Genomic DNA, 72089 nt, shown 5'->3' on the forward strand with positions numbered 1-72089 from the left:
GGGTATTATGCTAAATGAAATAAGTCACTATATAATTTCACTTATATGTGGAATCTAAAAAGCAAAACAAATGAATAAACAAAAAGTAGAATTACACATATAAATACAGAGAAAAAGTGATGGTTGCCAAGACAGAGATAGTTGGGGCGTAGCAAAATGGGTGAAGGTGAAGTGGGAGAAATAAGCTCCCAGTCACACAATGTCATGAGAATAAAAGTTACAGCAGAAGGAATACAGTCAATTGTATTTTAATAGTGTTGCATGGTCACAGATGGTAACTACTTGTAGTGAGCACAGCATAATGACATATACAGTTGTTGAGTCACTATGTTACGCACCTGAAACTAATGTAACATTGTTTATTTACTATATTTAAATAAGCTTTAAAAATAAAAAATAAAACACCTGTTTATTCATGATTAAATATGACATTAGCTGTACATGATTCTTAGATGTGCTTTGGTAGATATAAACAGTTCTCTTATACAGCTAGTTATCTGAGGGTTTTTAAATGATCAGCTTCGGGTGTTGTATGTAAGTGATGAATCACTAAATTCTATACCTGAAACTAATATTACACTGTATGTTAACTAACTGGAATTTAAATAAAAACTTGGGGAAAAATAAAATAAAATAAAAATAAAATGATCAGGTCTTTGTTTTGTCAAATGATTTTATATTTATTGAAATAATTATTTTTAGTCCTATAATTTACCAATATTATGCATTACATTAATTGAGTTTTGGATGTTAAACCAAATTTACATTTTAAAGATAATCCTACTTGTTCATAATGTGTAATTATTTTTATACACTGGTGGATTCAGTTTACACATTATTTTTGGAAAGTGGATGTGCCTATGTTCATGAAATACATGGTCTGTAGGTTACTTGTGATGGTGTTGCTCATTCTATTATCTGGATAATAACTGGCCTCATAAAATAAACTGGTAAATGAATTGGTAAATTTCCCAGTTCTTCCCCACTTTTGAAGTGTTTATAAAGGGCTGGTAAATATTCCTTATTAAATGTTTGATAACTTTATCAGTGAGCCCATAGCGTCTGGGTTTTTCTTTGTGAAATATTTCCCTAATCTCTTTACTTGCTACAGGTCTATTCATGTCTTCTATCCCCTCCCGAGTTTACTTAGATTATTTGTACCTATGTAGGAATTTAATTCTAATTGGTAGTATTCTTTGTTCCTAGTTTCCATGCAAATTGAGATGGAGAAACAAAGAGTAATAATGTAGGAGAATGAGACTTTGGGGGCAGTTTATGAGTACCACTGTCACAGATTATAAAATTGTAGGAAGAAGAATATACCTACCACTCCTTTTTCTTTTAAGTTTATTTATTTATTTATTTATTTATTTTGAGAGAAAGAGAGAGAGGACGTAGGAGGGGCAGAGAGAGCAGGAGAGAGAGAGAAAGAGAGAGAGAGAGAGAGAGAGAGACAGAGAGACAGAGAATCCCAAGCAGGCTTTTCACTATTACCACAGATCCCGATGTGGTGCTCAAACTCATGAACGGTGAGATCATGACCTGATCCGAAACCAAGAGTCAGATGCCTAACCAACTGAACTACCCAGGCGCCCCATATACCTATCACTTCTGTAATTACTACTCATATTTATTGTTTGGGACAAAGAAAGTACAGAATAAAACAAATAGGGAAATATCCCATTTCATTTTGGATTTTATCAAGACTGTGGACTAACTCTACCTTCTTTTTTGCATCAATAGTTAGGGCACAAAAATGAGTTTAAATATAATTATATAAAAATGGCATAGTAAATAAAGAATGGCATTGTGAAATTAATAATATTGTGATATTGTGATATGAAAATTTAAAAAGCTAGAGTGTTTAACAATTACACATGAGTTAGGCAATATCTAAACATATACACATAGACAAAATACCAAAGAATTTAGTGTATAAAATAAAAATTTATTAAAGAGAAAATAAGTTTTTGGATAATTATTTCATGAATAAGTTGTTTAAAATTGATTGTAATTTTCCCACATTTTTGCAACATATTTTTATTCTTTTGTGAGAACTAATTAGTACCAAAGGACTGACAGTGGCATAGACATTGCCCCAAATCTTCTGGCAATCTAGGATGATGGTGACACACACCCCTAACAGGATTACAGATGATGAAGTCCACCCAGTACACAATCACAAAGAAACTCACCAACAACAGGATGGTCTGGTTGGCTCTTTCCTTTGGGGAGACTCTTGAGGAGAGGCTGGTGCTGTGAAGGTGCTGGCACCGCCTCTGATGCCTGAACAAGTGAGTCAGCATGTATGTACTTGAGAGAAGCATGACTCCTATGAAGTAGACATCCCTGTATAATGTCAAAGTGAAAAACAGTGCCTTGATGCTGGAGGTTATAGGGAAAAGTGAACAGTATTTACTGACTTTCAGTAGACTGGTCTGGGTCATATTAGAAGATGCAACAGTAGGGGCACCTGGGTGGCTCATTTGGTTAAGGGTCTGACTTTGGCTCAGGTCATGATCTTGCAGTTCATGGGTTCAAGTCCCGCATTGGGCTCTGTGCTGACAGTTCAGAGCCTGGAGCCTGTTTCGGATTCTGTGTCTCCCTCTCTGTCCCTCCCAGACGCGTGCTCAGTCTCCTTCTCTCTCTCTCTCTCTCTCTCTCTCTCTCAAAAAAAAATATTTAAAAATTTTAAAGAAGATGCAACAGTAAAAAGATGGGATTAATACTGAGAGACAAACCGAGAAACCACAAGATGATGAAGGAATGGAAGATGTTATTTGTGCATTTATGTTTAAATCTACCCAACCAGGAGGTGATAGGGCTGATTGTAATGGCCTGGATTATGCTCAAGAGATAGGTGATGCAGATGGAGAGAACTTTCATCAAATCTGCTCATGTAGAATAAAGCCTTACATTTGAAATCATTCAGAAAGTTTGGTGATTCAAACAGCTCTAGACAACAAAAACAGCATAGTGAAGAGTTTCATTATGTGGACAAAGGCCAAGTGACAGATGATCAGGTCAGTGGGCTTAGGTCTGTGATCCAGAAGGAATGTGAAGATGTGGAAGAGGAGGAAGGTGTTGGCTAAGATTCCAATGCCAACTTGTAAAAATTGACATAATTCAATAGTAACATGCATGGAAAGTGCAATCATCATAGTGGAAAAGAAGAAATGAATTTTGTACATCTAGAAAAAAAGACCTCACACCATCCATGTTATTTATGCTATAGTCAAAATCATCACCATTTTTTTTTATTTCACCCAGTTAATCAGTAAACCTATGTTGTATAAAGTCTTAGAAATACAGTGTCAACATTATTTCTACATCAAATTGAGTATCTGTATCTATTTACAATCTATCATCTATCATCGTCATCATCATCATCATCATCATCAAGAAATCTCACACAACATACTCTCAATCATGCCAGAATAATGTAATAATGTGTACCCATTTCCCATACTCCCGTGATACATGCATTTCCCCTTCTCCTTCTCCTTCTTCCTCCTCTTCTTCTTCTCCTTCTTTTTCTTCTTCCTCTTCTTCCTCTTCTTTTTGTTTTACTGTTCTGTGTTTTGTTTTACTATTCTGTAAATATCATAATTTAGCCTATCTTATATTCAGCACCAATAATAGTAATGGCCATATAAAGGACTCATAGGTGTTTGTATAGTTGAACTGAAGTAAACTTTATGCTACTGGGGAAAAAAATCACCAAAACAGACAATTAAGAAAAAAAATAATGTCCAAGAGGGAGGGAAGCAAACCACAAGAGACTCTTAAATACAGAGAATAAACTGAGGGTGAATGGGGGGAGGGCAGGGGGAGGGGAAAATGGGTGATGGGCATTGAGGAGGGCACTTGTTGGGATGACCACTGGATGTTGTATGTAAGTAAATTTGACAATAAATAAATAAATTGACAAAAAAAAAAAAGAAAAAAGAATGTCCAAATAAGTCTTCCAACACATACTGTGGCACTTTCTCTTCTTCCTCCTTCCTCCTTTCATAATACATGAAAAATTATATGTAAATAAATTGAACAATGTGCAATAAATTGATAAATTATGGGAAACATATAATCTTCCAAACTGAATCAGGAAAAAAAATAGAAAACTTCAATTTTTTCATAATGAAATTGAATCAGTAATAAAAAAATCTCTCAAAAAACAGTCTCCAGGACGATGTAGATTCAGAGGTGAATTCTACCAAACATTAAATTTTTTTAAATGTTTATTTTTAGTTTTGATAGAGAGAGACAGAAAGTGGAGGAGGGGCAGAGAGTGGGAGACAGAGTCCAAAGCAGACTCCAGGCTCTGAGCTGTCAGCACAGAGCCTGAAGCAGGGCTCCAACTCACAAACCTCAAGATCATGACCTGAACTGAAATTGGATGCTTAACCACCTGAGTCACACAGGTGCCCCATCCAACAAGCATTTAAAGACAAGTTAGTACTTATTATTCTCAAATTATCCCAAAAAATAGAAAAGGAAAGAAAACTTACAAATTAATTCTACAAGGCCAAAATTACAGATACCTACACCAGACAAAAACACTACAAAAACAAAAGGAAACTATAGCCACAAATCTCTGATGAATATAGATGCAAAAAAATCCTCAAAAAAATATTAGCAAACAGAATTCAGCACTGCATTAAAAAATAATTTACCACCATTGAATGGGATTTATTTTAGAGATGCAAGAATGCTTAAATACTCAGAAGTCAATCAGTGTGATATATAACATTAACAAGAGGAAAAATAAAAATTATATGATCATCTCAATAGATGCAGATAAGGTATTTGACAATATAAAGCCTTTGTTTATAATAGAAACTCTCAACAAAGTGTGTTTAGAGGAAACATAGATTGATATAATAAAGGGAATATATGACAAGCCCATGCTAACACCACACTCAATGGTGAAAAAAGGTAAGTTTTTCCTCTAATATTAGGATCAAAGTAAGGATGTCCATACTCATCACTTTTGTTGAAAATAGTACTGGAAGTCCTAGCGAGAACAATCAGACAAGAAAAAGAATAAAATTAATCCATATTGCTAAGGAAGAAGTAAAACCATCATTATTTGCAGAAGGCACAACACTATGTATAGAAAACTCTAAAGAATCCGCTCAAAATATTAGAATTGAAAAATTAATAAAGTTTTATTATATAAAATTAATGTACAGCAATCCATTGAATATCACTACACTAATAATGAAGTAGCAGAAAGAGAATTTAGGAATGTATTTAACCAAGAACGTGAATTACCTATACTCTGAAAACTATGTGATATTGATAAAAGAAATTGAAGATGACACAAACAAATAAAAATATATTTCATGCTCATGTATTGGAAGAACAAAGATTGTTAAAATGTACACACTACCCAAAGCAACCTACAGATTCAGTGCAATCCCTATCAAAACACCAATAACATTTTTCACTGAACTAAAAAAAAATCCTAAAATTCATATGGAATCACAAAAGATCTCCAATAACCAAAGCAATCTTGAAAAAGAAGAAAAAAGTATGGAGGCATTACAATTCAAGATTTCAAAGTACACTAGAAAGCTATAGAAATCTGAACAGTATACTACTCGCAAAAAAATAGACACATCGGTGGAACACAGAAAAATTCCACATTTATATTATTATTTAATTTATATAAAAGGAGGAGGCAACAATATACAATGAAAAAACAGTACTTTCAATAAATTTGGGGTGGCAAAACTAGAGTTACATGCAAAAGCATGAAACTGGACCACTTTCTAAAACCACATACACAAAAATAAACTCAAAATGGATGAAATGCCTAAACTTGGGTAGAAAAAAAAATACCTTTGTGGTAACTGAAAAAAAAAATTAAATAGCTAAGTTTGATAACTGAAAACATAAAACTTCTAAAAGAAATAGGCAGTAATCTCTTGGACACTGACTGCAACAACACTTTTCTAGATATGTCTCCTCAGGCAATGAAACAAAAGCAAAACAAACTATTGAAAATACACCAAAATAAAAAGCTCATGCTAAACAAAGAAAACCATCAACAAAACAAGAAGACAACCTACCAAATGGGAGAAGGCATTTGCAAATTATATTTCTGATAAGGGGTTATATACACAATATATATAGAATATACAGGAGAAGGCTTAAGACGCTAAAGTAGGGGGACCCTGGGCTTTCTTCATCCCTCAAACACAGTTCTATTGAACTGGTCTGATTACCGTGGTCTGATTACTTGGAACACCTAGGATATTGATCTAAGGACTGGTAGAATGATCTCCACAGTGGAAGGGAGACAGCTTGGCAGGTGTGAGGTATGTGGAAGTGAATTGGGGGAGAGAAAAATGGCCATGCCACAAAGGGGAGGGAACCGTTTCTGTAGAGATAGAAGGGCTAGAAAGAGAGAAGGGTTGAGAGAGTGTGGCATTGAGTTAGCACAAGAGGAAAAACCTCTCTGGACCATGGACTGGGGAGGGAGAAGTACTGAGTGTTCCAGTTCTTTTTTTCAAACAGCTTTTGGAGCTCAAACTCTGAGGTTTTGGAAGTGTGTGACTTTCTCAGGAGTGGAGCTGTGGTGTGCACTTCTGGGGAGGAGGGAGCTGGCCCCAGAGTGCATAATGAGGTGTAGACATCTCTGAGGTGCACTGGGAGAGAACCGTCGCCTTTGTTGAGTACTTTTGGAAGAGGGTTTCTTGACTCCACAAGGACAAAAGACCCTGCAGGTGCCAGGCAAAGGCCTTTCATCAACAAGGTGGAGAGACTCTATGTTGAACAAGGGGAGAAGATCCATGCCATGCTGGGTCCTTTAAGAATTTATGTTTTGAATCTCAGCCATATGCCAAAGATAAAATACAGGATAGTTGTGGGGCAGAGTGAGCTGACTGCCCTCACTATTCTGTGAGGGCTGCCTGAACAGCAGGTTTGAAAATCCTGGTCTAGGGGTGAAAGATTGGGATGGTGGCATTTTTCCCCCAACACCAACATGGTGGGACCTCAGAGAGCAAAACAGCCCCCACTGGAGGCAGGACTCACTTACCTGCCCCTCCTAACCTGGCAGCTGCTTATTTACTGGGGCAAGACTGACTCTGAGCCATCGCAGCTGGCCTCATCTCCAAACTAGCACAGCCAGCACCCGCCTCCCACACCCATGCACAAAAACCAGACAACTCTTTTTTTTTTCCTATTTTTCCACCTTCTTTTTTTCTTTTGGAATCAGGATCATGTTTCTTTCTTTCTTTTTGTTTTTCCATTTCCTTTTCTCTCTCTCCCTCTCTCTCTCTTTTGACCACACTTTATTCTGTTCTTTTTCCTTTTTTTTTTTTTTCCTTTTCTTCTCTTTTCTTCTTCTTAGTTTTTCCTTTCTTTTTCTTTGGAATAAGCCTTATATTTTTTTTATTCTCTTTTTTTTTAATGTTCCTTTTCCTTTTCTCCTTTTTTGAGATCATGCTCCACCCATTTTTTCCAAGTTTACTTCAACAAACAGATCAAATCAGACTTAGTTAAAGGTCCAAACACTCCACCACTGCAAGCAAGGATGAGCTCTGCAGAGGACTTAAACCAATAATATGAAAATACAGGTAAGGTGAATAATTTTACAGGAAAATATAAATGACGAAAATTGATTTATTTGTCAATTCTGGTCTATTCAGATACTGAATATATTTTTATAATAGTTACGCATCACTTGTCCCCAAAGCTCTTGTCCAGATGGTTCCCTGAGTTAATACTAGAAAACCAACAGTTCTGCGGTGCATAAAAAAAAAAATTCTTGGCAAAGAAGATGGAAAGTTTCATTATTTGTTCTAAGATTGCTGTGCAATCTTTTTTTTTTATAATTTTATTTTTAAGAAACACAAGGTGAGGCTTGAACTCACAACCTGGGATCAAGAATCACATGGTCCACCAACTGAGCCAGGTGCCCCAGCCACATAATCTTTACTTCAAATTGATGAGAATAATACTGGGGGTGGCAGTGGGGAGAGAATTAAATGTAGGGAAATTACATACCTACCTCACTAATGAATATAGAAGAAAAGCTGATATTAAATATTAGTATACAGAGAAGAATATTGTAAAAGTACTACACCAGGACTGAGTAGAATTTATTCTAGGAATACAAGAATTCTTCAGCTTTGGTGTAGATGACATAATAGAGCTCTCTCTTTACTGCAGAAAGAATCACAGGTTTGATGTCCATGAATGTGGAGCACCATCTTTAAGATCAGATCTTTTTTTTTTTTTCATTACAACTTCCTTATATAATTCAGTCTCTGTCCAACTCTAAGTTTGGACCAACTCTCTGAAAAAGCATAATCAAAGTATAGTAACCAGAGTTCATCCACTTCCTTCCTTCAAGTGGAAGGATTCATGTGAATGCTGTTCTCAAAGGGCCTGCATTCAGCTGGTAGCTTCTTTACAACCAATTCTCATTCTACACAGTTCTGCATATTATGAGAGGATGCTGGCTAACTCTACTGCAAAGAAAGTCTTCTGAGGTGGGAGTGCCTAATGCTGATGCCTTAGGGCAACACTCTTCAAGTTATCCCAGAAATGTCCATTGACCTTGTAGACTTCAGGCTTGTTGTGCAGTGTGTGAAGCCCTTGCTGCTCCAAACCCCTCCCTCCTCCCAGGACCCAGCTAAGGATGTGTGCCTGCAACTCAGAGAGCAGACAGTGTACTTATCCCACTCTCTCACTGTGTGTGTGTGTGTGCGCGCGCTTTACCATCTGTATGACAAATGTACAGTGGTATGATGGGGTTCTTGAGCAAAAGGCTAAGAAAAAATTCTTGAAAGTCTTTGGTGCAAGAAACGTGATTTTTATTAAAGCACAAGGACAGGATCTGTGGGCAGAAAGAACTGCACTGGAGTTGTGAGGAGTGACTGATTGTATACTTTTAAGTTAGTGGGGGTTAGGGATAGTGTTAAGTCACTTAGGAATTTGAACACAAGACTTTCAGGACCTTGAGAGGCTAACTACTTTTAAAATAGAATTACTTTTAGTCTTTGATAAAACAAAAACATTAAGGAGGTAAGACAGCCATGAGTTGCTTGAGCAAGGTCACACTCTGCATGTTTCAGTTGTCTATTAGTGGGCTGCAAGCTGTAAGGAGATTTAATTCAAGCTACATTTTTGTTGCCTTTGTTTCCCTCATCAGGTTCATGCTGGCTGACAGGCACAGGACTTTCAGTCTGAGCTTTTGGAAAACAACAAAGGAAGTTATGTAATGAGGAAAGCTCAGGGGGCCATGCTTTGGGCTGAGCGGGGTGGAGGGAGCAAGCGATGAGAAATTAGCAAATCCATTCTTTCTGCCCCTGAATTGTACAGAGCAAAATCCTTCTTTGTTAATAATTGTCTCTTCTTTCATATGTCAATCCACACAACTGACTAGCTTCCTTTGTAAGGAGTAATTTGCTGGTGTATGAGAACATGGCAAAGGCCAAGGAGACTTGGTCCCTAAACTCCAGGGGCCAGAATTATAGATGAAAATAGAGCCACATCAAGACATACACAAATGTGTCCCCATGAGACATTTATACAAGTTCAAACTATGAGGGGCAACTTGAAGAGTGAGAAGGAAGATATTTGTACACAAAGAGAGGTAGAGTTCACCCACGAAGATACTGGAAGAAGGAGTTATGAGCAGGGTCTTGGGGAAAGAGCATGGATTGGCAGAGAGAAGAGGTGGTAGAATGCCATGTGAAAAAGCATGATGGCAGCAGGTGCTGACTGGTGAAGATTAGGGGCCAAAAATAAAAGGAGAGAAGTCTGAGAGGTGGAGATAGAGGTGACACACATTTCTGCATGGACTCTGAAGATGAGGGAAAACAGATTTTTTTCAAACTAAGGAGAAGACATGACTCCCCATCCTTCCCAAGCCTGCCTCTGTGCTCACAAATTCATCATAAGCCCCTCTTACTGTCATTTCTTTTGCTGTCTTTCCTGGAAAGAGGAGGATTAATTCATCTCATTGTGTATTCAGCAAGACTTTTTGTTGCATCTCCTCCAGTGCCCCACTGTGGTGTTGGAGAGTGGCCTTTGTGCTGTGGAGGGGATTCTCTGGCCCACCCCCAAGTTCCCTTAGACAACCCCCTGGTGAGGGCCAGGGTACACCAAAGAGAACTGGTTTAAATGAACTGACGGAGAAGCTCTAAGGAGGTGGGTTCTTCACTGTCTAAGGGCAGGTGGAAGTTCTTCCCTCCCCACTTACAGCCTCCGGGAGTACAGAGGTGATTCTTTTTTTGGATACAGGCCTTTATGTGCTTCCCGAGGACTTCAAATGGAGGTACCCATATGCAGCCGGTGGATGGGGCACGGGGCCCTGTCCTTGCTGGAGATGCACCCTGATGTGCAGAGAGTAGCAGGTGGTGTCTGCCTTCCACATCTCAGCAGGGCTGTATCCAGAGTCACACAAGTGGACTCTGCCTGTGGCCTTGGCATTTCTGCTGTGACAGTTCCTTTTTTCCCCAGGCACTGTGGAGGACCCCAGGGGAAGGACAATAAAAAGGTCAAGATAAATGTTGCCAAATAGCCTGTCAGTGTGGTCACCATTTTTCTTCTCTAGCCTGAATCAATTCACATCCTTTCAACTTCAAAATAGCTCTTGGCTGTCCGTAGAACAATGTTCCGTTTCACCAATGTTCCGTTTCACCGTGTGACAGGAAAGATCCTTTGCAACTTGATCCCATCTATTTTTTTCTTTAAGTTTTTATTTACAAAAACTTAAAGTTTGTTTACATACAGTGTTACACTAATTTCAGTTGCACAATATAGCATTTCAACGTTTCCATGCAATACCAGCTGCTCATCATCACAAGTGCACTTTTTTTTAAGGTTTATTCATTTTTCAGAGACAGACAGAGTGTGAGTGGGGGAGGGGCAGAGAGAGAGGGAGACAGAGAATCTGAAACAGGCTCCAGGCTCCGACCTGTCAGTACAGAGCCCGATCCGGGGCTGAACTCACATGGACAGCGAGATCATGACCCGAGCCGAAGTCGGAGGCTCAACTGACTGAGCCACCCAGGCGCCCCTTAGGTGCACCTCTCCTCTGGTAACCATCAGATTGTTCTCTACGTTAAGAATCTGTTTCTTGCTTTGATTCTCTCTCTCACTTTTTCCCTTTGCTTGTTTGTTTTGTTTTTAAATTCCACATATGAACTAAATCATATTACTTTGCTTCATATTTTTTGGTCAGCCTTCCCTTCTACTGCTGAGTTTCATAAACTGTCAGAGCAAGCCCATAGCCTTTTCCTACCCATACATGCTAACCACCTCTTTCCACTCAGAATGTCTGTCCCCTTCCCCTTGTCTTCATCATTATTTTGCTCCTGCTCCTGATCTTGTTTAGTGTTCATTTTATGTTTAATCTATTCCTGAGCTCTCCTCTATTTCTCCAGCTCCAGGGACATGGACCCACCATTTGAGCTTGCTGCACAGCCCCTTTGCCATCCTAGGACATTTTTATGTATTCATAAGCCTATGATGCATCCAGCAGCCTGCACATGGAATGTCACCTTCAGCTCACTTCCACTGTTCTCACTTCCACTTACTCAAAGCCCTGGCTCCTGCACAGGCCCCTCCCCAAACATCAGGCATTTCTGGGAATCCTTGAGAGCATCCCGCCTGTACTGGAGGTACCCTATGTCCCAGCTCTGACCTGCCCCTTAGGAAAGATATCAGGGAGGCGTACATCCAGGTGGCTGCACTGTGGCCTATGGTAATGGGGTAGGGTGAGGTATGCTTGCTTCTTCTTTGTTGAGCTCCACTCCATTGGAGAAATCCCAGTTCCAGAAATCCTTGGAAATCTAGTTCCAAGTTGTATGTGAATAGCTCTTGCAGGTTTTACTTATGGCAACTTCTCCAAGTCTATCTTCTTTACTGCCCTTGCCATGCAGAGAAGGGTATAGCTGGTTAAGAGTTGGGCACCAGCCATTAGTGCATAGTCCAGTCCAGTCTCTGCATCTTTGTGCCATTGAGCAGAGAGGGGCTAGCTGAGGATGGCCATCTTCTCTCCGTGGGGCCCCAAAAATCTCAGGCAACCAACTGGAGCATTTTCTCCCTGCTCTGAGTCTCTGCAATTCATGGTCTCTGCAAAGCTTCCAGCTACCTTTCCCCTCCTTCTAAGACTTTAGGGAGATATTGTCTATGGAAATTCAACTCATGATTTTTCTCACAGAGACAGGATGTGACAGAGACTTCCTCGTTTTGTTCTCTCTATCTTTTTATATAGCAAAGAGAAGAGCAAGCAGCATGTATATTAAGGTAGAAGGTGGGTGGGTGGGTAATTCTGTCACAGATGAGTTGGTCCCCTGAACTTAGCTACCAGCTCATGTCCAGGGGACCTTAGTATCTGAGACCAAGACATTTTACTACAGTCATGTCTTTTGCAGGGAGCTAAGATCACCAGGAATCATCTGCCATTTCAGACCCCTTGCTGCTTCCTGCCAGGTATGTGGCTCATTCTCAACACCTATCTAAACCCCCACCTTCCAGAAATGGAAAGAAGAAAATGATGGCTTTGAAGAGAGGATAAGATGAGTTGACACCATCTTATAGACTGAACCTGGCTGCAGGATGGGTTGTTTCAAGTGTGGCTAAGAGGAGATATTCATTCAGGCAGGTCCACCTGAGGAGGTAGGATTCTGATGGTCTCCATTCCCCCCTCCAGCCTCCCTAAGGTCCTTTCTTGGGGCAGTTCATCTACCTTGGAGACAAGGGGTGGAAATCTTGTGGTTCAATTGAAATCAAACCAGAGTAAGCCAGTGAGCATTAATTGACAGCTTGTGGAGGGCAAAACATTGCAGTGGGTACTGGAGGGGGAGAGGGTGAGAGAGTACTCTACCCCTCAAGGTGTACAGACTGAGATGCAGGAATGGGAGAAGGACAAACACACTGCTGTTACACAGCCCAAGCTCATGGGAGTGGTAAAAGTAAAAAATAATCTTTAAAGAGATACTTAAGAGCTGAGGGAATGCAAACTAAGAGAACATCAAGTATTGTTTAGGAATTGGAGATGCAGAAAGAGACTGGAATGGGGTTTGGGTGAGGCCAGGGAGAAAATGAGAAGAAAAGAAGGAAGGGGAGAAATGGGCTGCCTCCCTGGGTGGAGGGTGGTGGCATTTCTTTATCTTCAGTGTGTGCAACCCTTACTCCTCCGAGTGTATTCAGGAGACATCCCAGAAGATCCAGGAGAATATAGAGAATATGCCCCACCTGCAAAGATTAGCTCCAGACCAAGACTCTTTCTGGCTGTCTTTCTCTTTCCTGGGTCCTCAATCTTCCTCCGATATCCTATGTCTCCAGACTCTGTCCCCAGCAAAACCTCCTCACCAGAAATAGTCTGCAATCTATACTGTGGTGTGAATAGCTGAGATCCGAAAGTGTCTCCCCTCACAGGGTACTTGCACTCCTGTGAGGATTAGAGCCTTTAAGCTGGACAGTGAGTTCAGAAAGGGCGAACTTCAGGCAGGAGGTGGAAGAAGTGGGGCCCTTTAGGGCACTAAGTGGCATTCAGCTCCTCTGAAGTCCATTCAGGAAATCACCAGTCTTCCTCCAATTTAAGGCTTTTCAATGCCTTGTGCATTGGGAACAAAGTGATCACAGGGCATGTCCCTCCTGTCCAAGAAGATGCTTTTGGCAAGGTCTGAGGAAGACTCCAGTTTTGAGTTGTTTTATGAGTAGTGGGAGATTTGGGGTTTTATTCGTTAGTTGCTTGGTTGCTCATGCTTGGTTGCTTGGTCTCGTGGCTGACACCTGGGGACTCAGTCTGCTTCCTCACTGCATATGAGATGCTGTGAGTGCTGTAGTCAGGTTGTCCCTAACAGGAGCCATGTTCCGGGGCACAGGAAAACTGAGGGTGAATCCAGCCCTGGCAAACAACACAGCTGGTGAGGAATCTACATCCAGACAAGTGAGGGCTTGTCTCCCCCCAATTCTACCACCTCCTAGCTGTGTGTGAAGGCAAATTGCCTAAACTTCCTGTGCTTCAGTTAACTTGTCTTTGACTCAGACTTATTAGTGATAATAATAATAATAATAATAAATACTCCTTGTGTAGGTAAGTGCTTGGTAGATAGTAAGTGTTCAGTTCATATTAGTTTTTATTATGGTGCACATGTATGCCTGTGTGTGTGTGTGTGTGTGTGTGTGTGACCTCCTTCTCCTGTAGCCTTAGTGATGGAATTCACATGGGTATATCACAACAGAGAACTGTGGTCACATTAATCATTCCTGGGCCTGGAACACCGACTGCCCCCCAAGAAGTAGGGAAAGCAAGGCATGTGCTCTTCCTCTGAGGCCCACCTGCCCATAACTATGAGCCTAATGCTCTGTCTCTGTGTGGTAGGAGAACCCGAGTTACCACCTGACACAAGTCTTGACTGATTCCTCAAAATCTGACTCATCTAAATGGATCCATAAATAGTCTATGAACCCCTCATGTTTTGCAAAGTACTAGCTGGTGCTGATATACCCTCATTGCTTTGCCTTCATGGGGTTCTATCTTGAGAGTCCAGGAAACACTGAGCCATAAAGTACAAGAGAAGGGAACAGGGAGAGGGAGAGAAAATGTAAAGCCAGGGTGATCTTCCTCTTCTGGAATCCTTTGCTGCCAGTTTATTGTCATCACCAAAAGGGGAAGAGGCTGGACTGTCTGGCAAGATCCTGGACCTCAGCCCACAGCCCCCATTTATGCTGGCTATTCTATAACTAGTGATTCCAATAGCTACTGGCCATGAAAATAGTCCAGCCCTCTCTGGGGGATCTAACATTCCCTGCTGAAGGGTCCCTTTTGAAGCATTAATGGAGCTGTTCCAACTTGCCCTTCTGCCTGCCCACCTGCATGTGAGCTCCAGGAGGAGAGGGCTTCACAGGCCATTGCCCACTCACTGTTGTATTCCCATTGGTTGGGTCCTTCCAGGTCAGGGATTTCCCTCTCCCCCCAACTTACACACACCATTAACTTGCTTATATACCTCCTATGACCACTCCTCTGCTATAGGATCCAGCAGCTTTTAAAGTCTTTACACCCTGATGATGCTATTGCTGTGTGGGTAGTGTTTTGCAGCCACAGGACACCAAGAACATGTTTTCAGGAGAAGGAGAATAAAGCAAAGGGGTGGGGTGGCAGAAAAAGGAGAAGGGGAGACTGGGGGACTGAAGAAAGCTTCCTTCCCCTTGCGGGTATTATGATGGAGTGAAAGGAGAGGGGTGCAGTCTCTAAAAGAAGATGGAGAACAAGAAGTTTGGAAAGTGGAGGCAGAGACAGAGGAGGTGCTGGCTTTTATTTATTAAAGAGCATCTAGCCCTCCCATGGAAGGCTTAATGACCCCTGAGTCAGCATTGGTTTCTTCCATTGTTCAGGCAAAGAAATCAAGGTTCAGCCAGCTATAGAACCTGCCTAAAGTCCCACCACTAAACTGAGGAGAGATGTGGAAAGGCTTGTATGTCTCCCAAGATGTATGGGCTGCCCACACTCACTGGCTATCAGACTGTGAAATGTTACCACAGGTCCCATGGGAGTTTCAGGACTGAAAGGGGACATCCCTTGCCTATGCTAGGGCTGAGTCTATTGGACCCCTAATGGGGGTGTGGCTATATGGGATGACTCCATTAATGTGGCCTAGAAGACACATCTTTCAGGGACAGAGACAGTCACCAGCTGACCTCATGGAGGCTTCACTTGAGGTTTTAGGACTGGAGGAAGGTTTCTCAGCTGTGGTTGGAGCTGGCAGGCTGCTGTCAGGCATGCATCCCACTTCTGAACAATAAGAACTCTGTTTGTTCCTCTGTTTGTGAACCTGATGTTCTAGGCCAAAGGGAAGTAGGGCAGGGAGAATGAAAATGCCTCTGAGAGTCCTTATAGATTTCCTTTTGTTTGGGGAAAGTCACTCAGTCCCAGCTGAGCTCACACACAATGTGTGGCTCTATTCCTGACTCTAAACAATGAAAACCTGAGAAGCTGCTTCCTCTGGGACCCTTTGGCCTTGCCTCCTTGCAGCTCCATGAATCCAAGCATGGCCAGGAACACCACTAGCAGTGATACCTGGTAAAATTAGAAACAGCTCTCACATCCGACTATGGTTTAAAAGAAGCCAAGCACTGGGATTAATAAGAACTATTATAAAAAATAATTATAAAAAATAATTGAGGCAGCAACAGACCTCAGGCCTGCTGGGCTGTGTTCCAGCTCCTCTGCATCCATTCCAGCATCTCTTTGTTTCTCTCCAGGTGGCCCCCACTGCCAAGAAGAAATGGTGGATTTCCCAGTCTTGCCAGACTTCTCCCAGCAAGTACCTCTGACCAACAATCTCTTCTTATTCACACATCTCCTTCTTCTTCTTTGGCCTGGAGAGATGAACTCAGGTAGTGTGTCAAACTTGCAGCCCAGCCAGCCAGGCCATGTGCACCTCCACTTCTGCCCACCCCTCCTGCCAGGTGCTTCCAGAGCTGAAATCCATACCCTACCAGGCCATGCCAAGTGCTCCACTCCCAAATATAAGCCATAGCTTTTGAAGGGCAGGAAGGCCCTCAGGCTTAACAGCTTTCATGAAAGAAGCAGCCAACAGAGATGATACACTAATTATGCAAACATAATTCTCGAATTCCCTGAGCTGGAAACCAGGGATACCAAAATGATGAGGCACATCCCAGGTCCTTAAGAAGGTCAAGGGAGGGGGACAGATGTGACATAAAATTTGTTCAGGGATGTGAACAAGGCTGCAAGAGAAACATACCCAAAGATTTGTGAGCACAGGTAAGAGACAAACCTGTCTTTTCCAAAAAGCCAAGAAGAACCCTAGAGAGAAGGTACTGTTTGAGTGGACCCTTTAAGGACATATATTTTTCAAGAAGATGACAGATGGAGTGTTAACTGAGGCAGGTCATGCCCCAAGGAGAGGGCCAGGCATCAGGTGTGGGTGAAGAGACAACTTGAGAGAATCTGAAAAGGGAAGCTAGTAGGAAGTGTGTTAGGGCTATTCCCAGAGGGCAGGAAGGAGTCTCAAATGGGACGAACAAAAAAAATCACCACTATATTCTATGAGCAAAGTGAAGGATGGGAAGGATCCATGAAAGGAGAGCTTTGGGATTGGGTTTTAGCTGAGCTTCAAAGGAAGAAAAAGAGGTATGAGAAAAGGTGAAGCCAGAAAGAAGAGTGAAGGCATGCTGAGTGGCAGGAAACAATATGCAAAGGGACTGCTACAGGAATGGCAATTCTCATGGAAATTTCAAAAAACAGGGAGTAAAAGAACCACATGGAGACACCATTTACGAGGGTGATCAAATAAAATTCTAATAAATAAAAATCTTGAAGGCAAGATTTGGCCTTTAGATAGGAAAATCCATGAAGCAAGGAGCCCCCCATAGATTATTTTAATACCTTTGTTATTAGAGAAGCTGTACATGTGCATTATAAAAAATTAGAAAATCAGAGAAGGAAAAAATAAGAAAACATCTATTCCCATCATGCAGAAATTATCACCATCAACCATTTGGTATATCTCATTTCAGGCCTTTTTTTTTCCTGCACATGTTTTTATGCAAACGTCACTTTTTAATCAAATAAAAGAGTAGTGTACATATGGTTCTGAAACTTGCCTCTTTTTTTTTTTTGGTCAAAGGTTTCTTTTCATGTAATGTCCTGGCTATATTTACATAACTGTCCCCAAAACAACATTTGCAACGGGTTGGTTCAAACAAATTACCACTCCAGCACCACACATTGTATCTGGTTGTAATATCCCTTGTGTATATTTTAACTTGGCTTATTTGTGACAATTATCTCTTCAAGAAGCCAAGACCATTGTTCTGTAAAGTGTCTTACTTTTGTCATTTGGGTTTTTTACTATAGATTCCTGAGCTGCAAAGGAATGTAATAAAAATTTATCTTTGATGAGAACTGATTTGGGCTGTTTTTCTGGCTTCTCATCCTAGAGGAGGTCAGTGTGGTAGGCCCTGGGGAATCCATCCTGGCACTTGTGGGGGAAGAAGTGGAGTTCTCATGCCACTTGTCACCATACCTGGATGCTGAGGATATGGAGATCCGCTGGTTCCGGAGTCGGACCTCTGAAGTGGTCCACCTGTACCAGGGGCGGCAGGAGCTCTACAGCCAGCAGATGGTGCAGTTCCAGAACAGGACCAAACTCCTCAAAGATGATATCATGGATGGTAGTGTGAACCTGCAACTCCTTGGCATCATTCCTGCTGATGAGGGCCTGTATGGGTGCCGTTTCCTCTCCAGCAACTTCTCTAGGGAAGCAGTCTGGGAGCTGGAGGTAGCAGGTATGTGACCTAGCCAAGCCCCAGTAGGAGAGACAGAGAAAGGGGTCCATTTGGACAGATTTGCTTTGCTCAAGAGTAGACAGAGAAACATGGAGAAAGGGAAAATATATCTAATTTAAAAAAAAACTATTAAAAAGAAAGATTCATTAGCAAATGAACAAAATAAATGTTCACAAAAAATATATACAAATGGCCCTTAAACATATAAAAAGATGATCACCTTTACTCATCATGAAAGAAAGGTAAATTAAAGCTACCCTGATGCGCAATATTTTACCTCAGAGATTGGCAAAAATTCAACAGTTTGACCATACAGGGGAAGCAGGCTTTCTGCTCTGTACCCTGATGATGAAGTTGAAAGCAAAACTCCAGTGCAGGGGGATTTGGCAATAGTTAACAGGATAGCTTGCACATCTACCGTTTAAACTGCAACCCCATCTCTAGGAGTTTACCCTGAAGATACACCTCCTACAACTCCAATATGAAAAAGGCATACATATAAATTTAATCTTTGTAACATCATTTGTAATTGTACAACAGTGGAAACTACCTTAGTATCTAAGCGTAGGTGTTGACTATGTCACACATTGGAATGATCCACAGTATGCAGCTGAAAAAATGAGGAGGAGCTCTATGAACTGATGTGGAGTGACTTCTAGGTTGTTGGCAAGAGAAAAAAACAGGTGCAAAAGAGTTCTATAGCACTCTTTTTTGTGGGAGGAAAAATAAACTTTTGTGGGAGGAAAAATAAACATTGCACAAAAGGAACACAGGAAGGATACACTAGGAACTAATGAAACTGGTTACCTGAGAGGGGGGAAGGTGCAATGGATGGAAAGGATGGAGAAAGGTTTGGGGCTTTCCTGGTACACATTTTTTTTACAGTATGGCTCTTTAAATATGTTAATGTATTTTTATTTTTTTAATACGAAATTTATTGTCAAATTGGTTTCCATACAACACCCAGTGCTCATCCCAACAGGTCCCCTCCTCAATGCCCATCACCCATCCTCCCCTCCATCCCACCCCCCCATCAACCCTCAGTTTATTTTCAGTTTTTAAGAGTCTTTTATGGTTTGGCTCCCTCTCTCTCCAACTTTTTTTTCCCCTTCCCCTCCCCCATGGTCTTCTGTTAAGTTTCTCAGGATTCACATAACAGTGAAAATATATGTTGTCTGTCTTTCTCTGTATGACTTATTTCACTTAGCATAACATTCTCCAGTTCCATACATGTTGCTACAAAAGGCCATATTTCATTCTTTCTCATTGCCAAGTAGTATTCCATTGTATATATAAACCACAATTTCTTTATCCATTCATCAGTTGATGGACATTTAGGCTCTTTCCATAATTTGGCTATTGTTGAAAGTGCTGCTATAAACATTGGGGTAAAAGTGCCCCTGTGCATCAGCACTCCTGTATCCCTTGGGTAAATTCTTAGCAGTGTTTTTGCTGGTTAATAGGGTAGATCTGTTTTTAATTTTTTGAGGAACCTCCACACTGTTTTCCAAAGTGGCTGCACCAGTTTGCATTCCCACCAACAGTGCAAGAGGGTTCCTGTTTCTCCACATCCTCTCCAGCATCTATAGTCTCCTGATTTGTTCATTTTAGCCATTCTGACTGGCATGAGGTGGTATCTGAGTGTGGTTTTGATTTGTGTTTCCCTGATGAGGAGCGATGTTGAGCATCTTTTCATGTGTCTGTTGGCCACCTGGATGTCTTCTTTAGAGAAGTGTCTATTCATGTTTTCTGCCCATTTCTTCACTGGATTATTTGTTTTTTGGGTGTGGAGTTTGGTGAGTTCTTTATAGATTTTGGATACTAACCATTTTTCCGATATGTGATTTGCAAATATCTTTTCCCATTCTGTCGGTTGCCTTTTAGTTTTGTTGATTGTTTCCTTTGCAGTGCAGAACCTTTTTATCTTCATGAGGTCCCAATAGTTCATTTTTGCTTTTAATTCCCTTGCCTTTGGAGATGTGTCGAGTAAGAAGTTGTGGCGGCTGAGGTCAGAGAGGTTTTTTCCTGCTTCCTCCTCTAGGGTTTTGATGGTTTCCTGTGTCACATTCAGGTCCTTTTTCCATTTTGAGTTTATTTTTGTGAATGGTGTAAGAAAGTGGTCTAGTTTCATTCTCTGCATGTTGCTAAACATATTAATGTTTTGCATATTCAAAATATAAAGTTAGCTCCTCAGGATGGAGAAATAAAGGAGTGCATGTGACACAGGCACTTGAATGCTGGTGGGATTCAAGAGAGACAGAGGACAATATATTGAAATTTGGGGTGGGATTTTTCTTTACTTCAAGGGACTGTCCCTTATGTAATATGACTAAATTCTAGCAGCTCTTCTTGGCCAAACAGCCCCCCATAATATTTCCAAATGTCCTTCATGGGTACTACTGTTCCCATGTCCCACATGCCACCACAAATTTAAAATATCATTTATGGGCACCTGGGTGGCTAAGTAGGTTAATAATCCAACTCTTGATTTCGGCTCAGGTCATGATATCATGGTTTGTGGGATTGAGCCCCATGTGGGGCTCTACACTGACAACATGAAACCTATTTGGAATTCTCTCCCTCTCTGTCTGCCCCTCCCCAACTTGCACATGCAGATACTCTGTCTCTCAAAATAAATAAATAAATAAACTTAAAAATAAACTGTAATTTACATTCCACAGGTGGGGGCTGTGAGCCCACATGTGTGTTAAGAGCAGTCACAGTCATGATTCCTTATAATGACTGCAGATAGTGAGTGGTGGCATGAACATCATGTACAACTTCTGGGAAGGAGCCTGATCTTTCCCACTCTTCTTGCTTTTCCCAGGGATGGGCTCAGACCCTCACATCTCCCTTGAGGGCTTCAAGGAGGGAGGCATTCAGCTGAAGTGCAGTTCCAGTGGCTGGTACCCCAAGCCCCAGGCTCAGTGGAAAGATCATAAAGGACAGTGCCTGCCTCCAAAGATGGAAGCCATAGTCCAGGATGCCCAGGGCCTGTTCAATCTGGAGACATCTGTGATTGTTCAAGGGGGTGCCCACAGTAATGTGTCCTGCTCCATCCAGAACTCTCTCCTGATACAGAAGAAAGAGTTCACCATCCAGATAGCAGGTCAGTTGGTGCCAACTAACCCTCATCTTCTTACTCATCATGTTCTCCCTGTACATTGTTCCAAAGGCCATCTAAAAGGGCACAGTGGTACTGGGGCCTGGCTGTCTATGGGGTGGGCTGGTCTTGACACCTGAAAAGTTAGTGATTTGGATATCAGGAACCTACTAAGAGTACAACAGCTACCACTCACCCAAACAGTATGCAGGGGAGGCCCCAGGGAACCAACTTATGCACTAAAGTCCATGCCCTAAAATCCAGAAACTATTAATTAGAGGTCATCATGAGATCCCATGTGTTCCTAATTTCATCCCTTAAATGATATTTATTGAGAGCCCTCAATAAATATCGAACTCTTGCACTCAGGTTCACATTCCTGTGGAGAAAATACAAATAAAAGAGTGAATTATATTGTAAGGTTAGAGGATGTTAGGTGCTAAAAAAAAAGTATTTTAGGTGCTGTACAGAAAATGAAGCAGGGAAGTGTGCTAGGGCATGGTAGGGTGTGTATGTGGATTTAAAAGTGGTAGGTCAGGGAAGAAGATGGTTAGGCAATGAGCTGAAGGGTGAGGCCATTATCTAGGGCCAAAATTTTATTATAAGGCACACACTGAAGGTTTTAATTTTCATGACCAATTGTTTTAAGTCTTGAGGATAAACCTAACCTATGGAGCATTTTTCATTGGTATAAATAAAGTTATATTACAGTTGACCTTAAACAATTCAGTGGGTTAAGAGTGCTGACCACTTTTGACTCCCCAAAACTTAACTATTAATAATCTACTGTTGACTGGCAGCCTTACTTATAACACAAATAGGAGCTTAACATACATTTTGTATGTTATATGTATTATATGCTGTATTCTGACAATCAAGTAAGCTAGAAAAAAGAAAATGTTATTAAGAAACCCATAAGGAAGAGAGGAACTTGGGAAAATGACAGAGTTGGAAGACCCTGAACTCATCCCATCCCACATTTACAACTAAATATCATCCACATCCAAGTCAACAAACCAGAGAGTGATCTGAAGACTTGCAGAACAAACTCCACAATTAAATATAGAGAAGAAGCTGCAGCTGAAAGGTTAGGAAGGTCAAAAATGCAAAGGGAGGTTACCCACATAGAGAGGGCAGAGAAACAAGTCCTCACACCAGGGATTTCACATGGGGAAGACTATTCCCCATAATGTTTGTCATTAAAAACTGGAGAGGCTGAATTCTGTGAGTTTGTAAAAACAGTGGGATTTGGAGCCTGGAGCTTTAAAAGTCAGCTGATTTGGCATTGGGTGAGCTGGAAGTGTGACAGCTGGGTCACTTAAAAAGACAGCAGCTTGCACACAGAGGCAACATAAAAAAAGGCAGTTGACACAAAGTTGGGGTAAACAGAGGTCAGACCTGTTCATAATGATTTCAGAGAGTGTTGGGGGAATTCTCCAAAAATGAGGGAGCTAGCAGGCACATTTTTCTCCACCACCTCCCAGCATAAACACAGAGCCATCTGTGGGAGGTGAGGCTGCACAGACACTTGTAGTCTTGACCCAGAGTTCAGGGCAAATTTTGTTAAAGCTGCACATGCATCCCACCCAGCTGACAGGTGCACAGCTCCACAGCCTACCCTGCCCAGCTGCAGTGCAGTGCCCAGCCCTGCACCACAAGCCACCATCATGGGCCATACTCAGTCACACTCAGCCATCATTGAATGCTGTGACCAGCCTCATTTCCCTACCAGCCTGGTGAAAGCTCCCAGCTGTCACAGTGCTCCGGGGGATCTGGCATAGGAGAAGTGGTCCAATGCAAATATTGCTAACACCTCCACCACACTCGCAAGTGTCCATCACAGCTAGCATGCCTAGGTCCCACTAATGTCACAGACAGCAAGCATAGCCCACAACAAGAGAAGAGTGAGGGAAGACAACTACATTGAAAAGAAAACTGACTCAAACTCAACAGCAAGGCATAAGCAAAACACATAGGATGTTTTCCTGAAGTGCCTGTTCCTTGTAAACAGGGGACACTGTACTGCAGGGCACTCCAGGATCGATTCTTCATAAAGTAACTTTCAAAAGCAGAAAACATAGCTAACTTTCTTAACACAGAGAAACAGACACAGAGAGGCAGACAAAATGACAGAGAAAATTATCACAAAGAGATCTAAGTGAAACAGAAATAAGTAACATACCTGATAGATAAATTAAAGCAATAACCATAAGGATAATCACTGGACTTGAGAAAAGACTGAAGGACATTACTGATCAAGACGGGTCATGATCTCATAGTCTATGGGTTCAAACCCCACATTGGGCTCTGTGCTGACAGCTCAGAGCCTGAAGCCTGCTTCAGATTCTGTCTCTGTCTCTGTCTCTGTCTCTGTCTCTCTCTCTCTGCCCCTCCCCCGCTCATGCTCGTCTCTCTATCTCTCAAAAATAAACAAAAATTAAAAAACTTTTTTAGAAATAAAAAATAAATTTGCAAAATATAGTGATAAAAAGTCTTAAAAGCACCAAGACAAAAGAAGTCAATAACTTACAAGGGAAAGCCCATAAGGTTAGCAGATTTTTAATAGAAACATTGCAAGCCAAAAGGGAATGATGATTATTCAAAGTGCTGAATGGGAAAAATCTGCAGCCAAGAATACACTATCTAGCAAGGCTATCATTAAGAATAGAAGGAAAGATAGTTTCCCAGACAAACAAAAACTTAAGGAGTTAATGACCTACTAAACCAGCCCTGGGAGACATATTAAAAGGGAATCTTTGTGTGGAAAGAAGAGATCAAAAATGACAGTATAAAGGTAGGAAACACAAAAGCAGTGAAAATGAATATTGCACACTAATGCAAATGATTATACAAAATCAACTTTTTTGAATATCATACATAGTATATTAATAAGGCTATAACTTTTTTAAAGTTTTTACTTTAATTCCAGTTAGTTAACATACAATGTTATATTAGTTTCAAGTGTACAACATAGTGATTCAACAATTCCAAACATCACCCAGTGATGATGTACTTATCATGACAAGTGCGCTCCTTAATCCCCATCACCTATTTAACCATCCTTCACCCAACCTCCCCTCTGGTAACCATTAGTTTGTTCTCTATAGTTAAGAGTTTGTTTCTCTCTTCTTTTCCCTTTGTTCCTTTGTTTTGTTTTTTAATTTCCACACATGAGTGAAATCATATGGTATTTTTCTTTCTCTGACTAATTTATTTCACCTAGCGTAATACTCTCTAGCTCCATCTATGTCTTTGCAAATAGCAAGATTTCATCCTTTTTATGGCAGAGTAATATTCCATTGTATATGTATACATGTTTTCTCTATCCATTCATCAGACAATGGACACTTGGGCTGCTTCCATATCTTGGCTATTGTTGATAATACTGCAATAAACATACGGGTGCATGTAATCCCTTTGAATTCTGTTTTTGTATCCTTGGGTAAATATCTAATTGTGAGTTGCTGGATCATAAGGTAGTTCTATTTTTAACTCTTGAGGAAACTCCATGCTGTGAAATACGCCAGACACCAAGGGACAAATATTGTTTGATTCACTTACAGTAAGGTGACTAGAGTCATCAAATTCATTTAGAGATGGAAGGTAGAATAGGAGTTGCCAGAGACTGAGTTGGGGTGGCTGGTAAATGGGGAGTTAGTATTTAACGAGTAGAATGTCAGTTTGGGAATTTGAAAAGAGTTGTGGAGATGGATGATGATGATGATCCACAACAATGTGAAAGTAACTTAATGCCACTGAATTGTACTCTCAAAAATGGTTAAGATGGTAAATTTTATGTTATACATTTTACCACAATAAAAAAGAAAAATGTATTTTTAAAAAGACCACTGAACTAAAATCATCACTTGAAAAATAATTATCTTTAACAGACACCAAATTATTCCATTAAATTGCCACAAAAATTTTGAAAGAGTTACCTTCCATTTTCCATGTATCTCTTTGCCATCTAGCCCCTGTCTGAGTGGGCCTGGGCCACATCTTGCTTCAGGGCAGAGCCTCCTCAGTGAGCCTGGGGAGGACAAGGGGGAACTGGTAGTCAACCCTTAAGCAATTTTGCTAACATTTCTTCCAAAGGTGTGATGAGAAGTAAAAGCAAGTGTTTGTAAGAAGTTGGCAAAATGAAATGACTTGTGGAGTTGACCCTAGCAGTAGAGAGCAATAATTCACTGTTCTTTGGATACCAACACCTTGGATTTTCAAGTTCTTCAGATATAAGACAATTGTGGAGAGTAGAGGGAGGACAGAGCCATGGTCACAGAAGTTCTAAGCTGGGAGAGTAGGTGGGGTCCATCACTACCTCCCTTCCACATCCTTCAATTTCCCTTTTCCACTAAGCAAGTTCGAGCTGGCCACTATTCCTCAGGGTCCTACCTGGGGAGAGCGTGGTGTGGCCGCTGACGATGCCCGTTTTCACAGATTGCTATGGTGCTGCCCAGAAGGTTTAACGCCTGCCAACTTGGAAGGATTTCCGGCACGCTGGGTCCAGAATAGTCTTCTCACTTAGTATTTAGTGGTGCCTAAAGCGAAACAACTCCTTGTGGGGTGTTTTCCAGATGCATTTTTACCCGGAACCTCACCCTGGAAGAGAGCTTTCCTGGGGTCTCTGGTGGGACTGCCATTCCTCCTGGCTTTTCTCTCGACGCTGGCGCTGTACTTCTTTCAGAAGCAACGTAGGTCCCAAGGTACGGGGCAGGGTGGGGCCTCCCGCCAGGCTCAGGCTTTGCTGGAAGGAAGGTGGAGGAGGAGGCCCGCTGAGAGGGCACCGAAGAGGTGCGGTCTTGCGAAAACGCGGGGCTGGGGTGGGCCTTGGAAACAGCAGGCGAGTGTGTACCGTCACGTGCACTCCCCTTCTTTCCTCTTTTCAGAAAAGTTGAAGGAGCAGGCTGAGAAGGACAAAGGTAAGCACGGAAAGAGGCGCGCTCTTTGCCCGCACCCTTAACTAGCTGAAGGTGGTGGGGACAGGGGGAATTTGCTGGTTCAGGAAGGCGAGTACTTAAGACCCGGGGCGCTTGGAAGTGAGACAGAAACGCGGTGGCGGAGGTTTGCTTTGCCACTTCCCCTGCCACGGAGCCCGCTCCTCCCTCGCGTGTAGCCCATCTTGGTTCCTCAGAACGCACTGGGGCCGAGTCTGTGCACTTTAGAGAAGTGAAGCCTCAGTGTATATCAATTGAGATTTTCCTCTTTTCTTCGTTTTTTCTCTAGGGAGACTCACAGAAGAGCTGGGTAAGTTCTGGGTACCACGCCCACAGTGAGGCTACCGACTAGTGGGGTAACCCGATGCGTGCGGGGTGGAAGGTGTTCAGTAGTTTAGGCTCCCTGTGGAGAGTGATGGACCGCAACAATCTAATTCTAAACCCATCCTTCTGCTCCGCCCACCTCTCCACCCCCAAATAACTCGCGTGCAGCAGTGAAGTATGTCTGACTTCAGACCCGCCCCCAGACAAACCCTGCCAGCCCCTCTCCTGCAAATTATAGGATTCGGTTACAATTCCACCATTAAACGTTCATCTTCCTAGGATATCTTTCTCTTTTTAATGCAAATGATACTGAGAAAGGAGGCACGTTTAATTTGCAGGGAAGTGTGGGTAATTTATCAGATTCACTTTTCTCCCCAAGGAACTCGGCACCATGGGCTGTGTGCCTGAACAGAGGAGGGTAGAGTGAATCCAAAGGAAGGGGGAGATGGAGGAGAAAGCCACAATAGGTGTGGGGATTGGGTGGGTGGGTGGGGGGAAGACCTCAGGAACCACCTTGCATGCTGCAATAAAACTCCAGGCAAAATTATGAGGTTCCAGAATCTTGTGTTGTAGTCCACCTAGTCCTGTGGAAGGGCAACTATAGTAAGTAATTAACACGCTGGTCTAAATTAGTGTATAGTGTTGCCTTTCCTAGGAGGATTTACTTTTTAATTTTTTAATTTTACATTTATTTGTTTTTGAGAGACAGAGAGCACGAGCAAGGGAGGGGCAGAGAGAGAAGGAGACACAGAATCTGAAGCAGGCTCCAGGCTCTGAGCAAGAGTTCAGCACAGAGCCCGATGTGGGGCTCGAACCCATGAACTGGGTGATAATGAGTTGAGCTGAAGTCAGATGCTCAACTGACTGAGCTACCCAGGCGCCCCTAGGAGGATTTACTTTTTTAAAAAGTTTTTAATTCCAGTTAGTTAACATAGTGTTATATTCATTTCAGGTGTACAATATAGTGATTCAACACATCCATGCATCACCCAATGCTCATACTGACAAGTGCACTCCTTAATCCCCATCACCTATTTAACCCACCCCCACCGACCTCCCCTCTGTTTGTTCCAGTCTATTTCTTGATTTGTCTTTATCTCTTTCTCTCTTACATTTACCTTTTGCTTGTTTGTTTTGTTTCTTAAATTCCACATATGAGTGAAATAACACAGTATTTCTCTTTCTCTGTCTTATTTTGCTTGGCATCATACTCTGCAGCTTCATCCATGTCTTGCAAATGGCAAGATTTCATTCTTTTTATGGCTAAATAATATTACATTACACACACACACACACACACACACACACACACACCACTTCTTCTTTATCCATTCATCAATTGATGGACATTTGGGCTGCTTCCATGGCTATAGTAAATAATGCTGCAATAATGAGCATTGTATTCTTTGTATTCATTGTATTCATTGTATTCTTTGGATAACTACCTAGCAGTGCAATTGCTGGATCATAATTGGTCTATACTATTAACTTTCTGATAAATTTCCATACTGTTTTCCAGAGTGGCTGCACCAGTTTGCATTCCCATCAACAGTGCAAGAGGGTTCCGCTTTCTCCATATCCTTGCCAACACCTGTTGTTTCCTAAGTTGTTGATTTTAGCCATTCTGATAGGTGTGATAGCTCATTGTGGTTTTGATTTGTATTTCCCTGATGATGAGTGATATTGAGAATATTTTCATGTGTCTTTTGGCCATGTCTTGGTCTTCTTTGGAAAAAATGTCTATTCATGTTTATTTGGTTTTGGGTTGTTGAGTTTTATAAGTTCTTTATAGATTTTGGATACTAATTTGCAAGGAAGTGTGAGTAATTTATCAGATTCACGAAACAATCAGTTTTGTTGATTGTTTCCTTCATTGTGAAGATGTTTTTTATTTTGCTGAAGTCCCAATAGTTTATTTTTGCTTTTGTTTTCCTTGCCTTGGGAGATGTATCTAGAAAGAAATTGCCGTGGCCAATGTCAAAAATGTTACTACCTGTGTTCTCCTAGGAATTTAATAGTTTCCTGTCTCACAGTTAAGTGTTTCAACCATTTTGAATTTACTTTTGTGTATCGTGTAAGAAAGTGGTCCATTTCATTCTTTTGCATGTTGCTGTCTGGTTTTCCCAACACCATTTGTTGAAGACACTGTTTTTTTCCCATTGGATATTCTTTCCTGCTTTGTTGAAGATTAACTGACCATATAGTTGTAGGTTCACTTATGAGTTTTCTGTTCTGTTCTATTGATCTCTGTGTGTCTATTTTTGTGCCAATACCATACTGTTTTGATTACTACAGCTTCGTAATATAACATGAAGTCCAGAATTGTGATTCACCTAGCTTTGCTTTTCCTTTTCAAGATATCTTTGGCTATTCTTCATGGTTTCACACAAAATTTAGTATTGTTTGTACTAGATCTGTGAAAAATGCTGTTGATATTTTGACATGGATTGCATCAAATGTGTAGATTGCTTTGGGTAGTATAGACATTTTAACAATATTTGTTCTTCCAATCCATGAGTATGAAATGTGTATCCATTTCTTTGTGTCATCTTAAATTTCTTTCATCAGTGTTTTATAGTTTTCAGAATACAGTTCTTTTATCTCTTTGGGTAGGTTTATTTCTAAGTATCTTATTAAAAATTTTTTTATGTTTATTTATTTTTGAGAGAGAGAGAGAGAGACAGAGCATGAGCAGAGGAGGGGCAGAGAGAGAGACACACACAGAATCGGAAGCAGGCTCCAGGCTCTGGGCTGTCAGCACAGGGCCCGATGTAGGGCTCGAACCCACAAACTGTGAGGTCATGACCTGAGCCGAAGTCGGACACTCAACTGACTGAGCCACCCAGATGCCCCTCTAAGTATCTTATTGATGTTGGCACAATTATAAATGGAACTGATTCCTTAATTTATTTCTGGTGCTTCATTCTTGGTGTATAGAAGTGCAACAGGTTTCTATGTGTTGATTTGTTACACTGTGACACTTTACTGAATTCTTTTATCAGTTCTAGCAGTTTTTTCGTGGAGTCTTTTGGGTTTTCTATATAGAGTACCATGTCATCTGCAAATGGTAAAGTCTTACTACTTCCTTACCAGTTTAGATTCCTTTTATTTCTTTTTGTTGTCTGATTACTGAGGCTAGGACTTCCAGGATTATGTTAAATAACAGTGCTGAGAGTGGACATCCCTGTCTTGTTCCTGACCGTAGAAGAAAAGTTCTCAATTTTTCCCCATTAAGGATGATATTAGCTGTGGATTTTTCATAGATGGCCTTTATTATGTGGAAGCATGTTATCTCTAAACCTATTTTGTTGAGGGTTTTTGTCATGCGTGGATGTTGTACTTTGTCAAATGCTTTTTATGAATCTATTGAAAGGCTCATATGGTTCTTATCTTTTTTCTTATTGATGTGATGCATCACATTGATTGCTTTGTGAATATGGTGCCCTTGCAGCCCAGGAATAAATCTCACTTGATCATGGTGAATGATTTTTTAAAAGTACTATTGGATTTGGTTTGCTAGGATTTTGTTGAGGATTTTTGCATCTATGTTCATCAGAAATATTGGCCTGTAGTTCTCCGTCTGTCTCTGTCTCTCTTTTTTTCCGTGGTGTCTTTATCTGGTTTTGGCATCAAGGTAATACTGCCCTCATGGAATGAATTTGGAAGTTTTCTTTTATATTTTTTGGAACAGTTTGAAAAGAATAGGTATTAACTCTTTTTTTTTTAACTTTTTTAAAAATATAATTTATTGTCAAGTTAGCTAACATACGGAATATACAGTGTGCTCTTGGCTTCAGAAATAGATTCCCATGATTCATCACCTACATACAACACCCAGTGCTCATCCCAACAAGGGCCTTTCTCAATGCCTGTCACTCATTTTACCCTCCACCCTACCCTCTTCCGTCAACCCTCAGTTTATTCTCTATATTTAAGAGTCTCTTATGGTTTGGCCCTGTCTCAGTTTGTGGCTATTTTTTTCCTTCCCTTCCCCCATGGTTTTCTGTTAAGTTTCTCAAATTCCACATATGAGTGAAAACATATGATATCTGTCTTTCTCTGACTGACTTATTTCACTTAGCATAATACCCTCCAGTTCCATCCATGTTGTTGCAAAAGTTAAGATTTCATTATTTTTTATTGCCAAGTAGTACTCCATTGTATGTATGTATATGCCACATCTTCATTATCCATTCATCAGTTTATGGACATTTGGGCTCTTTCCATAATTTGACTGTTGTTGATAGCACATGATCAGGTGAGATTCATTACTAGGCTGCAGGGCTGGTTCAATATCTGCAAATCAATCAATGTGATACATCACATTAATAGAAGGATATGAACCATATGATCTTATCAATAGATGCAGAAAAAGCATTTGACAAAATACAGTATCCTTTCTTAATGAAAACCTTCAAGAAAGTTGTGATAGAAGGAACATACCTTAACATCATAAAAGCCATATATGAAAGGCCCACAGCTAATATCATCCTCAATGGGGAAAAACTGAGAGCTTTCCCCCTAAGATCAGGAACATGACAGGGATGTCCACTGTCATAACTTTTGTTTAACATAGTGCTGGAAGTCTTAGACTAAGCAATCAGGCAACAAAATGAAATAAAAAGCATCCAAATTGGCAAATAAAAAGACAAACTTTCACTCTTCACAGGTTACATGATACTCTACATTTCAGGAAAACCTGAAAGACTGTACCCAAAAACTGCTAGAACTGATACATGAATTCAACAAAGTCTCAAGATGTAAAATCAGTGTACAGAAATCAGTTGCATTTCTGTACACCAATAATGGAGTGACAGAAACAGATATCAAGGGGGGGGGGGGGCACCTGGGTGGCCCAGTCAATTAAGCATTTGACTTCAGTTCAGGTCATGATCTCATGGTTTGTGGGCTCTATCCCCACATCAGGCATGTGCTGATGACTCAGAGTCTGGAGCCTGATTCAGATTCTGTATCTCCCTCTCTCTCTGTCCCTCCACTGCTTGCTCTCTGTCTCTCTCTTTCTCAAAAATAAATAAACATTAAAAAAAGAAAGAGATATCAAGGAACCAATTCCATTTACAAATGCATCAAGAACCATAAAATACCTAGGAATAAACCTAGCCAAAGATGTAAAAGATCTGTATCCTGGAAACTATAGAAAACTTATGAAAGAAATTGAAGAAGACACAAAGAAAAGGAAAAGCATTCCATGCTCATGAACAGGAAAAACAAATATTGTTAAAATGTCCATACTACCCAATGCAATCTACACGTTCAGTGCAATCCCAATCAAAATAGCACCAGAATTCTTCTCAGAGCTAGAACAAGCAATCCTAAAATTTGTATGGAACCACAAAAGACCCTGAATAGCCAAAGTAATGTGGAAAAAGAAAACCAAAGCTGGAAGCATCACAATTCCGGATTTTAGCCTGTACTACAAAGCTGTAATCATCAAGACAGTATGGTATTGGCACAAAAAGAGACACATAGACCAATGGAATGGAATAGAGAACCCAGAATTGGACACACAAAAGTATGGCCAAATCAACCCTTCTTTATATGTTTGGTAGAATTCTCCTGTGAAGCCATCTGGTTCTGGACTTCTATTTGTTGGGATTTTTTTTGATCACTGATTCAATTTCTTTGCTGGTTATTAGTCTGTTCAAATTTTCTATTTCCTTCAGTTTCAGTTTTGGTAGTTTATATATTTCTAGAAATTTATCCATTTCTTCTACATTGTCCAATTTGTTGTTTGTCCAATTTTTCATTATATTCTCTTATGACTGTATTTCTGTGGTGTTGGTTGTTCTTTCTCTTCTCTCAATTGTGATTTATTTATTTGAGTCCTATTTTTTTCTTGATAAGTCTGGATAAAGAGCTATAAATTTTATGGATTTTTTTTCAAAGAACCAGCTTCTGGTTTTATTAATCTGTTCTATGGTTTTTGTAGTTTCTATATCACCTAATTATTTTCTAATTTTTATTATTTATTTCCTTCTTTTGGTTTTAGGTTTTGTTTGTTGTTCTTTCTCTAACCTCTTTGGTGCACGGTTAGGCTGTTTGAGCTTTTTCTTGCTTCATGAGGTAGGTCTGTATTGCTCTCAACTTCCCTCTTAGAACCAGTTTTGCAGTATCCAAGAAGTTTTGGCCCATTGTGGTTTCATTTTCATCTGTTTCCATGTACTTTTTAAATTTCTTCTTTGATTTCTGGTTGACCAGAAATTCATTGTTTAGTATCATGCTGTTTAACCTCCATGTATTTGTAGTCTTTCCATATTTTTTTCTTGTGGTTGTTTTCTAGTTTCATAGCATTATGGTCATAAAAGTTGCACGGTATGATTTCAATCTTGAATTTGTTGAGGGTTGTGTTGTGGGCTAATATGTGATCTATTCTGGAGAATATCCTGTGCGGACTTGAAAAGAATGTGTATTACAAAAATAAACTCAAAATGGATGAAAGACCTAAATGTAAGACAGGAAGCCATCAAAATCCTTGAGGAGAAAACAGGCAAAAACCTCTTTGATCTTGGCCGCAGCAACTTCTTACTCAGCACGTCTATGGAGGCAAGGGAAACAAAAGCAAAAATGAACTACTGGGAACTCATCAAAATAAAAAGCTTCTGCACAGCAAAGCATAAATAGCAAAATAGAAATAAAAGGAAAAGTTGCAAACTCATTGTATGAAGCCAGCATTAACTTGATTGCAAAACCAAAGACCCCACTAAAAAGGAGAACTACAGACCAAATTCCCTAATGAACATGGATGCTGAGATGTCAGCACAGAGCCCAACATGGGCCTTGAACCCATGAACCATGAGATCATGACCTGAGCTGAAGTCAGATGCTTAATCGACTGAGCCACCTAGATGCCCCCAGATGGGTCTTCCTTTTTAACCATTCTGTCATCTTATGTCTTTTTGTTTTTGTGTTTGTTTAGGTTCAGTTAGTAAACATATGTTGTAATATTAGTTTCAGCTGAAGAATATAGTGATTCAACAGATTCAACACTTCCATACAACACCTGGTGGTCATCATATTAAGTACATCCCCTATTCCCCATCACCTATTTAACCCCTCCTCCATCCATTTCCTCTTGGTAGCCATCAGTTTATTCTCTATAATTAACATCTGTTTCTTGGTTTGCCTTTATCTCTCTTATTTTTTTCCCTTTCCTTCTTTGTTATGTTTCTTAAATTCCACACAGGAGTGAAATCATATGGTATACCCTCCACCTCCATCCATGTCATTGCAAATGATTTCACACTTTTTATGCCTGAGTAATATTCCATTTTATATATACCACATCTTCAAAGATTCATTTTTAATATTTCTTGCAGAACTTGTTTAGTGGTCATAAGTCCTTTAGTTTTTGTGTGTCTGGGAGATTCTTTATCTCTCCTTCTATTCAAGAAATTCAACTGTGTCTTCTGAATTTGGAAGTAGTGACTTTATGAAGAAGGGGTCCTGGAGTGTCCTGCAGTACATTGTCCCCTCTTCACTACACCTGGCAGTTCATGAGAGTATCCAATATGTGTTATTTATGTCCTGCTGTTGTGTCTTGAGTCACTTTTCCTTTCAGTGTAGTTGTCTTCTCTAATTAGCTGCCTGTTGTGGGCTGTTGTTGCTCTCTGTGATGTTAGTAGGACCCAGGCAGGTCAACTCTAAGGGGGCATGACTGCTGGGGAACTTGGGAGCCGGGTGACAATGCTAGCAAAGTTTGTGCTGGATCACTAATCCTATGCCAGATGCCCTGAAACACTCCAGGGGCTGGTGGCTATGTTATGGGGTTTCTAGGGGCAAAAGCCTGGGCAAGAGAGTAAGGATGGCTGGGCATGGCTGGTACTTGTGCTCAACAGTGGTTGGGGATGTATGACTGGAGGTGACATGGCTTAACAAAATTTTCCCTGAGCCCAGGATCAAAGCTAGTAAGTTGGTTGGTGTGTGCTAGTCCCCAGGAGAACTTGTGGACATGGCATACTGCTAGTGGGTTTTATAGAAAGTGTGCAGCCCTGTCTCCCATAGGTGGCTCTGTGTTTATGCTGGCATTTGGGGAAGGAAAATGGCATCTTCCAGCTCTCTCATTTTTGAAGTCCCCTAACATGCTCTGAAATCAGTATGAACAGCTCTGTCTCCTGCTTGTCTCCAGTGTTGTGTAAACTGTGATTTTTATGTTGCCTCTCTGTGTGGGCTGCTGTCTCCTTAAGGGCAGTGACCCAACTATCACTCACCCTTGGACTTGCCCAGAACTGAGTCAGCTGACTTTTAAAACTCCAGACTCCAAGTCCCACTGGTTTTACAGACTCAAAGAATTCAGTCCCTCTGGTTTTTAAAACCAAATATTATGGTTTTAAAATATTTAAAATATTTTAATTTAAAATAAAATATTTTAAAAATTAAAAATAAATAAAATATTTAAAATATGGTTCACTCTTCCACGTGTGAACACCCTGGTGTAAGGGCCCATTTCTCTGCTCTTTCCATGTGTGCAGCTCCTTCTCTCCTACAGACAGCCTCCCTTACCTTTCTGACCTTCCTAACCTTTCAGATGCAGCTTCATCTCTGTGTTTAGTTGTGGAGTTTGTTCTGCTAGTCTTCAGATTGCTGTCCAGTTTATTAACTTGGATGTAGATGATGTCTAGTTGAAAATATGGGATGGGGTGAACTCAGGGTCCTCCACCTCTGCCATCTTCCCAAGCTTCTTGCTAGAATGATTTACTTTTAAAATGAGACATAAGGTGGAGAAGTCAAAGGAATGCATTTGTAGTGGTAAAATATCAAGGTCTTAATATCTGGCCAGGGGAAATAATTGAGTGTGATGTCTTTCCAGTCTTTTAAATAGTGTACCTAGTAAGTGACCCTGAGGCTTACACAGGCTGTGTTCAATGCCTGGACTTATGAAGGACCTCCTCCCTAGGAAAAGTTTCTGATTTCAGGGCAAAAGAGCAGTAGTCCCTCAAACCAGACATGAGCCCTGGAAAGAAGACCCTTAGTATCAGGACCTGTTTTTCTTTTCCAGCCTTGTGCAGATTTTTGCCTTAAAGCAAAGAATAGGATGAAGCATAAGAATCCCGTAGATTGGTGGTACAGAGACTAAGATGAGATGTGGTGAGCAGTGGTTTAAGACTAAGAAACCTCTTCCCAGTGGCCTAACTACCTTGGGAAGGTAGTTCCCCTTACCCAAAGACTGATGTTTTCTCTGTGTGTTTTGCTTACAGGGAAGCTTCAGAAAGAGCTTGGTAAGTGACCCCTTTTGGGATTATTTCTTCTTGTCTATCTTTTAGCATCTGATTTTCCATGTATGTTCTTTTCATATCCCAACCAACTATGATGCCCAGTATGGAATGCTGATAGCAATGTGGGTGGCGGGAGAAAATGCTGATAGCAATGTGGGTGTCAGGAGAAAGGGGAGAAGGGCAGGGGTGGGTGCAAAATGCAGTGTGTGAGCAGGGAAGCAGCACTGACCTGATGTTCTGATTCCATTTTTCCATGACTGCTTCAGACTGGAGAAGGGCTGAAGGCCAGGCTGGTGAGTGAAATCTGTCTCCCTCGCACTGTCCACTTTACATCTCAACATCCCAGTCACTCACTCTGACTAACCAACCACGCTTCATTCTGGTTTATTCCACAGGCACATGGCATGCATTAATGTATGTCACTTAATAGAAGTTATATTCTAGTTTTGCTCTTACTTTCATATCATCCTGAGGTGTAAGCATATTGTAAGCCATTGGTGAAAATTATGGTTGCACATCAGAATCATCTAGATCCTGGTACCAACCCTCAAAGACTGTGACTTGTGGGTCTAGAATGGGCATGTTGACCTATATGTAAATATTTTCCCCTATACCTTCTTCCATTCCCTACATAAAGCAGTCTAATGTGTAGCTTTATTTTGTGTGTATTCTTGCAAAAGGCGAATTTCTTCTTTGTGCACAAGCATTTTAGTTTCTGTAAATGATATTTACAGTCTTGTGCTGTTCCTTGCTTTTTTCACTCATCACTGTGTTTTAATACCCGTCCCTGCCACCACATCTGGTCTATGTCTCCTTGCTGTGGAGTACTCCATTTTAGCCAGCCACCTTCTTGGAACAGACATCCAGCCTGCCTCTAACTCCATACCACCACACAGATTGCTGACTGAATAGCTTCAAATGTGTTGCCTTCTGGCTTTATGTGGATATTTCTCTGGGATGTGTACCCAGGAAGGGAATTGCTGGTCCATGGGGGAGGGGATATGGGATAGAGGGATCCCCCAAAGGCAGTATCATCATCCTGCCTTGGCAGTGCATGGAGGTTCCACATGCTACATCCCATATGAGCCAGCTTTCTAAGTTAGCTTGTCAATAGAGATGAGTGATTGCTCATTGTTCTTTCAGTGTGTCCTTCTCTGGACACTAAGAAGTTTGGGCATCTCTTCATATGCTAGATGACTTTCGGGGCTTCCTTTTTTTAATATTGCCAGTTCATGTCCTTTGGCTATTTTTAGTATGAGGTTACTATCTTTCTTTTATTGATTCAAGGAGACATGTGTACATACATACTCATATCACCAACAAAGTTTAAAAAACTCAAGTCATAAGATAAAAATTTGATGAATTAGATTTTATCAAAATTAATTATTTCTTTTCAGTAGGAAACCATGGACATAGCTGATAGCAGGTGACAGATTAAAGAAGGAATTTACAATGTTTAATACCAGTGAGGGATTAATATTCTTATGCAGATATATCTTCATCAAATTTTTACCTTATGTCAGGTGTTTTTGAAATTCTACTGAAGGAAAACTTCCTCACACTTAGGTCACAAAGATACTCTCTTCCACTTTCTTCTGTTCACTTTATATGTGTTATGTGTATGTCTTTAATCCATCTGAAGGTCGCCATCTACTACATCATCTGTGATTTCCCCATTGATGTGGGTATTGCTCTTAGTTAATATTTGGTTCCCATGTGTAGATAGGACTATATTTTGACCACCTATTACTTCATTGTTTTCACTGCTATGGCTTTTGTACCCAAAAGTACAAGTTATTCTCCTTTTCTGGGAGTGAATGGACATTTTTAAAAGTGAACGGACATTTTTAGGTCCATTTTAAATTTTAGGTTAAATTTACAAAATCCTTTTAAAAAATCCAAAGTGCCTAAGTGGCCCAGTCAAACGTCTGACTTTGGCTCAGGTCATGATGTCCCACATCATGGGAGTTCGAGCCCCACATGAGGCTCTGCACTGACAGTGTTGAGCCTTCTTGGGATTCTCTCTCTCCCTCTCTCTCTGCTCCTCCCCCATTAGCTTGCTCTCTCAAAATAAACTTAAAAAAAAATAAAGTTCTACTAGTTATTCTGATGTAAAAACAGGTTTGAAAGGCCCTGCTATAAATTTATGAATCTCTGAAAACTTCTATTACTTTTGCTATTTTGTGATTTGATTTCTCTGTTGTAAAGCAAAATAAGATAAAACAAAACAGAAATCAACTCAGAATTGTTCATATTAAGAAAGGATGCAAGACAGAATGTCTCAACGACATGTTAAGACAACAGCCATGTTCAACCAGGCCCCCTTGGGCTGAGCCTGCTGGTCAGATTGAAACTTCATGTGCAACTTTCAGGGCATCTCAGCCACCTGTATTGGTTCTCTTTGCCTACATCCTTTGTTCTCCTGCCTTTCTCAGCACAAGGTTAGACTGCATACAGATTTGGTATAACCCAGCACTGACACCACCCACCTACCCAATTCTAAATTCCCAGAGAAATGCCATGGTGAACCCAGACCAGTCTGGACTCTACCTGTCACAGTAGGAAGGAGATCATTGGGTTTGTGTCATTCCTCATGCATCTTGAGTCTCCCTCAACGTTCTAGAGTTACTGGCTCAGATTTCTAAACCTGTTTTCCTTTCTGCTTGGTTTCAGAGTGGAGAGCAGCCCAACAATATGCAGGTAACTGAAGTCAAGGGACTGTAACTTGTGATTGGGTTGGCTGGATTTTAAACACAAGGGAGGTGGAGAGATCTGAGATTAGAGGAAGGGTCTGTCCAAGAGCCAAGTATGGAGCCTGCATGCACACACACACATACAGCATAATCCTACCTTTGCACACATACGACATGACACATGACTGCATGTGCACATCTGATTATACTCACACATGCACATTTTTGTGCATGCACATTATACTCATACATGCGCATATCTTCTTTAAAAGCACATCATTTTCTGTGTTTTACCAGATTTGTTTTCATCTGGCAGGAAGGCTGCTAGGGCCTGTTTGTAGGAACCTCTTATCTGAAAGAAATCCTTAAGGTTCTCATCTATCAAATGGGTGTGCTTTGAGGGGTGAGGTGTTGAAGTGCAGGGCACTGGACCAGATGATCTCAGAGGTCCCTTTCCATTTTAAAATCCTAACATTGCTATAAAACTGAGGCTCAGAGTTCACATGATGATCTCAAGGTCACACAGAGTGGTGGCATCCAGGAATTGGACCAGCCAGGAGCCTCTTCACCTTGACCAGGAGTTGGGAGAAGTGAGCCTGCCTCCATCTCCACAAATCTATCTTGTTTTCTATCTCTGCTCTCCGTGGCACCTAGTATGGCATTCAGGAAGCTTCAGGAAAGAAATATGATTCCTCCTGCGGCTTTCAGGTGCTCAGGAGTGACTTGCAAGCTGCTTCAGTAAACAGGGGTGGTTTTAGGGTGGGAATGACCACCAGGAGCACTACGGTTTACTTGTCAGGGAAGGGGACAGGCAGGGCCCAGAACCGTCCTCCACAAACCTTAAACCCGTGCCTCTGCACAGTGCATGTAACCCTTGATCCGGCCTCGGCGCACCGCAGCCTGGAGGTCTCCGGGGATGGCAAGAGCGTGTCCTCTTGCACAGCAGTGTCCGGCTCTGTGGCGGGGGACCAGCAGCGGTTCTCTGAGCAGACGTGCGTGCTGAGCTGTGAGCGCTTCTCAACTGGCCGACACTACTGGGAAGTGTATGTGGGACGGCGCAGCCGCTGGTTCCTGGGTGTGTGTCTGGCTGCAGTTCCCCGCTTGGGGCCAGTGCGCCTAAGCCCGGCCAGCGGTTACTGGGTGATGGGGCTGTGGAACCACTGTGAGTACTTCGTCCTGGACCCACACCGCATCGCACTCACCCTGCGCGTGCCGCCCCGGCGTGTGGGCATCTTCCTGGACTGGGAGGCAGGAAAACTGTCCTTCTTCAACGTGTCCGACGGCTCCCACATCTTCACCTTTACCGACACCTTCTCAGGCATGCTCTGTGCGTATTTCAGGCCCAGAGCTCACGACGGTGGTGAACACCCGGATCCCCTAACCATCTGTCCATTGCCTATTAGGGGGACACAAGACCTGGAAGAGGATGACCGTGACACCTGGTTACAGCCCTATGAGCCCACAGATCCCACCCTGGGCCTAGAGTGAGGCACTCTTTTGCCTGCGGGTCTGGGTCTTTGGCGGCTTCCTGGATACTTTTTGCTCTCCCCCTTTTACGGAGGAAGCATCACAAAAATGTCAGCAAAGGCTAAAGACTCAGCACAGCAGAAAGGGAACAAAAAGAGGAACCTTTGTTTATATGTGTGTGTATACACATATATACATATAAATACACACACACACACACACACGATTTTCTTTAAGAAAAAGAGGCAATTCCAAAGCTTGTTTGTGTGGATGGTAAGAAAAAGCAAATGAATAATAATAAATTCATGCTGTCATTAGCCACAGTATGCACTGTGGAAGACCAGAAAGAAACTGGAATGGAGGAAAGGTGGAGGGAAATCTTACTGGACTGGATAAGAAGAATCTGTTAGCTTGTATATTTTTTATACTTTTTGTGTATGTTTTCTAGTTCTAAAATGTCTAGAAGCAATGACACTTCATAAGCAATGAGTTCTCTTAGGGCTTAGATCCCAGTGTTAAATGGCATTTCTCACTGAAATGAACTTGGAGAAATGGCTGATTCCAGGGTTGGAGCAGAGAAAGTACAGGTGAATCTGGAACATTGTGTATTCAAATGTGCTCAGAAACTGATGGGGACATAGGAACTAGGATGAAGAGGCTCCACTAGCCAGTTATGAGACAGCTTGAACATTATAATGAATAATGACAAGAATTGATCAACAAGGAATTGAGCAAATAAGAAAATTCCCTAAGTGTGCCGAGAGGTTTCTCAGTCAGAAAATAAATACAAAAATGCAGAAAAAGGAAAGAAGAAAATGAAAGGTAACTCTATGAACTCACGTTTTTTTTTTATATGTACAGATATGTGGAGCACACACACATGTGATAGGTATAGGTAGGTAGGTATGTAGGTAAGTAGATAGATGTGTGTCTGCATGCATATGGTTCCTAGCTCTGTCAGTTTTGACAGCTTAGAAACAATAACATACCTAGAACCCAGAATTTAGCTTTTAGTACTGTTTTCCACAAAAGGAATGAAGGTTCCTTTGAGAAATGGTGGACTCCAGGGCTGAGGCAGGGAAAACACAAAATAGGTGTGATATTATGATTAATAAGTATATATTTGCTCTTCCACCTAGACTCTCACACAGAGCTCTTGAAACCCTTAGAATTTCCTAAATGGTAAGAGCTATTAGGGTGGCTTTTGGTATTCATAACAAGCACCTTTCAACCATACCTTATTTATGTTAATGATATGTCTTTTGGAAAGCCCCCTAAGGATGGGGCTGGTTATCAGAGGAACCAAGTATGTGATTAAAAGGTTAAAACTTAGACCCATCTCCCAACCTCCACCTCCAAACTCAGTGAAGAGAGGCTGGAGATTAAGTGCAATCACCAGTATTGCCAATGACTTAATCAACAGAATATATGTAATGAAACCTACATAAAACTCAAAAGGACCAGGTTCAAAGAGCTTCCAGGTTGGTGAACTCTTGAAGAGGGAGAGAGAGTGGTGCACCCAGAAAGCATGGAAGCCTCACACTTTACCCCATTCCTTGCTTTTTGCATCTCTTCCATTTGGCTGTTCCTGGGTTATAATAAACCAGTAATCTAGTAAATAAACTGTTTTCCTGAGCTCTGTGAGGTACTCTAGCAAATTACTAAACCTCTGAAGGTTGTGGGAACCTCCAATTTATAGCTGTCAGAAGCACAGGTAACAACCTGGACTTGCAAGGGTGTGTGAAATGAGGGGCAGTCTTATAGGACTGAGTCCTTAACTTTTGGAATATGACACTATCTCTAGGTAAATAGTGTCAGAATTAACAGCTTGGTGTCAAAAAAATATACCAGATGGGTCTAAAAGATCTTGTATTAGGGGGTGCCTGGGGGCTCAGTCAGTTGAACATCTGACTTCGGCTTAGGTCATGATCTTGTGGTTCTTGAATTCGAGCCCCAAGTCAGGCTCTGTGCTGACAGCTCAGAGCCTGGAGCCTGCTAAGGATTCCGTGTCTCCTTCTCTCTCTCTGTCCTTCCCCTGCTCACTCTCTGTCTCTCTCTCAAAAATAAATAGACATTAAAAATATAAATAAATAAATAAATAAATAAATAAAAGATCTTGTACTAGAAAGTAAGGAAGTACTCAAAGAATGAAGAGGATTTATTGTCAAATTGGGGTGTTGTATGGAAACCAATTTGACAATAAATTTCATATTAAAAAAATAAAGTTTACTGAGAAAGAAAAAAAATCAGCTCAGAATGATCTGCATGCCAAAGGGGCATATTTTGGGGTGGCATATTTGGCTACCCTTCAGCCCAAAAAACAAAATTTTGAACAACACTGAAGGGGATTATAATATGCCACCCCAATATCTGCCACTTTGGAATGAAAATTATTTTGAGCTGAAGGCAATTGAGAATTAACAGATGTAGAAAGAATCTCTCACAGAGCTTCTGTTAAAAAAAAAAAGAATGAAGGGGAGATGTCAATTTGACATAAAAGTCAGCTTAAAGGAACTCTACTAGCCAAATTTGATCACAGTAATTAATGGAACTTACAAATAAGTAAAAATAGGAATCCAAGCATATGTATATCTACACTGATATACATAAATAAATGAATACCCAAATAGGGGAGAAGAAAAAATTCAACTCTACAACAGAAGTTTCAAAGTATTTCCCACAAAATAGTAATTACTTATTAATTTAGAAGCACAATACACTTGCCGATTTTACAGAGGAGGAGACTGGCAGACATCACAATAACAGAGTGACAAGAGTTAACATCACCAGATATGACATAAATTTATACCATGTGTTTCCTGATGCAAAGCAGTGAAGAGAGAACAACAGCATCACTTTTGAGGTATTCCTGCCCCAAAATTCATAAATCATGAAGAAATAGACAAGCTGGCTGATACTCCTGAAAACTGTCAAGGTCATTAAAAACAAGGCAAGACTAAAGAATTATTTCAGATAGAAGGAAACTAAAGACAGAGGATGACTAATGCAATAGAGTAATATATAGAGAGAATGATAAATGAATGCAGTGGTATCATATAAATGCTAAATAACTGGCTTTCTGGGAAGAAGAAACTGTAACACTTGTTCATTTCCATGGTGTAAATACTACTATGGCTGATTTCAAGCCATTGATGCGACATCAGTGATGGATTTGGGAAGAAATGCCCACAACTGGCTCTCAAGCCACCAGCTCCAGCATACCACTGATTTTCTGTGATTCTACATAGAGCATTTGGTCATCTATGTGACTGTTTCTCTAAAAAATCAAATAAGTTCATTTTTGAGTTTATGAAAATGCTTGGCTACCTGTTATTATAAAATTATAGCCTTGTTCAGAAGACATGAATAGACACTTTTCCAAAGAAGACATCCAGATGACTAGCAAGAAGCATGACAAGATGTTCAACATCACTCATCATCAGGGAAATGCAAATCAAAACTGCAGTGAGATATCACCTCACACCTGTCAGAATGGCTAAAATCAATGCAAGAAACAACAGGTGTCAGCGACAATGTGGGAATGCTTTTGCACTGTTGGTCGGAATGCAAACTGGTGCCGCTACTCTGGAAAACAGTATGGAGGGTCCTCAAAAAATTAAAAATAGAACTACCTTATGATCCAGAAATCACACTACTGGGTATTTATCCAAAGATTACAAGAACACTAATTCAAAGGGATACATGCACCCTGATGTTTATAGCAGCGTTATTACAATAAGATATGGAAGCAGCCCGGGGCCCATTGAGTGATGAATGGATAAGGAAGAGAGAGAGAGTGAGATGATGATGATAGATAGATAGACAGATAGATAGATGATAGACAGATAGATGATATATAGATAATGGAACATTAATCATCCATAAAAAAGGATGAAATCTGGCCATTTGCAATGACATGGATGTGCTAGAGAGTATTACGCTAAGTGAAATAAGTCAGAGAAAGACAAATACCATATGATTTCACTCATATGTGGAATTTAAGAAACCAAAGGAGCAATGGTAAAAAAGAGATTGAGAGACAAACCAAGAAACGGACTCTTAATTATAGAAAACAAACTGATGGTTACCAGAGGGGAGGTGGGGGGGATGGGTAAAATAAATTGTAAGGATTAAAGAGGGCACTTGTGATGAGTACAGGGTGTTGTAGGTAAGTTTTGAATTACTAAGTTGTACACCTGAAACTAATGTTACACTGTATGTTACCTAACTGGATTTAAATAAAGACTTAAAAATAAACTTAAAAATAAAATAAAAACTTAAAAAAATGCTAAGAGAAATAATGGGGAAACAGGGAAAAACAGAGAGAGAGAGAAGCAAATCAAGAAATAGACTCCTGGGGTGCCTGGTAGTTCAACTGATTAAGAAGTGTCTGGCTTTGGCTCAGGTCATGATCTCAGGGCTCATGAGTTTGAGCCCTGCATCTGGCTTTCTGCTGTCAGCACAGACCCCACTCTGGATCCTCTGCCCACCTCTCTCTTTATGCCCCTTCCCCTCCAAAAAATTAAATAAACATAATTAAAAAAGAGAAATAGACTCTTAACTGTAGAGAACAAACTGATGGTTACCAGAGGGGAGGTCAGTCAGGACATAGATTAACTAGGTGATGGGAATTAGGGAGTGCTTTTGTCATGATAAACACTGGGTGATGTATGGAATTGTTGAATCACTATATTGTACACTTGAAACTAATATAACACTGTATGTTAACTAACCAGAATTAAAGTAAAAACTTTCTAAAAGTTATAGCCTTATTAACATACTACGTATGATATTCAGAAAAAATTGGTTATGTATAATCATTTGTATTAGTGTGCAAATATTTTGGTGTCCTACTCACAAATGTTGTATGATAACATTAGAAGTATGTTCCTTGACTGTATACAATGATTATCCATTCCTTTAATATTGTTTTTATGCATTAAATAATAAAAACAAACAGCTGATACAAAAGGCAAGTTAAATTATTTTTAAATAACTGATAGCTCTACCAGTGCATTTTCAGTAATGGGGAAGCCTAGCTTTAAAGTTGAAAGGGATCTTAGACAGTCAGCTACATGTTTTGTGAACCATAGAGCCCATGTTGGAGGCCACCTGAGAGGCTGGAATATTCAGAGTAGAAACCCAAGTCTCCTTCCAGTCAAACACCATGACCCTCTTGAAAGTTTCTAAAAATAGGACATGATATATTCAGTTCTGTCCACTGTTTACATTTTTCATGTAGCTATTCCTCAAAACTGGGAAATAGTGAACACAGAACTTCTGTGTGTATCCCAATGCTGTGTAAAAATACAACTGTGAAGTGAGGCTTCCCTTGCTTGAGACAGCCCAGGCCTGGCTAACTCACAAGTGCGGGCAGAGCTGAGAGAGGGCCTTAACCTTAACAGAGGATGGGAATAAAGTTATTATTGGCACCGTGGGAATCTTACAGGGGAAACACATATTCCCATGGATTGAGCACTTCAACACATTTTGGTGGATTTATAAATTGGAAAGTTTTGAGGTCAATTTTGCTAATGTTTACCAATTTCTAAATGTGAGCATCCTCTGACTGAAAAGTTCCATTTCAAGAATCTGATCTACATAAATATTCATACCAGCACCTAAATATATAAGAGGATGTTCACTGCAGCAGTGAAAACAAGGGTGGAATACCACATACTTGCTACTAGGAGAACAGATAAAAATGGTCTGTATATGCTATGGGTACTGTTGCACCATAAATTTTACAGGGGGTGTGTGTTATTGCTTTTATAATTTAAAAAGTAAGCCAATGCTTTTTTCCATCTGCTTCATGCAAATGGAAACAATTTCAAGAAAACATTTTTAAAATTTTTTTCATTTATTTATTTTTGAGAGACAGAGAGAGCACAAGTGGGGAGGGGCAGAGAGAGAAGGAGACAGAATCCAAAGCAGCCTTCAGGCTCTGAGCTGTCAGCACAGAGGCTGACACGGGGCTCGAACTCACAAACTGTGAGATCATGACCTGAGCTGAAGTCAGAGGCTTAACTGACTGAGCCACCCAGGTGCCCCTACAGGGAAAATATTTTTAAAATATATAATTGTGAGTCAAAACCATCTGCTTGGATAGTCTTAACACTACAAGGTAGTGACATGACATGTTTTCGTGTCTGTCATAGTTTTCAAATCACTGCCTTTGATTGCCTCTGTAGATAGAGCCCTTCTTTCTTGTTCCTCAATGGCAGAGCCCACAATGTTCATATAACTTTATTAAGTGATGTGTCCAGTTTGCAAACTCTGGTCTCCTATCCAACTCTGACATCTGACAGGTTGTGTGCCTGCTGTGGGAGGGGGCTGTTCTGCTTCTAGAGACCTTCTCTTCCTCCCTCTGACAGCTTTTGCTGTTCTCTCAATAATGAGGCAAGAAGGAGAGATGAAGGAAACAGTGCAGCCATACCTCCCCTGGGTCCTCCCCATTCCTCAGTTGTCCCAGCTTGGGCTGAATCCCTAACCTCTGCTCCATTTGTTCATGCCAGGATATACCAATGTTCCTGTGATACTGGGTCCGCTCACTTGGAGACTACATTCTTGGGATGGATAGTGCATCAAATTGGCTCAATTTAGATAGCTTTCCAGATATTTTTTTTTTGACAGAGGAAACACACACCTTGTGTGTGTGTGCTGTGTTAAAGCAGGAGTTGGGCAGGCTGTTTCCAAGGACCATGCCCTTCAGTTTTCTCTTTCTCTGGGCAGACCAACAATCCCATCACATAAGATGCAAAACATTGGGTGGTACACACCACAAAATTATATATAATTTTTGTAGGGTTGGTCTAGGAGAGTGGCAAGTACCCCCACCCTCCTCTCCATGGAGGATAGGGAATTGCATCTCACCATGAACATTCCACTCCTAAGGCTTTGGTGACTACCCCTTTCCAGTATCTTTCCCATTCTCTGCCCCACACAAAACAAATGAGCTCCTCTTTTTGCCACCTATTTATGTCACACGTTTTAAATTAGTTTATGGTCAATGCAAATCAATTCTATAATGAGTAATCAAAGCATAAATATTAAAATTCAAAATAAGTATTTAACACAAAAAATACAAGCATAAAAGCAGGTTCATTCATACACACACAGCAACATAAGATCCAGTAGATGCTGTTTCAGAGGATAGCAATGCTTGTTCTTCCCCTTAAAGACTATGGCCACATCAGAGGTAGAAAGCCTAAGCTTATTATTATGTGTTCACACATGAGCCAAAATTTGTTTTTAAAAATGCTTTTTATATTGAAACTATTGTAAAAGATATATTTTCCAGAATTAAGCCTCCTCTCTGGCTGCAGTACTAGTTTCTAACATGTAAAATCTAACTGTTACAGAAAGTATTCCAAATGTAACCATATGGCTCTTAAGTGTTAAAAAAAAAAGGTTTTTTTTTTCAAAAATAATTTAAAGGGATTATTGCAAACTTAACGATGCTGGCATTCTCCCAACTTAACTCCAGCATGGGGGTCTTTGGTTTGGTATCCACAACCTTGGGTCTGAACTTCACCCCATTCCCATCATTCCATGTGCTTCCTTCCCAGGCTCTTCCACTGGCTCCTCCACTCTGGATCCAGGCAGCATTGTGTCTGGTGACTGTGCCTGCTTCCAAAGTCCTGGCTTGGAACTTGTTCCCACACACACCAAGATTCATGGCCCCTCCACACACTGAGGAGACTTGGGAGGCTCTTCCTCCAGCCAGCAGACACCTGTGTACTGGCTGCCACAATTGGCATCAGGCTGAGGAACTCTCATTGTCTTCCTCTCTCCCAGCAACAATTTGGAGATGATTTTGTAGACCAAGGCCCAAAGCCATGCCATTGTGGGGCTGTGTGTATCTGTCATGGCTGCTTGCCTCCCTGATATGTTCTCCAAACCTCTCCTGGAAAGTGATCTTGGAAAAGAGTTGGTCAGCAAGAGATTTGGGAGAGACCTAGAACTTGGAAACAGAAGTAGTGGGTGGAGTTGGTCAGCATGGGGGCACTGATGAGAGTTTTTTTTTTTTGGCCTGAAGTTGGTTTTGGAAGTGTGAACCACACACAGACGGGGGCCCATCTGTCATCTGACATCTACTAACCTGGGAGCTCACAACCTCATTGTAGGATCAGGTACTGACCACATTTTTAAACTGTCACTTTCCTGATGGACAAGTTGTCCTCAGTATGTCAAAGAAGAAAGAAAAGGGACCAACTGTATTAAGCTAAACAAGGTCAATACAAGAAAATGGATTATTTAAGTTAAATTAACTCCCTCTGCTGGCAACCTTGGGAGGGAACCTCAGGTACAAAAAAACATAGCCTATTATTTTTGTTCCTTTTCCCTTATGTTCATCTGTTTTGTCTCTTAAGTCCTCATATGAGTGAAGTCATATGATTTTTGTCTTTCTCTGACTAATTTCACTTAGCATAATACCCTCCAGTTCCATCCATGTAGTTGCAAATGGCAAGATTTCATTCCTTTTGATTGCCGAGTAATACTCCATTGTATATATATACCACTTCTTCTTTATCCATTCTTCCATCAATGGAAAAATAATATAAAAACAGGGAGGGGGACAAAACAGAAGAGAATCATAAATATGGAGAAAAAACTGAGGGTTACTGGAGGGGGTGTGGAGGGGGAATGGACTAAATGGGTAAGGAGCATTAAGGAATCTACTCTTGAAATCATTGTTTGACTATATGCTAACTAAATTGGATGTAAATTTAAAAAAATAAAAAAAATAGATGGAGGAAGGGAAGATGATGGCGTAGGAGGACGCTGGGCTCACCACGTCCTGCTGATCGCTTAGATTCCACCCACATCTGCCTAAATAACTCAGAAAACTGCCAGAAGACCAGCAGAATGGACTGTCCAGAGCAAAGCAAAGACAAGAGGCCCATGGAAGAGGGTAGGAAGGGCAGAGAAGCCATGTGCGCTACACGGACTGGTGGGAGGGAGCCAGGGCGGTGGAGAGGCAGCCCACCTGGCAAGGCAGAGCCCATGAAGTCTGGCTTGCAAAAGCAGGGGCTGGACTGTGTGAGTTCTGACAGCCAGCCAGACTTAATATCTGGAATGTTAAAAGTCAACAGCTTTGCTTTTGGAGAGCGGGGAGGGCAAGAGGACACCAGGAGGGAGAGTTGTTGAGCCCTGGGAGACAGAGCTCTGCTTGGCAGGGGAACAAAGGTGCTGGCCAGCACCATTTCCCTCTCCCACCCCCCAGCTGAAACCACAAAGTGAACTAGTTCCCATCACCAAATGTGCTTGCACTGCGCAAACACCCAGTGTTGTGCTTCTCTGGGTCCATCCCTCTGATGGGTCTGCCTCCCTCATGGTGCTGCAGGGCCCCTCTCAAAGGGGACCACCCATGGCAAAACGAGCTAAGCCTGCCCCTCCTGCCCCTTTGCACCTTGCAGATCCACCCTGGCTAATACGCCAGATCCCACTGAAGCAGCACCACAAGCCCGGCAGTGTGCAAATAGCCCAGACAGGGGCCACACCACTCCAGTGATCCATGCCCCTGGGAGAGGGGAAGATAAGGTACACACCAGTCTGACTGTGGCCCCAGGAGTGGGCTGGCGGCAGACATCGGTCTGACTGCAGCCCCGCCCACCAACACAACTTAACTCCAGACAGCAGAGGAGAAGTGCCCTGAAGTTTGGAGCCACCCGAGGGAATACCCAAAATGATTAAACAGAAGAACTCTCCTCAAAAGAAACTCCAGGAAGTAGCGACAGCTAAGATATTGATCAAAAACGATTTAACATTATAACGGAACAAGAATTTAGAATAATAGTCATAAAATTAATCACTGGGCTTGAAAAAAGCATAGAGGAGAGCAGAGAATCTATTGCTACAGAGATCAAGGGACTAAGTAATAGGAGGAGCTAAAAAATGCTACAAATGAGGCGACCACAAAATAAAATGGAGGCGACCACAGCACAGACGCAGAGGAGACAATGGGTGAATTCGAAGATAAAATTATGGAAAAAGAGGAAGCTGAGAAAAAGAGAGATAAAAAATATCCAGGAGTATGAGGGGAGAATTAGAGAACTAAGTGATGCAATCAAAGGGAACAATAATCATATCATAGGAATTCCAGAAGAAGAAGAAGAAGAGAGAGAAAGGGGCTGAAGGTGTACTTGAACAAATCATAGCTGAGAACTTCCCTGATCTGGGGAAGGAAGAAGACATTGAAATCCAAGAGGCACAGAGAACTCTCTTCAGACATAACTTGAATTGATCTTCTGTATGACATATCATAGTGAAACTGGCAAAATACAAGGATAAAGAGAAAATTCTGAAAGCAGCTAGGGATAAACATGCTCTAATTTACAGAGGTAGACCCATAAGAGTAGTCACAGACCTATCTACTGAAAGTTGGCAGGCCAGAAAGGAATGGCAGGAAATCTTCAATGTGATGAAGAGAAAAAATATGCAGCCAACAATCTTTTATCCAGCAAGCCTATCATTCAGAATAGAAGGAGAGATAAAGGTCTTCCCAAACAAAAACTGAAAGAATTCATCACCACTAAACCAGCCCTAAAAGAGATCTGAAGGGGGACTCTGTGAGTGAAATGTTGCAAAGACCACAAAGTACCAGAGACATCGCTACAAGCATGAAACCTACAGCCATCACAATGACTCTAAACCCATATCTTTCTATAATAACACTGAATGTAAATGGACTAAATGCGCCAACCTAAAGACATAGGGTATCATAATGGATAAAAAAAACAAGACCCATCTATTTTCTGTCTACAAGAGACTCATTTTAGACCTGAGGACACCTTCAGATTGAAAGTGAGGGGATGGAGAACTATCTATCATGCTACTGACTGGAAGTCACAAGAAAGCTGGGGTATCTAGCCATACTTATATCAGACAAACTAGACTTTAAATTAAAGGCTGTAACAAGAGATGAAGAAGGGCATTATATAATAATTACTGAGTGTATCCATCAGGAAGAGCTAACAATTATAAATGTTTATGCACCGAATACAGGAGCCCCCAAATATATAAAACAATTAATCACAAAAATAAGCAACCTTATTGATAAGAATGTGGTAATTGCAGGGGACTTTAACACGCCACTTACAACAATGGATAGATCTTCTAGACACACGGTCAATGAAGAAACAAGGGCCCTGAATGATACATTGGATCAGATGGACTTGACAGATATATTTAGAACTCTGCATCCCAAAGCAACAGAATATACTTTCTTCTCGAGTGCACATGGAACATTCTCCAAGATAGATCACATACTGGGTCACAAAACAGCCCTTCATAAGTATAAAATAATTGGGATCACACCATGCATACTTTCAGACCACAATGCTATGAAGCTTGAAATCAACCACAGGAAAAAGTCTGGAAAACCTCCAAAAGCATGGAGGTTAAAGAACACCCTACTAAAGAATGAGTGGGTCAACCAGGCAATTAGAGAAGAAATTTAAAAATACATGGAAACAAATGAAAATGAAAATACAACAATCCAAACCCTTTGGGATCCAGTGAAGGCAGTCCTGAGAGGAAAATACATTGCAATCCAGGCCTACCTCAAGAAACAAGAAAAATCCCAAATACAAAATCTAACAGCACACCTAAAGGAAATAGAAGCAGAACAGCAAAGGCAGCCTAAACCCAGCAGAAGAAGAGAAATAATAAAGATCAGAGCAGAAATAAACAATATAGAATCTAAAAAAAATTGTAGAGCAGATCAATGAAACCAAGAGTTAGTTTTTTGAAAAAATAAACAAAACTGATAAACCTCTAGCCAGGCTTCTCAAAAGGGAAAGGGAGAGGACCCAAATAGATAAAATAATGAATGAAAATGGAATTATTACAACCAATCCCTCAGAAATACAAGCCATTATCAGGGAATACTATAAAAAATTATGTGCCAACAAACTGGACCTGGAAGAAATGGACAAATTCCTAAGCACCCATGCACTTCCAAAACTCAAACAGGAATAAATAGAAAACTTGAACACACCCATAACCAGTGAAGAAATTGAATCAGTCATCAAAAATCTCCCAAGGAAAGAGTCCAGGACCAGATGGCTTCCCAGGGGAATTCTACCAGATATTTAAAGCAGAGATAATACCTATCCTTCTCAAGCTGTTCCAAAAATACAAAGAGAAGGAAGACTTCCAGACTCATTCTATGAAGCCAGTATTACTTTGATTCCTAAACCAGACAGAGACCCAGCAAAAAAAAAAAAAAAAAAAGAGAACTACAGGCCAATATCCCTGATGAATATGGATGCAAAAATTCTCAATAAGATACTAGCAAATTGAATTCAACAGCATATAAAAAGAATTATTCACCATGATCAAATGGGATTCACTCCTTGGCTGCAGGGCTTGTTCAATATTTGCAAATCAGTCAATGTAATACATCACATTAATAAAAGGAAAGAAAAGAACCATATGATCCTGTCAATCTCTGCAGAAAAAGTATTTGACAAAATACAGCATCCTTGCTTAATAGAAGCCCTCGAGAAAGTTGGGATAGAAGGAACATACTTAAACATCATAAAAGCCATTTATGAAAAGCCCACAGCTACTTTAATCATCAATAGAGAAAAACTGAGAGCTTTCCCCCTGAGATCAGGAACACCGCAGGGATGTCCACTCTCACCACTGTTTTTTAACATAATGTTGGAAGTTCTAGCGTCAGCAATCAGACAACAAAGGAAATCAAAGGCATCAAATTTGGCAAAGATGAAGTCAAGCTTTCGCTTTTCGCAGATGACATGATACTCTACGTTGAAAACCCAACAGACTCCACTAAAAGTCTGCTAGAACTGATACATGAATTCAGCAAAGTTGCAGGATACAAAATCAATGTACAGAAATCAGTTGCATTCTTATACTCTAATAATGAAGCAAAAGAAAGACAAATAAAGAAACTGATCCCATTCACAATTGCACCAAGAAGCATAAAATACCTAGGAATAAACCTAACCAAAGTTGTAAAAGATCTGTAAGCTGAAAACTATAGAAAGCTTATGAAGGAAATCGAAGAAGATGCAAAGAAATGGAAAAACATTCTGTTCTCATGGATTGGAACAATAAATATTGTCAAAATGTCAATGCTACCCAAAGCTATCTACACATTCAATGCAATCCCAATCAAAATTGCACCAGCATTCTTCTCGAAGCTAGAACAAGCAATCCTAAAATTTATCTGGAACCACAAAAGACCCCGAATAGCCAGAGTAATTTTGAAGAAGAAGACCAAAGCGGGAGGCATCACAATCCCAGACTTTAGCCTCTACTGCAAAGCTGTAATCATCAAGACAGCATGCTATTGGCTCAAAAACAGACACATAGACCAATGGAATAGAATAGAAACCCCAGAACTAGACCCACAAAAGTATGGCCAACTCATCTTTGACAAAGCAGGAAAGAATATCCAATGGAAAAAAGACAGTCTCTTTAACAAATGGTGTTGGGAGAACTGGACAGCAACATGCAGAAGGATGAAACTAGACCACTTTCTTACACCATTCACAAAAATAAACTCAAAATGGATGAAGGACCTGACTGTGAGACAGGAAACCATCAAAACCCTAGAGGAGAATACAGGAAAAGACCTCTCTGGCCTCACCGCAGCAATTTCTTACTTGACACATCCCCAAAGGCAAGGGAATTAAAAGCAAAAGTGAACTATTGGGACCTCATGAAGATAAAAAGCTTCTGCAGAGCAGAGGAAACAATCAACAAAACTAAAAGGCAACCAACGGAATGGGAAAAGATATTTGCAAATGACATATCGGACAAAGAGCTAGTATCCAAAATCTATAAAGAACTCACGAAACTCCACACAGGAAAAACAAATAATCCAGTGAAGAAATGGGAAGTTAACATGAGTAGACACTTTTCCAAAGAAGACATCCAGCTGGCCAACAACAGGCACATGAAAAGATGCTCAACGTCGCTCCTTATCAGGGAAATATAAATCAAAACCACACTCAGATACCACCTCTCATCAGTCAGGGTGGCTAAAATGAACAAATCAGGAGACTATAGATGCTGGTGAGGATGTGGAGAAACGGGAACCCTCTTGCACTGTTGGTGGGAATGCAAACTGGTGCAGCCACTCTGGAAAACAGTGTGGAGTTTCCTCAAAAATTAAAAATAGACCTACCCTATGACCCAGCAGTAGCACTGCTAGGAATTTACCCACAGGATACAGGAGTGCTGAGGCACAGGGGCACTTGTATCCCAATGTTTATAGCAGCACTTCCAACAATAGCCAAATTATGGAAAGAGTCTAAAAGTCCATCAAGTGATGAATGGATAAAGAAATTGTGGTTTATATACACAATGGAATACTACTTGGCAATGAGAAAGAATGAAATATGGCCTTTTGTAGCAATGTGGATGGAACTGAAGACTGTTATGTTAATTGAAAAAAGTCATACAGACTTTTCACTCTTATGTGGATCTGTTTACACTCTTATGTAGATCCTGAGAAACTTAACAGAAGGCCATGGGGGAGAGGAAGGAAAAAAAAGGTTAGAGAGGGCGGGAGCCAAAACATAAGAGACTCTTAAAAACTGAGAACAAATTGTTGGGTGGGTGATGGGTATTGAGGAGGGCACCTGTTGGGATGAGCACTGGGTGTTGTATGGAAACCAACTTGACAATAAATTTCATATTTAAAAAAAATAAATCAAGTAGTAAACAAGAATCTCCCCAAAAACCGGAGTCCAGGGTCATATGGCTTTCCAGAGAAATTCTACCAAACATCTAAGGAAGAGTTAGCACCTATTCTTTTGAAGTTGTTCCAAAAAAATAGAAATGGAAGAAAAGTTGGAAACTCATTGTATGAAGCGAGCATTAACTTGATTGGAAAACCAAAGACCCCACTAAAAAGGAGACCTACAGACCAAATTCCCTAATGGACATGGATGCAAAAATACTCAAGACACTTGCCAACCGGATCCAACAGTACATTAAAAGAATTATTCACCACCACCAAGTGGGATTTATATCTGGGTTGCAGGGCCAGTTCAATATCTGCAAAACAAGCAGTGTGATACATCATATCAATAAAAGAAGGACAAGAACGACATGATCCTCTCAATAGCTGCAGAGAAAGCATTTGACAAAATACGCATCCTTTCTTGATAAAAACCCTCAAGAAAGTAGGGATACAAGGATCATACCTCGAGATCATAAAAGCCATAAGTGAAAGAACCACCACTAATATCCTCAATGGGGAAAAAACCGAGAGCTTTCCCCCTAGGGTCAGGAACAAGACAGGAATGTCCACTCTCACCACTGTTTTTCAACATAGTATTGGAGGTCTTAGCCTTAGCAGTCAGACAATCAGCAAGATACTCTTTGCAGGCGACATGATACTCTATATGGAAAACCCAAAAATTCCACCAAAAACCTTCTGGAACTGATCCATGAATTCAGCAAAATAACAATATAAAATCAGTTCACAGAAATGGGGTGAATTCCTATACACCAATAATGAAGCAACAGAAAGAGAAACCAGGGAATTGATCCTATTTACAATTGCACCATAAACCATAAAATACCTAGGAATAAACCCAACCAAAGAGGTGAAAAATCAATACACTGAAAACTATATTAAACTTCTGAAAGAAATTGAAGACACAAAAAAAGGGGAAAATATTCCATGCTCCTGGATTGGAAGAATAAATATTGTTAAAATGTCAATACTACCCATAGCAATTTACATATTTAATGTAATCCCTATCAAGATAACACCAGCATTCTTCACAGAGCTAGAACAAACAATCCTACAATTTGTATGGAACCACAAAAGACCCCAAATACCCAAAGAAATCCTGAAAGAGAAAACCAAAGCTGGAGGCATCACAATCCTGGACTTCAAGATGTATTACAAAGCTGTAATCATTGAGACAGTATGGTACTGGTACAAAAAAAGACACTCAGATCAATGGAACAGAACAGAGAACTGAGAAATGGACCCACAAACGTATGGCCAATTAATATTTGACAAAGCAGGAAAGAATATCCAGCGGAATAAAGACAGTCTCTTCAGCAACTGGCGCTGGGAAAACTGGACAGCGACATGCAGAATGAACCTGGGCCACTTTCTTACACCATACACAAAAATAAACTCAAAATGGATGGCAGACCCAAACATAAGACAGGAAGCCATCAAAACCCTAGACGGGAAAGCAGGCAAAACCCCCTTTGACCTCAGCCACAGAAATTTCTTACTCAACATGTCTCCAAAGGCAAGGGCAACAAAAGCAAAAATGAACTATGGGGACATATTCAAAATGAAAAGCTTCTGCACAGCAAAGGAAATAATTAGCAAAACTAAAAGGCAACCAACAGAATGGGAGAAGATATCTGCAAAGGACATATCAGATAAAGGGTTAGTATCCAAAATCTATAAAGAACTTATCAAACTCAACGCCCAAAAAACCAATAATCCAGTGAAGAAATGGGCAAAAGACATGAATACACAGTTCTCCAAAGAAGACATCCAGATGGCTAATAGACACATGAAAAAATCCTCAATATCACTCATCATCAGGGAAAGACAGATTAAAAGCTCAATGAGATATCACCTCACATCTGTCAGAATGGCTAAAATTAACAACTCAGGCAACAGCAGATGTTGGCAAGGATGCAGGGAAAGAGGATCTCTTTTGCACTGCTGGTGGAATGCAACCTGGTGCCACCACTCTGGAAAGCAGTGTGGAGGTTTCTCAAAAAATTAAAAATAGAACTACCCTATGACCCAACAGTTGCACTAACAGGTATTTATCCAAGGGATATAGGTGTGCTGTTTCAAAAGAGCACATGCACCCCAATGTTTGTAGCGGTGCTATCAACAATAGCCAAAGTATGGAAAGATCCCAAATGTCCATCAATGGATGAATGGATAAATAAGATGTGACATATATATATCGCATATACATATTGTATATACATATACAATGGAGTATTACTCGGCAATCAAAAAGAATGAAATCTTGCCATTTGCAACTACGTGGATGGAACTAGAGGATATTATGCTAAGCGAAATTAGTCAGTCAGAGAAAGACAAATATCATATTATTTCACTCATATGAAGACTTTGAGAGACAAAACAGATGAACACAAGGGAAGGGAAGCAAAAATAATAGAAAAACCAGGGAGGGGGACAAAACATAAGAGGCTCTTAACTACGGAGAACAAACAGAGGGTTACTGGAGGGGTTGTGCGGGGGATGGGCTAAATTGGTAAGGGGAATTAAGGAATCTGCCCCTGAAGTCATTGTTTCACTATATGCTAACTAACTTGGATATAAATTAAAAAAAAGAAAGAAAGAAAGAAACAGTAGAGACCCACGTGGTAGCGAAAGACCTCTGTAAAAGTCAGGCAGGGCAGACATGGAGTGGTGCTGAACTGCATAGACCTCAGACAGAGCAGAAGCTCAGGTGGACTGGGACTGGGACCATTGTGGTCCCTTTTTCAGAGAACAAGAAGCTTCACCTGGCATCAGGTGCTTGGTAAAGTCATCCATTGTGGATATGGCCAATGTGCTTAAAGCCTAGAAGGTGTCATGCCTTGCACCAGGGGCTGTATTTTATGGCCTAGCAGGGAGTAAAGGCATCGACCACTTACATGTAGCAGGAGCATGAGGGCTGGGAACTGAGAAACTGTGGAGTGAAGTGGGTGTATGATGGGGTCCCTGCCTGAGCAGGGGATAAGGTGGGGACAAGGAAGGTCTCTGGGAGGAAAGAGGCCTGAAAGATGAGGAGTTAGCTCTATCCCCAGAAGAAAGCACCACAGAGTGGGAAAAGGCACAGTTCATGCAACAAAAGCAAGAAATCCTTTGAAAACCTGAAAACTGCAGCAGGGCTGGGGTACAATACGTGACTGGCGGTGACTTGGAGGCCAGACTGGGAGGCCCTGCGGACCAGAAAAAGGGAGCCAGGTATTCCTTAAAGGGCAAGAGACCATGGGTGATTCGTCATGCCAAAATTCAAATCAGAGTTTTTACTTTTAAAAGTAAAACAGTCCCTGTTTAAAACAGTCCCTGTTCCTCAGACTGTAAATGAGTGGGTTGAGCATTGGAGTGAGGATGGTGTAGAAGATGGAGGTGGCTTGGTCTCTCTCTCACTGGTGTTTTAGTGGAGGCCCACTGCATGTAGCTGAACATGGCTCCTCCATAGTACAGACCCACCACGGCCAGGTGGGAGGAACAAGTGGTCAGAGCCTTCTGTTTACCCTCAGTGGAGGGCATAGGAAACCACAATGACACCAAGGGGCGGCAGCAGCAGCATGACCACACAGCAAGCATAGATGAGATCCTCAAAGAGCGAGGTGTCAACACATGAGAGGTGCAGCAAGGAAGGGACCTCACAGAAGAAGTGATCCACCTCCAGAGAGTGACAGCAGAGGAAACTTAAGACCATGCCCACATCCATAACACTGTCAGCCACCCCACCCATCCAGGATGCCAGGGCCAGGAGGGAGCAAACCTGCCAGTTCATAAGCACAGGATACTTCAGGGGGTGGAAGACTGCCACATACCGGTCATAGGCCATGATTGCCAAGAGGAAGCACTCTGCTCCTCCTACCATGACCACTAGGAAGACCTGAGTAGAACAGCCACCCCAAGAGATGAACTTATGGCCCAAGAGATTAGCTGCCATCTGGGCACCACTGTGTTCATCATGATCAGATCCATGATGGAGAGTTGGGTGAGGAAAAAGTACATTGGAGTGTGCAGGTGCCTATTAGCCTGGATGAGCAGGAGAAAGATGTTGCCAACCAGGGCAGCAACAAAGGCCAGAAGGATAAGGGGAAAAAAAAGAGGAAATCATATGTTGAGTAACTGAACAGTCCCAAAAGGATGAAGTCTGATAGGGAGGTGCGGCTCCAGAGATCTATGGCTGAGATGCTGAGAACAAACAAAGGAGCAAACAAATGAAACTACTAATCTGGCATCTCCACATAACCATATTTCTCCTGTTTCTTCTAAAAGACAGAGCCTGACCCTCTGACATGGCCCCACCCTTTCCTCCTGCAGTGAAAATCCATTTTTTCTTCAGCTTCCCTCAGATCCTTATGTACCAAGATTTTATCCTTACTTCTCTCAAAACACAAGGAGCAGAACCCCAGAGGAAGGGAACCAGTGAATGCAAGGGATAGAGATAAGGGGCTTAAATGACAGGTGAATAGCTGTAGATTTAAGACATGGGTTTAAGAGGGGAAGTGAGGTATTGGGAGACAAGAAAGAGAAAGGAGGAGAGAAAAGGGATGACAGGTGTAAGGATAAATGCAAACTAAAAATTAGGAGCACCTAGGTGGCTCAGTCAGTTACGCTCCCAACTCTTGATTTTGGCTCAAGTCATGATCTACTGTTTGTGGGATTGAGCCTCACGTTGGGGGCTCTGCGCTGACACTGAAGAGCCTGCTTAGGATTGTTATTATGCCCCATCTCCCCATTAAAAGAAACAAATAAATAAACATTTATAAAAAAATAAAAGAAGTGATTACCCCCTCTTAGAGCATTTACTTTAGAAAACTTCTCATTGTAACCTCCTTGTTTCTGCCTTTTATTTAAAACTTTTAAAAACTAAGTAAGCTTCTTGCCAGCTTTCTGATCAAGGAATGTCTTTCTTAAGGACCTAGGATCCATCTCTTTGAAATGTAATCATCAAGGAAGGTAGTGCCCCTATCTCCCAGGCTCTGTGGGAGAGTAGGACCCTAATTCAGCAGGCACCATGCTCTAAGTGGCAAAACCACCTCTTGTCATAAAGTGTGAGAAGTTTATTTTTCCTTTGGATAAATCCAATTAACTAACACAGATTGCAACCCCATTTACCAGGTGAATCTAAGATGAGCTACGTGTCACAAATGGTAATGTCAAATCCTCTTACTTGAAGACCAGTTCTTGTTTATCTCAAAAGCATATTTGTAATGGGTTGTTACTGCCTGTCTATAAAAGGGTGATATTTCTTCTGTTTTGCATTCTCTCAGCAGATTACCTCAGTAATGGGCATCACATTCTGGTTTAATGCTTGTTCAACAATAAAAATGTTTTCTATGTTGGAAGAAGATTTTCATTTTATTTGTTTGTTTGTTTCCTTATTTATTTATGTGATTTACTTATTGTGTTTCTCCAATACAGGTACTGAAACAGAGCTAAATATTGATATCAAATGTATCATGAGAATCTCATGATGCCTCTCTGGACATATCCACCACTCTCTTCCTTGGAAAGTAGAGAAGAGACTGGAATATGCCTATCTCCCGGTTGTACACCAGTCACTTCACATAGTGCCAAACCTAGGTTAAGTACTAAGCTAATTAGAACCACTGAATATTCTGAGACACTCTTACTGAATTTACTAATGAAGGAACAGCCAGTGCTCACTCCAGAAATGGTGGAACTCCAGGGGATATCCTTTTTTAAAATTTATTTATTAAGTAAAGATGCCTTGATACCACCCCTGAGTCTCTGGGTCACTGAGTATGAAAAAGGTCCCTTATATGTGGATTTTTAAAAGCCTTCCAGGTGATTATGATGGGGAAATAGGTTTACATGCACTGGAATAGGGCCATCTGTGTGCATAACTCTGGCTTTATTTTGGAAGTGGTGAGAAAGCTGTCTAGAGTCAGATCATGGCAGTAGATAGGAAAGTCATAACACATAGCAAGTTACAGAGACATTCCAGTAAACGGAGCCAGAACACATCTCAGGGATGTAGATTCCAAGATCAGCACAGGCAGAAAAGGAACACAGCCACAGTCACCAGAGTGGCATGGGCACATGTGTGGGAAGGGTCAACAGGTCTGCCTGCTGACTGTGGAGCTCAGTCCAGAGACTAGAGAATGGATAAACAAGGACACACTTTTGCCCAGTTAAACTAGATTACCATCTATCTGGTCTCTGATGCCAACAACTTTTGTCACTTGACATCAAGGAGGTATCTGTGTCCAGTGTAAGTCTCTAGGCTGAAGACTGAAGTCAGAAGAACTTCTCCCACTTCTTGGTCACTTTTAGTATCTCATCTGTCAGGTCTTCCCTCACACCCTTCAGCACCTCCCAACCCCATTCAGTTCACCACAGTTCACCTTCTGCTCCACCTTGTGAATCTCAGCTGAGATGTGCCAGACCCAAGAACCATGCAAATATCTAATCCTTAGGGCAATGTGTGACCAAATGGTGGCTTGGGAAAGGCTTTACACACACTTTCCTCCAAACTCCAAGGCCCCAAAATAAAAACTTATGGAACTAACCATCCAAGATGTTCTTCTGTTTCTCATAAAACTGACAATGAGCTCATGTCCCAGGTTTATATCTCTAGTTGCATATCAGATGTTTCAGGACACCTAATCCAGCTCATAATGAGCTCAGGGCATAGACAGAATCTCCACACTAAGGAAGAAGCCAAAATTAATGAATTGACTTCAGGAAAAATTTCATTCCCCCATAGCCATAACTCTGAAAAACACCCCAGATTGCATCTAAACAAAGGAAGAAGGCACCTACGGGACATCCCCTGACATATTCACTCACACTTCTCTCAGAGGTCTTCACCCTTACCTCACCCATGGGTGCTGGAAGAGAACATGATCATCACTGAGGGTCAGAGTGAATACCTAAACCTACAATCTGGGAGTTTTGTCATGCATGACAGGAGCCTGGTCAGTTATTCTGCAAAACTTGTACTCAGTTGATGTTCTATTTTATTTGATTGGTCATTCAACAAATACTTACTGAGCACTGTGGACATAAATGAAGACCAGCCAAATGAGGAAAGAAAAGTCTATTTATTCAGAGCTTTTATATCAAGGCAGTCAGCCACTTCCACTTGTATTTTGGCAGAGACTCAAAGGTAGAGGAGTGGTTAAACTTTAGAGTGGAAAAAAAGAGAAGCTTCAGGTTTGCTCCAACTGGGAATTGTTGGCATAGGAAAGAAGGAGATAGGTTAACTAAAAGCAGGGTGGTTAGGGACATGTTGGGATTTCTCTGGTTTGTCTTAAGTTGGAAGTGGAGAATTAGGGAAGCTGGAAGTTATTAGCCAAAAATATTAATTTGAGTACTATTGTTACAGAAATTACCGTTTATCTTCCTAGATTTTACTAAAGTTAGAAGTCCGATTTCTTCCAAGTGGACTTATGGCAGGCTGACTTCCTAGGCTGTTTATTATAGATAAGGGGGTTGATTCCTGGACAAATTGCTATAGTTTGTGGGTCAGAGTTCTATTTTTGCGCCATGATCCAGCCATTGTTGGTTTGTATGTTGTATCACAGCAATGTGATGACTTATCCCTGGAAGTAGGAACCTGGAATCTGCATTATTGAGGAATATCTACCAGGTGGTTATTTCTCCCTGAAAAAGCTTGAGAAGCATTGAGAAGAGGATGGGATGACACTGCCTATTATCTCAGTTAAGGCTGTGTTAGAGGGGTTCCCATGGCTATCTCACAATTCTCATCTATGTCAGCTGAGAGAGGAATCAAAGGAAAGAGCTCAGAACTCATGCTTAAGATGGATCTCCCTGATGTGCTATAATGGCTTCTCAACTACCTTGCTCTGCTCTGAGGTCTCACATTAGGATAGGGTTGTGTTGCTTATTTGATGTTCATTCCTACTTCCAGTGGATGATGCTCCAGCTCAGAAGAGGTTTCCTCGTTTAACATCAAGTTCATCTGATGGATTGACTCATAGGTGAAATCTAAAACAAAGAAGATGGGGAGGAATTCCAGGCTCACCTGCAGTAGGACTAGACATCTGTGGCCTTTCAATGTACTTTGGGGAAATTGACAACATTCTATTAAGGATGAGTTTTGCAGGATTCACCAATTTTCTCTTTCCTTCTCAACCTTGTTATCACTTGTATATCCCAAGAAAGTGTTCAGATTCATGTAATATGATGCATCTCTCTGTGCTTTTCTCTCCTTTGGCTGTGAAAAAGGCCTCCGTCTTTTCAAAATTATTTTTTTCTTCATTTTTAGTTTTTCTCATCTTTCTACTTTTCTGCCCCAATTCTTTTAATATCTACTAGGTTATTAAGATCAGTAGAAGAGAAAATAGTCCTTCACATGTTAACCATAACCATTTGTCTTATGTTGGCATACCTGGGACTAGGAATCTATGCAAGTATTGTATTTGGAAGGTGACCACAGAAAGTAAGTAGAGAAAAGTGGAATGGAAAGGGCCAACACAGGATCACAAATATGGATGAGTGGGGTTAAGTCCTGTCATGACTTCAGGGAGTGTGCAATACATTCTTGCAAGTTGTTCACAGAACCCAACTCAAAGGGCAAGGAAGCTAGGTCATTTTTCCACCGTCCTATGAATGGGCTGTAGGCTGCTCTCAGGGGTATGAATTCCTCAGCACCACTGGTCTCCCCTGCAGGTGGCTAACCCCACACCCCATCCAGAGAAGACACAGGCAGAGTGGCAGGGTGTTTGCAAGATTTGCTGTTGTGTAATGGTACCTTGAATGCCTAGAGACTATGGATGGGGTACTGAGAACATCTACATTTCTGGACTTAAATAAGCATTTTTAAAAGTTTTAAAATTTCAAGCTAGCTACCATAGTGTGTAATATTATTTTCAGGTGTGCAATATAGTGATTAAAAACTTTTACACAATACCCAGTGTGCATCACAAGCGTGCTCCTTACTCCTCATCCCATATGTAACCCATTCCCCCAACCACTTCCCTTCTGATAACCATCGGTTTGTTCTCTATAGTTAAGAGTCCACTTCCTGGTTTGCCTCTCTCCCTCTTTTTTTCCTATGATTGTTTTGTTTCTTAAATTCCACATATGCGTGAAATCATATGGTATCTGTCTTTCTCTGACTGACTTATTTTCTTTGCATGATACTCTCTAGCTCCATCCATGTTGTTGTAAATGGCAAGATTTCAATCTTCTTTATGGCTGAGTACTTCTTTATCCGTTAATCAATTTTATGGACACTTGAGCTGTTTCCATAATTTGGCTATTGTAAATGTTACTGCTATAAATTTTGAAGTACAGAGATTCCTTTCAATTACTGTTTTTGTATTCTTTAGATGAAAACCTAGAAGTGCAATTGCTGGATTATAGGGTAGTTCTATTTTTAACTTTTTGAGAACCTCCATACTGTTTTCCAGAGTGGCTGCACCAGTTTGCATTCTGACCAACAGTGCAAGAGGGTTCCCCTTTCTCTACATCCTCACCAAAACCTTTTGATTCTTGTGTTATTTATTTTAGCCATTCTGACAGGTTTGAGGTGATATCTCGTTACAGTTTTGATTTGCATTTCCCTGATGATGAATGATGTTGAAATTTTCATGCCTCTGTTGACCATCTGTATGTCTTCTTTGGAAAAAATGTCTATTCACATCTTATCCCCTTTTTATAGGATTATTTGTTTTTGGGGTGCTGAGTTTTATAACTATTTTATATATTTTGGATATTATCAGATCCATTTGTAAATATCTTCCCCCATTCTATAGGCTGCTTTTTAGTTTTCTTGTTTCCTTTTCTGTACAGAAACTTGTATTTTGATGTAGTCCCAGTAGTTTACTTTTGCTCTGGTTTTTCTTACCTCAGGAAACATCTAGTAAGAAGTTGCTATGGCCAATATCAAAGAGGTTACTACCTGTGTTCTTCTAGGATTTTAATATTTTACTATCTCACATATAGGTCTTTAATCCATTTTAAATTTATTTTTTGTGTATGGTATAAGAAAGTGGTCCACATTCATTCTTTTGCATGTTGCTGTCCAGTTTCCCCAACACCATTTGTTGAAGGTACATTCCCCCCCCCCCCCCACACACACTGGATATTATTTGCTGCTTGGTTGAAGATTAATTGACCATACAGTTTTGGGTTCCCTTCTGGCTTTTATATTCTGTTCCATTGTCTATTTTTGATCCAAGGCCATGCTGTTTTGCTTACTACAGCTTTATAGTATAAACTGAAGTCTGGAATTGTGACGCCTCCAGCTTTCCTTTTGTTTCTCAAGATTACTTTGGCTATTTGGGGTCTTTTGTGGTTCCATACAAATTTTAGGATTGTTTGTTCTAGGTCTGTGAAAAATGCTGGTGGTATTTTGATAGCGATTGCCTTAAATGTGTAGATTGTTTTGGGTAGTATGGACAGTTTAACAATATTTGTTCTTCTAATCAATGAGCATGGAACATCTCCATTTCTTTGTGTCAGCTTCAATTTCTTTCATTAGTGTTTTATACTTTTCAGAATACAGGACTTTCATCTCTTTGGTTAGGTTTATTCCTAGGTATCTTATGGTTTTTGGTAAAGCTGTATATGGGATAGATTCCTTGATTTCTCTTTCAGCTGCTTAATTATTGATATATAGATGTGCAACAGATTTCTATACGTTGATTTGTATCCTGTGAATTTACTGAATTTATGTATCAGTTCTAGCAGTTTTCCGTGGATTCTTTAAGGTTTTCCATATACATATCATGTCATCTGCAAATAGTGAAAGTTTTACTTCTTCCTTACCAAAGTGGATGCCTTTTATTTCTTTTAGTTGTCTGGTTTTTGTGACTAGGACTTCCAGTACTATGTTGAATAATTATGGAGATTGTGGATATCACTGTTTTGTTTATGACAATAGAGGAAAGGCTCTTAGTTTTTTCCCCAGTGAGGATGACATTAGCTGTGGGTTTTCAAAGATGGCCTTTGGTTTATTTTATTTTATTTTTTATTTTTATTTTTTTCCTTTTTTTAATAAATGAAATTTTTTGTCAAATTGGTTTCCATACAACACTCAGTGCTCATCCCAAAAGATGCCCTCTTCAATACCCATCACCCACCCTCCCCTCCCTCCCACCCCCCATCAACCCTCAGTTTGTTCTCAGTTTTTAAGAGTCTCTTATGCTTTGGCTGTCTCCCACTCTAACCTCTTCTTTTTTCCCTTCCCCTCCCCCATGGATTCCTGTTAAGTTTCTCAGGATCCACATAAGAGTGAAAACATATGGTATCTGTCTTTCTCTGTATGGCTTATTTCACTTAGCATCACACTCTCCAGTTCCATCCACGTTGCTACAAAGGGCCATATTTCGTTCTTTCTCATTGTCCTGTAGTACTCCATTGTGTATATAAACCACAATTTCTTTATCCATTCATCAGTTGATGGACATTTATGCTCTTTCCATAATTTGGCTATTGTTGAGAGTGCTGCTATAAACATTGGGATACAAGTGCCCCTATGCATCAGTACTCCTGTATCCCTTGGGTAAATTCCTAGCAATGCTATTGCTGGGTCATAGGGTAGGTCTATTTTTAATCTTTTGAGGAACCTCCACACTGTTTTCCAGAGTGGCTGCACCAATTTGCATTCCCACCAACAGTGCAAGAGGGTTCCCGTTTCTCCACATCCTCGCCAGCATCTATAGTCTCCTGATTTGTTCATTTTGGCCACTCTGACTGGCGTGAGGTGATATCTGAGTGTGGTTTTGATTTGTATTTCCCTGATGAGGTGCGATGTTCAGCATCTTTTCATGTGCCTGTTGGCCATCCGGATGTCTTCTTTAGAGAAGTGTCTATTCATGTTTTCTGCCCATTTCATCACTGGGTTATTTGTTTTTCGGGTGTGGAGTTTGGTGAGCTCTTTATAGATTTTGGATACTAGCCCTTTGTCCGATATGTCATTTGCAAATATCTTTTCCCATTCCGTTGGTTGCCTTTTAGTTTTGTTGATTGTTTCCTCTGCTCTGCAGAAGCTTTTTATCTTCATGAGGTCCCAATAGTTCATTTTTGCTTTTAATTCCCTTGCCTTTGGGGATGTGTCAAGTAAGAAATTGCTACGGCTGAGGCCAGAGGTCTTTTCCTGTATTCTCCTCTAGGGTTTTGATGGTTTCCTGTCTCACAGTCAGGTCCTTCATCCATTTTGAGTTTATTTTTGTGAATGGTGTAAGAAAGTGGTCTAGTTTCATCCTTCTGCATGTTGCTGTCCAGTTCTCCCAGCACCATTTTTTAAAGAGACTGTCTTTTTTCCATTGGATATTCTCTCCTGATTTGTCAAAGATGAGTTGGCCATACGTTTGTGGGTCTAGTTCTGGGGTTTCTATTCTATTCCATTGGTCTATGTGTCTGTTTTTGTGCCAATACCATGCTGTCTTGATGATGACAGCTTTGTAGTAGAGGCTAAAGTCTGGGATTGTGATGCCTCCCGCTTTGGTCTTCTTCTTCAAAATTACTTTGGCTATTCAGGGCCTTTTGTGGTTCCATATGAATTTTAGGATTGCTTGTTTTAGCTTTGAGAAGAATGCTGGTGCAATTTTGATTGGGATTGCATTGAATGTGTATATAGCTTTGAGTAGTATTGACCTTTTGACAAATTTATTCTTCCAACCCATGAGCACGGAATGTTTTTCCATTTCTTTATATCTTCTTCAATTTCCTTCATAAGCTTTCTATAGTTTTCAGCATACAGATCTTTTACAACTTTGGTTAGGTTTATTCCTAGGTATTTTCTGCTTCTTGGTGCAATTGTGAATGGGATCAGTTTCTTTGTCTTTCTTTTGCTTCATTATTAGTGTATAAGAATGCAACTGATTTCTGTACATTGATTTTGTATCCTGCAACTTTGCTGAATTCATGTAGCAGTTCTAGCAGACTTTTGGTGGAGTCTGTCGGGTTTTCCATGTAGAGTAACATGTCATCTGCAAAAAGTGAAACTTTGACTTCATCTTTGCCAAATTTGATGCCTTTGATTTCATTTTGTTGTCTGATTTCTGATGCTAGAACTTCCAACACTATGTTAAACAACAGTGGCAAGAGTGGACATCCCTGTCGTGCTCCATATCTCAGGGGGAAAGCTCTCAGTTTTTCCCCATTGAGGATGATATTAGCTGTGGGCTTTTCATAAATGGCTTCTATGAGGTTTCTGTATGTTCCAACTTTCTCAAGGGATTTTATTAAGAAAGGACGCTGTATTTTGTCAAATGCTTTTTCTGCATCTAGTGACAGTATTATATGGTTCTTATCCTATCTTTTATTAATGTGATGTATCACAGTGATTGGTTTGTGAATGTTGAACTAGCCCTGCAGCCAAGGAGTGAATCCCACTTGATCATGGTGAATAATTCTTTTTATATGCTGTTGAATTCGATTCGCTAGTATCTTATTGAGAATTTTTGCTTCCATATTCATCAGGGATATTGGCCTGTAGTTCTCTTTTTTGCTGGGCCTTTGTCTGGTTTGGGAATCAAAGTAATGCTGGCTTCATAAAATGAGTCTGGAAGTTTTCCTTCCCTTTCTATTTTTTAGAACAGCTTGAGAAGGATAGGTATTAACTCTGCTTTAAATGTCTGGTAGAATTCCCCAGGGATGACATCTGGTCCAGGACTATTATTTGTTGGGAGATTTTGATAACTGATTCAATTTCTTCACTAGTTATGGGTCTGTTCAAATTTTCTATTTCTTCCTGTTTGAGTTTTGGTAGCGTGTGGGTGTTTAGGAATCTGTCCATTTCTTCCAGGTTGTCCAGTTTGTTGGCATATAATTTCTCACAGTATTCCCTGATAATTGCTTGTATTTCTCAGGGATTGGTTGTGATAAATCCATTTTCATCCATGATTTTATCTATTTGGGTCCTCTCTCTTTTCTTTTGGAGAAGACTGACCAGAGGTGTATCAATTTTGTTTATTTTTTTATTTAAAAAAATTTTTAATGTCCATTTATTTCTGAGAGAGAGAGAGAGAGAGAGAGAGAGAGAGAGAACACAGGAGGGCAGGGGCAGAGAGAGAGGGAGACACAGAAACTGAAGCAGGCTCCAGGCTCTGAGCTGTCAGTACAGAGCCTGACGCAGGGCTCGAACTCATGAACTGTGACATCGTGACATGAGCTGAAGTCAGAGGCTTAACCGACTGAGCCACCCAGGTGCCCCAATTTTGTTTATTTTTTCAAAAAAACCAACTCTTGGTTTCATTGGTCTGCTCTACTGTTTTTTGTTTTTGTTTTTTTTTTAATTGTATAGTGTTTATTTTTGCTCTGATCTTCATTATATGCTTTCTTCTGCTGGGTTTGGGGTGTCTTTGATGTTCTGCTTCCAGTTCCTTTAGGTGTGCTGTTAGATTTTGTATTTGGGATTTTTCTTGTTTCTTGAGATAGGCCTGGATTGCAATGTATTTTCCTCTCAGGACTGCCTTTGCTGCATCCCAAAGCGTTTGGATTGTTGTATTTTCATTTTCATTTGTTTCCATATATTTTTTAATACTTCCCTAATTGCCTGGTTGACCCATCTGTTTCATAGTAGGATGTTATTTAACCTCCATGCTCTTGGAGGTTTTCCAGACTTTTCCCTGTGGTTGATTTCAAGTTTCACAGCATTGTGATCTGAAAGTGTGCATGGTATGATCTCAATTCTTTTATATTTATGGAGGGCTGGTTTGTGACCCATTATGTGACCTATCTTGGAGAATGTCCATGTCCACTCAAGAAGAAGTATATTCTGCTGCTTTGGGATGCAGAGTTCTAAATATATCTGTCAAGTCCGTCTGGTCCAATGTATCATTGAGGGCCCTTGTTTCTTTATTGATCCTGTGTCTAGATGATCTATCCATTGTTGTAAGTGGAGTATTAAAGTCCCCTGCAATTACCCCATTCATATCAATAGGGTTGCTTATGTTTGTGATTAATTGTTTTATATATTTGGGGGCTCCCGTATTTGGCACATAGACATTGACAATTTTTTAGCTCTTCCTGATGGATAGACTCTATAATTATTATGCCCTTCTTCATCTCTTGTTACAGCCTTTAATTTAAAGTCTAGTTTGTCTGATATAAGTATGGCTACCTCAGTTTCTTGTGACTCCCAGTGGCTTGATAGATAGTTCTCCATCCCCTCACTTTAAGTCTGAAGGTGTCCTCAGGTCTACAATGAATCTCTTGTAGACAGCAAATAGATAGGTCTTATTTTTCTTTATATCTATTCTGATACCCTATGTCTTTTGGTTGGAGTATTTAGTCCATTCATATTCAGTGTTATTATGAAAGATATGGGTTTAGAATCATTGTGTTAACTGTGCCTTTCATGCTTGTAGTGTTGTCACTGGTACCTTGTGGTCCTTGCAACATTTCACTCACATAGTCCCCCTTAGGATCTCTTGTAGGGCTGCTTTAGTGGTGATGAATTCCTTCAATTTTTGTTTGGGAAAACCTTTATTCTCCTTCTATTCTGAGTGACAGGCTTGCTGGATAAAGTATTCTTGGCTGCATATTTTTCCTCTTCATCACATTGAAGATTTTCTGCCATTTTTATGGCCTGCCAACTTTCAGTAGATAGATCCGCTACTACCCTTATGTGTCTACCTTTGTATGTTAAGGCCCGTTTATTCCTAGCTGCTTTCAGAATTCTCTCTTTATTCTTGTATTTTGCCAGTTTCACCGTGATATGTTGTGCAGATGATCGATTCAAGTTACATCTGAAGGGAGTTCTCTGTGCCTGTTGGACTTGAATGTCTGTTTCCTTGCCCAGATCGGGGAAGTTCTCAGCTATGATTTGTTCAAGTACACCTTCAGCCCCTTTTCTCTTTCTCTTCTTCTGGAATTTCTGTGGTACAGATAGTGTTCCGTTTGATTGCATCACTTAGTTCTCTAATTCTCCCCTCTTGATCCTGGATTTTTTATTTCTCTTTTTCTCAGCTTCCTCTTTATCCATAAGTTTATATTCTAATTCACCTATTCTCCCTTCTTCTTCTTCTTCAATCCATTCTGTGGCCACCTCCATTTTATTTTGTACCTCATTTGTAGCATTTTTTAATTCATCATAACTATTTTTTAGTTCCTTGATCTGAGAAGTAATAGATTCTCTGCTGTCTTCTATGCCTTTTTCAAGCCCAGCAATTAATCTTATGACTATTATTCTAAATTCTTGTTCATTTGTATTGCTTACATCTGTTTTGATCAATTCTTTAGCTGTCACTTCTTCTTGGAATTTCTTTTCTGGGTAATTCTTCCATTTTGTCATTTTGTCTAGTTTTCTGTTGCTTATGAGTTTTAAATGCTTGTTATGTGCTCTGCACCTTTCAGCACTGGTATATTAAAGGGAGGTCATATTACGTCCAGGGCCTAGCCCTTCAGGAGGTGTTTTTTTGGAGAGTTATTTGCTCTCTGTTGTTGTGACTTTATTTCTCTACTCATAGTGATGTTTTGGGCCTTCCACCAGGTGTGCTTTGATTTGTTCCTTGAAGCAGCCCTGGAAAGGAAAACAGACAAAAAAACAGGAAACAAAGACACACAAACACACAGACAAAACAGACAACACACACACACACACACACACACACACACACACACACACAAAGTCCAAAAGGAAAAACCAGTTCAAAAGCAGAAACACCAGCTACAATAAAGAACAGGGTGGGGGCGGTGCTGATGGAAGACCACATACAAACAGAGAAATGACAGGGGCAGGGACAAAGAGAGAATAAACATTGACCAGGCAGAGAGACTAAATGGCTTAATCCAGAGAGAGAGAGAGAGAAAGGAAAATAAAGAAGGACGTGGCAACAGAAAAACAAAGATAGTTACCCAGGCAGAGAAACTATATGGCTTAATTATTCCAGAGAGAGAAAGGAAAGTACAGAAGGAGATGTAGAACATGTATCAAGGGAATGGATTAAATATTCCTGCCTAAATAAGCCAACAACCAGAGTAACTAGCCTAGAGAAGGGAAAAGATAGGAAGGGAGAATATGTGTAAATAACAAGAATTGTCCTGGAATTAATCCAGGCTATACAGCATCACTGGTCTGGATGATGGAGCTGTCTGGTTGCACAGCATCTATCTGGCTCATGCAGATACGCAGTTACCCAGTGAAGAAGGGCGTGGTTTGGTGTAGGCTGGTCCCACCTTCATAATGGGTCCAGGGACCAATTCCTGGGGCCCCACTTTGGTGATGGTGGTGGAGAAAAATGGTGATTCCCCAGTCTCTTCACCATGAACCCAGTGGACTCCATTTGAGTTGTCCTCACTCTTCTGAGAGTGCAGACAGGGTGGTCCTTCTTGCTCCACTGACTCCCCTGACCTGGCGCTTGGCTAGGATTCAAA

General features: G+C 40.7%; 1 protein-coding gene and 1 pseudogene across 1 annotated transcript; one reads left to right on the forward strand and one right to left on the reverse strand.

Annotated features, from left to right (window-relative positions):
- Positions 1–2003: 2003 nt before the first annotated feature.
- On the reverse strand, positions 2004–3161 carry LOC102950987 (annotated as a pseudogene).
- Positions 3162–16244: 13083 nt separating this feature from the next.
- On the forward strand, positions 16245–40186 carry BTNL9 (butyrophilin like 9). The gene is made up of 10 exons (XM_007083053.3): positions 16245–16371; positions 17941–18288; positions 21116–21397; positions 25966–26094; positions 26278–26310; positions 26615–26635; positions 35865–35885; positions 36149–36175; positions 38556–38582; positions 39438–40186. Exons 1-10 carry the CDS (start codon positions 16260–16262, stop codon positions 40061–40063), a joined length of 1626 nt encoding a protein of 541 aa, XP_007083115.2. The 5' UTR covers positions 16245–16259; the 3' UTR covers positions 40064–40186.
- Positions 40187–72089: the final 31903 nt, after the last annotated feature.

The sequence above is a fragment of the Panthera tigris genome, chromosome A1 (genome assembly GCF_018350195.1).
Source record: "Panthera tigris isolate Pti1 chromosome A1, P.tigris_Pti1_mat1.1, whole genome shotgun sequence".
Taxonomy (NCBI): Eukaryota; Metazoa; Chordata; class Mammalia; order Carnivora; family Felidae; genus Panthera; species Panthera tigris.

Bases quoted from the DNA above. Each gene is read 5' to 3' on its own strand.
- BTNL9 (XM_007083053.3), top strand. From the start codon at position 16,260: ATGGTGGATTTCCCAGTCTTGCCAGACTTCTCCCAGCAAGTACCTCTG. The intron at 21,398-25,965 runs GTCAGTTGGTGC...GGTGTTTTCCAG, and splicing joins GTTCACCATCCAGATAGCAG to ATGCATTTTTACCCGGAACC. The intron at 35,886-36,148 runs GTAAGTGACCCC...TGACTGCTTCAG, and splicing joins GAAGCTTCAGAAAGAGCTTG to ACTGGAGAAGGGCTGAAGGC.